The 72089-nt window shown below is 33.4% G+C and overlaps 5 protein-coding genes across 5 annotated transcripts; 2 read left to right on the top strand and 3 right to left on the bottom strand.

Annotated features, from left to right (window-relative positions):
• Nucleotides 1-11105: 11105 nt before the first annotated feature.
• LOC137833359 (uncharacterized) lies at nt 11106-12444 on the bottom strand. Its single transcript, XM_068641713.2, has 2 exons — nt 12305-12444; nt 11106-12188 (listed from the first exon to the last, which is right to left on the bottom strand). The coding sequence occupies exon 2, from the start codon at nt 12177-12179 to the stop codon at nt 11295-11297; it is 885 nt and encodes a 294-aa protein (XP_068497814.1). The 5' UTR covers nt 12180-12188; nt 12305-12444; the 3' UTR covers nt 11106-11294.
• Nucleotides 12445-16788: 4344 nt separating this feature from the next.
• Nucleotides 16789-17901, bottom strand: LOC150023265 (uncharacterized). The gene is made up of 2 exons (XM_090297781.1): nt 17674-17901; nt 16789-17538 (listed from the first exon to the last, which is right to left on the bottom strand). The coding sequence occupies exons 1-2, from the start codon at nt 17899-17901 to the stop codon at nt 16789-16791; spliced, it is 978 nt and encodes a 325-aa protein (XP_090153907.1).
• Nucleotides 17902-27300: 9399 nt separating this feature from the next.
• Nucleotides 27301-29337, top strand: LOC137807772 (uncharacterized). The gene is made up of 5 exons (XM_068608559.2): nt 27301-27711; nt 27801-28026; nt 28110-28546; nt 28628-28978; nt 29062-29337. The coding sequence occupies exons 1-5, from the start codon at nt 27301-27303 to the stop codon at nt 29335-29337; spliced, it is 1701 nt and encodes a 566-aa protein (XP_068464660.2).
• Nucleotides 29338-34216: 4879 nt separating this feature from the next.
• On the bottom strand, nt 34217-46323 carry HL (HAL2-like protein). Its single transcript, XM_068634215.2, has 3 exons — nt 45912-46323; nt 37234-37921; nt 34217-34718 (listed from the first exon to the last, which is right to left on the bottom strand). Exons 1-3 carry the CDS (start codon nt 46063-46065, stop codon nt 34415-34417), a joined length of 1146 nt encoding a protein of 381 aa, XP_068490316.1. The 5' UTR covers nt 46066-46323; the 3' UTR covers nt 34217-34414.
• Nucleotides 46324-49648: 3325 nt separating this feature from the next.
• Nucleotides 49649-50246, top strand: LOC137832667 (uncharacterized). Its single transcript, XM_068640968.2, has one exon. The coding sequence runs from the start codon at nt 49772-49774 to the stop codon at nt 49976-49978; it is 207 nt and encodes a 68-aa protein (XP_068497069.1). The 5' UTR covers nt 49649-49771; the 3' UTR covers nt 49979-50246.
• The last annotated feature ends 21843 nt before the right edge of the window (nt 50247-72089 follow it).

The following is a 72089-nucleotide window of genomic DNA, read 5'->3' on the forward strand; positions in this document are numbered from 1 at the left end:
TGAGGTGAGATAAGGGGCAGTAATCTTGGCACTTGGTACATTTCTTCACATATTTTGTACAGTTGTTCTAGATTGTAGACTAGAAATACCCGGCTCTGAGTATCTTGGCGGTCATCGTTCTCCTGCCCAAGTGGTTCGCACAAGCCCCTTCATGGTATACCTGGCACATTGTTGCCTCATCGTCTTTTCCTCTTCTGGCTTACATGTGTCGAGCTCTAGGTACTGAATGATCGGAGTCATCCAAGTGTCGGCCTCGATAACGGTCAGGCATTCGGCTTCTCCTACGCTGGGATTTGTAAAGTGAATTTGTACCACAGATCTATGGTGGCTTTTCTTATTAGTTGTAGCAAGCCGAGAAAATGCGTCAGCCCTCATTTTCTCCGCTTGGCGGATGTGCTCCACCATTACCTTCTTGAACCAGACGATGAGGTTAGAAACTGATATGATTCCACTAGCTAGATATAGATGATTCTTTGACATTTTATGGAATCAACTTGAGTTGGAGAATGAATAGGCACTTTTAATAGAATTGGATCAATGTTCTATGTTTCAAGAACTCACCAAAACTTGCACCAAACACCAAACTCACATGAAAGATCCATTTCTTGCCAATTGAACCGATTAAATTGAACAAGAAAGCAAATGCACCGATTAAAAAGCTTAAGGGATGAAATGCACCGAACAAATTAAGAAGAAATGAAGAAGAAACAATTGAATCCAGCAAAAGAGCATAAGAACCGAACACTACATAAATTTAAGCTCAAACACCGAATAGAAAGAACCTAGACATGTTTTTGAAATTGAATGAACTTGGAAATGAAATGAAAAGATGAAGGAGAGAAGAACTTATGAAGATGGAGAGCTTGGTTAATGGTCACGCCACTTGAAGTGTGAAGGCTCCAAGATAAGTGAGCAAATGTCGCCACTTGAGAGAACCAAGGGACTCAAGATAAGACAAGGTAGAAGAGAAGACAAAGTTCTCACAATTCTCTCTCAATTTGAGTAGAGTTTCTCTATAGCCAAATTCCAATCTGAATTTTACAAGAGCCCACACCTCTATTTATAGTGTGAGGGTGCTGAAAAATAGGTGGGAAAATTCAAATGAAACTCATTTGAAATTCCCACCAAAAACAAGTCACATGGGAGGTGTGACCTTTTTCTACTATGACACCTCCTAAAAACTACACCTACACCTACTCTCCTAAGTCACATGGACAATGTGACTTTATTTTACATATTCATACTCCTTTATTTAATATCCACACCTCCTACAAGAGTAAATCAAATGATGCTCTTTTATTTAATGCTTGGCCTTGCCCCTCATGGGATGGACTTGGACTTTTTGGGCTTTGGCCTTCTTAGGCTTGGGCTTGGGCTTGGGCTTTGGGCTTGGGCCTCATCTTTATTTTATGTCTTCTTTTAATTTTGAGAAGACTAGAAGGAAGAACTTCAAATGTGAAGGTGAATGACCTCTTCCTTCATTAATAACAGCCTCCTTTATTTGATTCTCATCATACTCCTCGAGTTGGAGAGAATTCGTCCACGAATTCTGAATCCCTGCATATAACAAAGTCAGTTTACTTTTACAAGTAAAAGTGGAAGAAAAATAAAAACATGACTTATCATTTGTAAACAATGGGATTTCAAAAAAGGAGGTTCTATAAATCGACCAAGTTGGAAAAATTTGTTTGGGAATGATGATATCTTTTGGAAAAAGGCCTCTTAAATGGTGACAACCATCAGGAGGTATGAACAAATCATCCCTAACATTTTTTAACCAAGATGGTGGTGAAGTAAGAACCTTTGGTAATGAAAAAGATAAGGAAGGAAAACACCTTGGATGTGGAAGGATTAAGACCCATGTCAATTTGGCCTTCTTTGTCTTTTTCATTTTTACTTGTGGTAGGTGGGTGAATTAAGTCTTGTTTTACCTTGTTTATCTTTAAGATTTGCTTTTGTGGACAATGAAGAGTTGTGTGCCCAAAACCTAAACATTTAAAACATTTGATATTTGATGTTTTGGTAGGTGACTTAGGAGTAGAAAGATTTGTAGTAGAAACTTTTTTTGGAAACATTGGTTTGTTTGGAAAAATTGGAAGGAGAAATTTGAGTAGAAATTTTGGTTGCATCCTTCCTGGAAGAGTTGTAGAAATCATCATCATGAGTATTTTTGAAAGTTTTTTTCAAAAGATATGATTCCACCTTGATGGCTTTGCGAAACACTCTCTTTAAAGAAGAATATTCTTTTAATTCTACAAAGTCTCTAATATCTCTTCTCAAACCACGTACAAATCGTTTAATCTTTGACTCTTCATTAGCATGCATATTCATTTTAGTCAAAGTTGTTTCAAAATCTTTAAAGTATTCATCTACCATTCTATGTCCTTGAGGAAGCCTTTGGAACTTCAACAAGTGTTCCTTCCTAGAAGGAGGAACAAACCTCGCGCGCATACACTCTTTCAAATCATTCCAAGAAACCACGGGAGGTCTCTTGCGCCATTACAATTTTATGCCACCATTCTTTGGCAAAATCTAAAAATTCTAAAGAGGCTAGTTTCACCTTTTGGTCTTCATAGACCCCATAGGCTTTAAAAATTTGTTCACATTTAGCCTCCCAATCTAAATACACATTAGGGTCACTATGACCACTAAAGCTAGGTACTCTAACACATTGAAAATAAGGCAATATCACATGTTGGCACCTATCTTCACGTTTATGTATTTTCCACTCTTCCTTTTTTGCAAAGCTCCCATAGGTGTTGGAACTCTTTAAAACATGCCCATGATGATGATGGCCTTGAGCATTGGAAGAATTTTTGGAAGAATGCCTAGGAGAATGATGTCCCTCATGCAAAGAATGGACAACTCCTTCTTGCTTCAATTCAATCTTGGCCAAACGGGCTTCTAATCTTTGCAATTCTTCATCCCTTTGAGCAAGAGTTTTCCTTGCTTCTTTCAATTCACCAAGAACAGAAACTTTACTAGGAAAGTGCTGTTTGTAAGCATCACTGCTGGAATATGAAGCCATTTATAAAATAAAAAAGCAAACAAAACAACAAACAATGTTAAGAAATCAAGGTTAGCAAAAAAAAGAAATTGTAGCAAAATGCCGAAGTGAAGTGTCACTTAAATCACTCCAAAGAAAGAATACTCCCTTTACCAAGCTGATCTTGAGGCCTTGAGTAACCTCAAATGAAATATGTCAAAGCAAGAGCACACAATCTCAAAGCAAATCACCATAAAACCAATGAATAATGAAAGACAAGCAAGAAAAGGTATAAGCAAGAAAAGGCTATAACAAAAGGAATACTAGATGTATGAAAAACTCAAAGAGTATTGAAGAAAAGACAAGCAAGAAAATAAGGTACTCAATGAAAAAGAAGGCACACAAAAGAGACCTAAAGAAAAGCACTAGATTAGATGAAGAAAACAAAAACAGAACTACTGGAAAAAAAAAATTGTGCAAACTGTGCTTGATGTTCACCGATTTAACTGGAATGATATAAAGCGAACTGGATTATGAAATTGTAACCAAAGAAAGTTCAAGATCTTAGCTCAACAATGGCACTGGAATTACTTAAAAACAGTAAGCCAATTAATTGAGATAAATTTTCTAAAGTCGTTGCCAGATTACTGTATTTTTTCGGCAGAATTGCACACTTTTTGTTTTTGATTTATCATTTTTTTTGTACTTTGAATTTTGAAGTACTTCTTTTTTCTACTGTTTTATAACACTTATAGAACACAAATCCAGAATTTCAGAAATTTCCAGTGAGTAAATCAATTGCAATAAATCGAAACAGTGAACACGTTTTCAGAAAAACAGAGGAATCCTAACAGGAATGAAAACAGAATTAAGAACTAGCAAAGACATATGGAAATGATGTATATGAACTTGTATAGGTCTAAAATACAAGTATGAACTCAATACTAAAAATAAAATGCACAAAGGATCAAGACACAAGTTCAGAAAAACTGTATTACACCAAAGCAAGAAACAAAAAAAATACAATAAAAGGACTACAAGAAGTGATGACATTCTTGGAAAAACATGACTATGACAAAACTTGTATGGATTCAAAAAGGAAAAAACACAAATACATGATAGGCACAATTAAGAAAACAGCAATAAAACCCAAAATAAGCCTAAAAAACAGAAAGATAAACAACAAGAATTATAGAGCTCTTGAATTAAAAGTGCAACACAACTCAAAATTAAACAAGAACAAACCTAAACTCTAGATACCACATGATATGATTCCACTAGCAAAGTAGAGATGATTCTTTGACATTTTATGGAATCAACTTGAGTTGGAGAAAGAAAAGGACTCACCAAAACTCACCAAATAGAATTGGATCAATGTTTTATGTTTCAAGAACTCACCAAAACTTGCACCAAACACCAAACTCACATGGAAGATCCATCTATTGCCAATTGAACCGATTAAAAGGTGCATAAATGTAAATGAACCCAAAAGAAAGCTTTAAAACTGAAAAGCACCGAACAAAAGCAAGGCAAAGGAAGAAGAGCCGAACCAAAAACCAGAAATGAGCTAAAGCACCGAATATAAAGAAGCTAAAACATGTTTAGGAATTTCGTATGACTTGGAAATGAAATGAAAAGATGAAGGAGAGAAGAACTTAAGAAGATGGAGAGCTTGGTTAATAGTCACGCCACTTGAAGTGTGAAGGCTCCAAGATAAGTGAGCAAATGCCGCCACTTGAGAGAACCAAGGCACTCAAGATAAGACATGGTAGAGGAGAAGACAAAGTTCTCACAATTCTCTCTCAATTTGAGTAGAGTTTCTCTATAGCCAAATTCCAATCTGAATTTTACAAGAGCCCACACCTCTATTTATAGTGTGAGGGTGCTGAAAAATAGGTGGGAAAATTCAAATGAAACTCATTTGAAATTCCCACCAAAAACAAGTCACATGGGAGGTGTGACCTTTTTCTACTATGACACCTCCTAAAAATTACACCTACACCTACTCTCCTAAGTCACATGGACAATGTGACTTTATTTTACATATTCATACTCCTTTATTTAATATCCACACCTCCTACAAGAGTAAATCAAATGATGCTCTTTTATTTAATGCTTGGCCTTGCCCCTCATGGGATGGACTTGGGCTTTTTGGGCTTTGGCCTTCTTAGGCTTGGGCTTGGGCTTGGGCTTTGGGCTTGGGCCTCATCTTTATTTTATGTCTTCTTTTAATTTTGAGAAGACTAGAAGGAAGAACTTCAAATGTGAAGGTGAATGACCTCTTCCTTCATTAATAAAAGCCTCCTTTATTTGATTCTCATCAGAAACCGTGTGGTACTACCTCTGCAACGAAGGCTCATTCACCTCGAACTCTCCCTTTATTTGATTGACCACCAACTGGGAGTTGCTTTTACATGTTACTTCACGAGCTCCCATATCATATGCCAAGTTTATACCGACCAAGATGGCCTTGTACTCGACTTGATTGTTGGTGGCATTGAACCCGAATTTGAGTGCCTGCTCTGAGAGCATGTCACCAGGTCCTTCGAGGACAGCTCCAGCTCCATATGTCATCTCTTTGGACGACCCATCAGTATATACTTTCCATCCAGTCGAGAGGTCTTGTTGGGGAGTTAGCTCAGCCGATAAGTCAGTTATGCATTGGGATTTGATTTTGTCCCTTGGCTCATAGTGGATGTCAAATTTTGAAAGCTCCACTAACCTCCCTATCATGCGCCTTACAAGGTTTGGCTTTGATTAAATTTTTAAAATTGGATAGTCAGTTCTTACCGTGATGGTATGGTTATGGAAGTATGGTCTTATCCGTTTGGTCGTTAGTACAAGGGCGAACACGACCTTCTCTATCATTTGGAACCTCGTCTCGGCCGCGTAGAGCGTCTGGTTGGCGAAGTAGATTGACTCTCATCCTTCTCAACCTCTTGTACCAGAACTGCGTTGACCACCTCCTCCGAGACCAATAGATAAACTATCATCAGTTGGTCAGGTCTCAACTTTTGGATGATCACTGGTGAGGATAAGAACGTCTTCAACTTCTGGAAAATTTCTTCGCGTTTCTCATCCCAGCTGAACTTCACCGCTTTTCAAAGCAGGTGCACCATCGACCATGTGCGGTCAGCCAAGCGAGGGACGAATCTCGATAGCGCGATAAGACGCCCGATGAGTTGTTGAACCTCCTTCACGTTCTGAGGTCTTCTCATCTCGGTTATCTTCCGAAATTTTATCCAGATTCGCCTAAATTCCTCGGTTAGTTAACATAAAATCCAAAAACTTGTCGTCCTTATCATCAAACACGCACTTCTCAAGATTGAGCCTCATGTTCGTCCTTCTCAAAGCTTCAAAGACTTTGTCTAAGTCTTTGATGTGTTGGTCACATGAGTTTGACTTTACAACTATGTCGTCCACGTTCTGGCCGATCATCCCCTTAAATACCTTATCCATGAGTCTGATAGGTCACTCCAACGTTTTTAGTTTGAACGACATTACTTCATAGTAATAATTTGTGTCGTCCGTCATGAATGCGGTCTTTTTCTTGTCCCTCTAGTGCATGCTTATCTGGTTATAGCCAGAATATGAGTCCAAGAAACTCAAAATTTTGTGGTTAGTTGCACCATCTACCAGTCGGTCGATGCTAGGGAGTGGATACGAATCCTTTGGGCCTGCTTTGTTAAGATTCGTGTAGTCTACACATCCTCCATTTGCCATTAGCCTTGGTAACCATGACTACGTTAGCCAACCAAGTGGTGTATCGGGCTTCACGTATAAACCCAATTGATAAGAGCTTCTCGGCCTCTTCCTTCGCTACCAACCTCTTCTCCTCGCCAAGTTTGCGCTTCTTCTAGGCTACCAGACGCGTTTACTTGTAGACCGAGTGCTTGTGGGTAATGATATCCAGGCTCACCCCAGGCATAATGGTCGTTGTCCAAGCGAGGAAATCAACGTTCTTCTTCAACGCCTGATGCACCAGCTTTGCGTCGACCGCCACTATGGTCGTACCTACACAGGTGTTGTGTTCCACTTCGAGGAGAGGGACATAACGCAACTCTTTAGCTTCGAGTCTTGGCTCGGTCGTTTGGAGATCCAAGTCGACTAAAGCGACTGTGTGCTCTTTATGTACTACCTGAGCTTCTCTTCGAGGGGACTTCCGTCCTCGAGAGGATTTCCACCGAGGGGATCGGTCGCGATAGGCGTCCTACAGTGTATGCTCTACCCTTAGGCTTTCTACGTAACATTCTCGTGCCACTTTTTTATTTACATGCACCGTGAGAATGTCTCCCGACACTTACATCATGATTCCAATAGTTTTTCAAAAAGAGAAAAACATTAATTTCCCAAATTACTCTTCATCATCCACAATCTTTCCATCGACGACGCTTTTAAAAGGGTAAAGGGTTGATGTGTCCATGTCGGGTTGAAGCACTTTAAACTGGTCAATGACTCCGTTGAAGCCCTCCACGAAGTTGTAAGAAATCACGTCTTCAGCAATCTCCAAGGTAGTGTCTAAGGTGGATATGTTGTTGTGCAACATACTCTCAGTAGACTCCCATGCCTGGTTGTCGGCCTGGTGTTCTTCTCGGTGGCGAGCATAGTCTTCCACAGTCCTTTGTAGTTTGCTAAGAGCAGTGGTCTTGGGTAATCTTCGAAATCTTACTCTCAAGTTCGGCAAGACAAAACTTGGCATCTTCAAGATCTTGGTGTACCTTTTGCATTGCCTCAACATCTCGTTTTAGTTAACTTTGCACCATGTGATCACAAGCAAAAAGAACCTTGGGCCAGGTTGTTTGTTGGGCAAAGGCAGGGGTGTCAGTATTCTTAAAGGATCGGATGGTTGATGAGCCTTGATTGTGATAAGAGTTATCCTTGTCCAGATCAATATGGTCAGCATCGAGTCGAGTGTTGGTGAGACGTTTTCTTTTCAAGGAGACAATGGCAGGTTGTTCCAAATCTCCACCCTAGAAGTGTTTATCTTAGTGTGAACGCCTCTCGGCGAGCCATCTCGACTTTGGACAACAACATGGCGTTCTCTAAAGATGAAGCATGAAGTGAGACATTAAGAAATGAAGAAGTAAGCAACACGTATAGTAAAGAAATGTACCAATGTAGACTTTAAGGTCACTGGGTCGGGTGGTGAGCTTTAAAAGTACTGAAGTTTCAAATAGAATTTCAAGGTCGTCGAGTGTTTGGCAGTCACCTAGTTCACTATGGTCTAGGTCGTCGGGAGATCAAGAAGACTGATTTTAAGGATGGGACAACCAATACAGGGGAAACCTTCTAAAAGGTCAGGATTACGATCAGATTTTTGGATTTTTATGAATTTCCCTGTGAAGGTTTTGTACGAAGACTGAAATAAGGATAGTATACCCTCGAGCCTTAACCCTTCTCACGGAAGCTCAGGAGGTTCGTTTGGAAATTCTATATTCAAAAAAGTAGAAAAACATGTTTGAACTCAGTACACAACCAAAGTACACAAAATGTAGAAAGCTCGAACAAAGACCCAACTATTGGGATGAAGTCAGGAAGGGACCACGTTCATGGTATTTAAAATTTCCTTTTCGAAGGGGTTTAACGGTAGTTGTAGGCCAATCCTAGTAAATAAAGTCTCATAAAAAAAAGAAAGGGGGTTCATGCATACAATCTCTACATACAGGTTCCTCAAGCTTATAAGGGATAACAACAATATCTTCCTCAGAGCCAATTTGGCTGAGTGCTTGGGCATGACGAAAATTTCGAATGCGCTTGTTAGAAGTAAACACAAAATCTCACAAAGAACATCACTCTTAGCCCAGGGATACAAACAACGGTAATCCATCAACCTTATTTCTACAAGTAGGTAAATGCCAGCCAATACAAATCGAAAATACAAGTAAAGCGTACTTAGGAGCGAGAATGGTTGGTTGAAAGGGAAGTTAGGAACGAAAAGACGACTTTGGAAGAAGAAGCACAGAGGAAAGGTGACAAAAGGGGTGAGTGAAAGGGGAACATGAAACGTTGGGACGTTATAAGTTTAAATTCTGAAAGTTGGTGTAGAACGCCTATCCGTGATGGACACGTGGAAAAAGGTTTTGTGGAAGACATCTAAAGCAACATGTTGCAGGAGTAATAAATGTGGCGCATATATCCAGAGGGGAAGGGTCGGTACGTTAAACACAAAGGACCAAGTCAACTGGACTGCATCGGGAGAGGTTGGTGGATAGTGTGGGTAAATAAAGGTTAGAATAGGCTGGGAGATAATGGGGAGGTGCAAACGTTGGTTGAAGACCACAAGGGGGGAGTCCAAGACTAGCCTTATTGGCTTACGGGGGCTTGTGGTGTCATGGGTCAAGTCCAATGATAAGAGACAGGTAGATCGGTTGGAGATCGCCAGAGTAAGTTTGATTTTTAGTCTCATTGGCTTATGCCTAAGGCTAGGAGGTTGTAGCATCATGGGCATGAGCCCGGTTGTGTGGGTGAGTATATCGTCTTTCAATACTGATATTTAAGGACATTAATTCTCGTATCAACGAAAATCAAGAGTTATTGAGTAATTAGTCTTTATTGTTGAATTAGACCAATAACAAGACGAGATACAGGAAAAATAGTGTAGAGACTCTAGTATATGTAAGAGAAGACACAAGAAAGAAAGACAGATTACCTACTCGGCTAAGAATACACTTATTCTTAGCTACACTGAATATTCTATGTTTGAAATCGTCTATATTCTTGTCTAGAACAATTAACAAAGTAAAAAATGTTAAAATGAATATTATATATTTATAATATTTGAAAAACTTATTTTACACAATTAAAATTCGAGAAACCGATAGAATTACACAACGGAAGAAAAAGAGAGTTAAACCTAATGTTTGAAAATGATTTTAGCTATTTATTATTGTTAGTTAATTTCATAACCAGTAACGATTTTGATAGTGACCTATGATGTAAACTCCTAACTAATTCATCCCGAACCTTAATCTGTGATCATAAATAACACTTCGGGGCAGCTTGCCACGTTTTTCATATCAAATCACACCACCCACAAAGTTGAACTGCATGTACTAGAGTCTTCAAACACATGTCACTACTTTTCTTCTTTTTTTTTTCTTTTTTCATCAATTCTTAGCACTACCTTTCAACTTTATTCATAACTTCAACCTCACAAGGAGAGAACACTTGAAACGCAAAAAGCAATTATTATATTGTGGCAACGTGATCACTTTCCTTTTGCATTCAATTTTTTTTTTTAATTTCTTACAAATATTATAATCTACCTTACTGTTTTTATTGCTTTTCTACTGTCTTTTTCTATTTCTTTTTATATTATATTATATTATTTATCACGTTTTTCTTTTTACCCTTTTTCCCTCTCCACTATGCGGGATTACATTTTCCTTATATAAGTAGCATATATAACAAACACAAAAACTGCTTATGTTATAATACTTCCCAACTCATTAACTATTTTTATATTGGTTAAGAATAATAGTTAAGTTTATTTAATATTTTGATTTTCATGTAACGAAGATATTTTTCTAAATACCCTCAAATTATTATTTATTAAAAATTATGTTTAAAGATGAAAATGTTTTTGGAATAATGATATTCAATAAGGTTTAGGTGATTGAAATCTACTTATATGTAAGTCCACCAATTATGACTTTTTTTTAAAACATTTGAATTGGTTTGGCAATGCTATAAAAAATTTCAAGGACGGGAATCATTATTTTTAAAAATCTTGTCAATTACGATTCCTATGAATGACTAAAATACTTTTTTTATCGGTAAAAGATATTTCTAGGACTATTTACATAAAAAAATCTAAAAATTAAAGAGCAGTTTAATATTTTGGTTAAAAAATATTTTTAAATAAATGAATTAATAACAATAATAATACTTTTTTAATATTTTTTTATTTAATTAGTTGATTTTCACCTCTGAGAATATTTATATAAAAAAATTTGATAAAACCATTCCAAGAAAAAAATGATTTTCTGGGAATATTATTTTTGAAAAGTATAATTCATTTACTTGTAATACCAAAAGACGTTTTTCTTCTTCCTTCTCAAGTCACAATTTGAAATTGAAACTCAAAATTAAATTTAAATACATATATATAAACTTATTATTGGTGAACTAAATTTAGTTTGAGTGTATATATATAAACCTTACTCATTTACATGGTTGTACTTTTTCTTCCCCATGGTAAAACTATAGTGAAAACAAAAAGGAAAAAACAGAGACAAAAATACAAAACGGTGTTGTTCTGTTTCATCACTCTCTATAGATAGTAATGTGTGTTGTAAGAGAAGGCATGTCAGCAGAATCTCCAATCCAACCTCACCTCGAGTGGGCCATGCACGTGTTGAGTGGGCTTTCTGAAGGACACGACGTGGCTGCTAACCATGAACGCAGTCACACGCTCGCTCACTCTTATGTCTTCCATTTTCATCTCTTGTAACCGCCGCACGTACTCCGGCACATGCACAAGGTCCCACACCACCCCAACCCCACCCTCCTTTAACACCCTCACCACCTCTGCCATCGCCCTCCCCCTTTCCGCCGCAGCCACCTCCGCCCTCTGTCCCCTCCCAACCGTGTGCAAAAACGTCCCGGACACCACAACGTGGAAACTTCCGTCCAGGAACGGCAGTCTGGTCGGGTCGCCTGTTCGGCATGTCACGTACTCCTCCACTCCCTCTACCTTGGCGGCGCGAAGGGTCGCCGCCAACCCTGCCTTGTTCGGACCGCTTAATCCAATCACCCGACCCGAGCCTCCTTCCTTTTTAAGGCGGGCGGCTATGGCATTCAGCAAAATGCCGCGGCCGCAGCAGCCAAGGTCAAGCGCTAAGCGCACCGTGGACCACTCGTCGACGGTGTCCACCATGCGCTGCGCCATCTCGGAATGGAGAGGCACCGCGGAGTAGAAAAAGTTGGCCGCCGCGTAGAAGAGGCAAAGGGCGGAGAGCGCCGTGACGGAGCCGGTGAACCCTGCTGCGAAGCGGGCGGCGCCGCGGTGTACGGCGGAGATGGAGAGATGGGTCTCGAAAAGGGTGGATATTTGGTTGAAGTAGTGAAGGTAGAGTAGTGAGAGAAGCGAGAAAAGAATGGCTTGACAGAGAAGGAAGACAAAGGTTTGCCACTGATCCATTCCGTAGATTAGGTAGATCCGTGTCCATTCTCTGCTTGATGTTTTTCCCATTCTTTGATTCTGCAATTCACAGAAAATGTTTCGCAATTAGTAAAGGCCTACAAAACTAAATTAAAGCTAAAATATCCTTAATTCACCCAATAAAGGAGACAGCAATCTAGGAGTGCGTGGCGTACAGTTACGGTTTGGTAGTTCAGAGTCGAAGGTTTGGATCTTCGAAGGTTTATTTGACGTTAATGGTGGTGGTGCATCAAAGAGTTTGATTCTGATGTCAGTTTTGCTTCAAACAAAGTCACAATGATTCCTTGTTTTCCGTTTCCAGTGTCAGAAAGCCAAGCATGGAAGCGTGCACGATCTTTGAGAGAGAAAATATTAAAGAGATCACTATTAGTCAGTGAGAGGTCTTACTTTGAGAGAGTCCTCATACTTTAACATTTTCACTCATACATACTTGTTATTTTATTATAACATTTTATTTACATTTATTTTTATTATGATATATTTAATTATTGTTCTTGTGGGTCAGATACTATCATATCTTATTCTGCAGGTTGGTTGAACAATTATTTTTTTTAATCCAATTCTCCTTCTTTACGTTGACCTGAGATTAACATGCACATCATTAAGAATTATCTAATTTTTCGTATAGCTTAACTTTATTAATCAATATTTTACCTTAATACATTTAAGCATGTTAGACAATATCAAATACTAAGACATCTCAAAATTATCTTGGCTCCGACCAATACAATTATAATTAATAATTGTTAAAATGAATGTAAATAAAAAAATAGAATTAAAGAATAATTTTCCTTAGAGGATTGATTATTTATACTCCCGTAGTTGTTAGGATAATAAATATACCTCTACATAAGAAGAAAGAGAGAGAATGTGTGCGTATTTAAAAAATCAAAAATTGAAATTGAGTAACTAAAAAAGTGTTGTGTTTCTTTTTGGTTGAGTATATGTTGGAAGAAAAGTACGAAAGTAAAGAAGAAAATATAGATAAGCTAAATATATGATAGAAATAATCAGAGATGATATCGTTGTCTTTAAAAACGTTAAAGAATTGTTAATATTGATGAATAAATTACCATTATTGTCGCATTTATTACTGATCTTATTTTTATTACCACTAAAAAAAATAGTCGAATTCTTCAAATGTCGTTTACCGTTCTTCTAGATAAACTAAAAAATATAAGTAATTTTCTTCACTTTAATAAACTATTTATAAAATTTTCTATTTTACTTTTTACTTCTATATTACAATATATATAAACTATAAGAAATTTGGTAAAGGTTTTATTTTGAAAAAACATAAATAGACGGTGGTGTTTATAATTATTTAAAAGTATGCTATTAAAAAATAAAGATAATAAATCTACCGTTGATTTAAAAATCATCTTTAACAAAACAAATCAAATCATAAAATACAATGAATTATATTATCTTTATCATTAGGTGTGTATATTCTTTTATGAAAATATTACTTTACAACTTGAGAGTTTAAGACACATGTTTACAACTATCTCGTTTTTACAAGGTAGTCAGTTTTTCGTGTATTTTCTTTATAAATTTTATTATTTTTGTAAAAATAAATAAAATTGGTTAGATATATATTTTATGAAAATTAATCAAACTCAAAATAATTTATTCTCTTTTAACAAAGGCTCTTCATTCACAAGTTTGACGTACAGAAGCTTTCTAGAGAGATTTTGTTTTTCCTGCTATCAAAAAAAAAAGGAAAAGTATATTGTATGATGTGAAGTTATTAATCTCCGCAAATCATGGGGACATGAGGTTAGAAAATTCAAAGTCAGATAAATTGGCCCCTGGGAGTTGGGAAATGGCGATTCAAATGTTCACTCAAACTCTAATTATTTTGCGTAACTGCGGTGGGAAATTGGGAGAGAATCTATGTGAATCTAAGGAAGATAATATCCGAGGATTTGAAAGGAAAATTTTGGATTATAAGATATCAGAAGTTTATTGTGATTTGTGAACGATATTATAATTGTGTGTGAAATTTTTTAATATTTTAAAAAAAATTGTAACATGTAAGTTTACAAATTTATTTTTATATTTAAAAATAATTAAATAATAAAATATAATGTACTTTTGTCTAGATTTAAATTAATTAAAATTTTATAAATTACTTTTGATATCAGTTAAATAATTATTTTCAGAAAAAATTATATTATTGATATATAAAAAAATTATTAAATATTTATAATTATAAAATATAATCAACAAATAATTATTAAGTAAAAAACTAGTCATAATTGATGTTGGATATGAATAAAAAGAATGCATGATCAATTATGAAGTAAAATTTCAGTCATAATGAATTATGAAGTTTTGGAACATTAATTATAAACTAAAAAATCAACTATAATCAATTATGTTTATTTTAGAATCGATTATTTATGTTTTATTCACCACTATGCTTCGTTCTATGGTTCTTTACCTCTTCGTAACACTCTTGAATGAAAATCAACCATGATTAAAGTATCGCAACACCACTATCGAACACCACCGATGCACTACCAAAACACGGTATTTCCATGCACGTCCACGATGAGCCAGGTTACTATGATAAAACCAAGTTGCCAATGTGATTTTTTCCTTGTTTCTTCACACAAATGCGAGGAAGCCTTAACCAGTGTCCTCGTCTTTCCTTGCTCCCATTTCTCACTAAATCCAAACAAGTGTGACATTCTCCTTTCTATTCGCATAAATACTGTCAGCAACAAAAACAAACACGGTGTTAATGACGTTTGTTAAACTTAAAAAATTACTGAGGTATTTTATTAACTTTCTCCATGAACAACATAAGGAACTTCCAGAAAGAAGAAGATGAATCAGAGGCACAACATTGTGTGGGTGAGAGACACATGGTAAGGGAAGAATATTTTTGTATATTATTGAAAAAGGAACATTGCAGCCCTACATCATATATTGACATGGTGTGTGAAAAAGAAAATATTACTGGGCTAAACTAAAGTTTAACTAAAACTTAGGCCCAACAAACCCAAAACATCAAACCCCCCCATCAAGCTGGTGGATGTATATTCAGAACACCAAGCTTGGTAACAAGTTTATAAAAAGTTGTATAGTTGAGGAACTTTATAAGAATGTCTGTTGGTTGTTCTTGAGAGCTTATGGGAAGAAGATGAAAGAGCCCATGTTGTAATTTCTCTCTTACTACATGACAATCAATATCCAGATGCTTGATTCTCTCATGAAATCCGTTGTTGTGAGTTATATGCCTGGCCGATTGGCTGTCACAAAAGAGGCTTGCAGCATTGTTGGCTTTGATGCATAGATCTCTGAGAAGGTATACAAGCCATTGTATTTCAAAACATGTGGTGGCTAGAGTACGATATTCCACTTCGGAGGATGATCTAGAAATGGTGCTTTGCTTCTTGGTTTTCCATGATATCAAAGAGTTTCCAAGGAAGATGCAAAAATCAGTGGTTGAGCGGCGTGTGGTGATACAAGAAGCCCAGTCTGAGTCACTAAAAGCTTTAAGTTGAATGTCAATACTTTTAGGAAAGAATATACCTTGTGCTGGAAAGGACTTGATGTATCTTAAAATTCTCTGAACGGCTTGGTGATGAAGCTTTGATGGAGCCTGGACAAACTGACTGAGGAATTGAACAAAGAAGCTAATATATGGTCTGGTGTTTACAAGATATAATAACCTTCCAATGATTCTTCGGTATAGAGTTATGTTGTGTACTGACAAACTTTGATAAAAAAAAGCTTGTCATTCTTCTATGCCAAGCATACCTGCATCAATCAAAATGTCGATAGCATATTTTCTTTGGCATATATGTATACCCCCTTTGTATATAAGCATCATCATATGTAATTCTTGTGAAGTCATCGTCTTCTTGTATGACAACTTGATCAATTTTATTATGAAACTTGCAAAAAGAGGATTCATAGAAAATAACATTCCTATATATAAAAACTTCTCTAGTTTGAATATCCATAACAACATAACCCTTTGTACCTTGTTTAAAACCAAGAAAAATAAACTTACGTGCCCTAGGGTCAAGCTTGTGTCTATTATGTTCAAGAGTGGATGTAAAGCAAAGACAACCAAAAACTTTAATATCAGAAAGACAAGGTGCAACATTATATAAGAGTTCATAAGGAGATTTGTTATGAATAACAGGGGAAGGAAGGCGATTAATCAGAAAAACAAAATGCAAAACAGCATAACACCAAAAAACTTTGGGTAATTTGGACTAAAATATAAGGCATCGAGTGATATTAAGAATATGTTGATGTTTCCTCTCAACAATGGAGTTTTGTTGAGAGGTTTCATTACAAGAGGTTTGATGAATTATGCCATGCCTTTCATAAAAATCTTTCCAATAGAACTCTTTACCATTTTCAGTTCTAATAATTTTTACATTCCTGCTGAACTGATTTTTAACATAAACAACAACATTTTGTAAAAGCTCTCTAGTTTCACTTTTAATTTTCATCAGATGAACCCAAGTATGTCTGCTAAAATCATCCACAATGGTTAAAGAATATTTATGACCATGCAAAGAAAGAATACCTAGAGGTCTCATATGTCTATGTGAATGAGATTAAAAACATTTTGACCATTTGTTTTGCTAAGAGGAAAAGACAATTTATGTTGTTATGCAGGATGACAGAGAGCACAAATATTCTTATCATTGTAATGTATATCAGAATATTGTTTAGCTAAACAATCTAATATTCTATTTGAGGGATGACCCATCCTACAATGCCAAACATCCAAATTATTTACAGTATCAAAATAATCAACATGTAAAGTGTACACAAAATTGTTTTCTTCATCAACATACAAATGATAGAGCCCATTTTGAATCTCAGCTTGACCAATCATCCTCAAGGAATTTTTCTCCTGAATTTGACAAATATTGTGAGTAAAAACAAGTTGAAAATTTAAAGAAGATAAAAGGCGTTGAACATATATGATATTTAGAGTAAAATCCAGAATATACAGAACATTATGCAGAGTAATGTTTTTGGAAAGAAAAACAGTTCCAGCATGAGTAGCATACACATACTGATTGTTAGGTAGCTTGACCCTTACTGATTTTATTTTGTGATAGCTTATGAATAGGGAAATAGAGCAAGCTATGTGATCAGTGGCACCCGTGTCAAGAATCCAAAAAGACTTATCCTCTTTACCTGGATTTTGTTTTGAAGTTTCACCCATGGCGTTGATTACAGTATGTTCTTTGCCTTTTGAATTATGGATCATGTTAACAAGTTGTTGCAGTTGCTCAGGGTTGAGGACTTCAAAAATTTTCTTATTGTGAGTCTTAGCCTGTGAAAACTCTTCATTCTCACCATTACAATCCTCGTTTCTTTCAACAAAATTTGCAGTGTAGTTAGTTCTCTACTTCATCCATGGTGGAAAACCGTGTTTCGAATAACATTCATCAGCGATGTGGTTCATCTTGTTACATAAAGAGCATTGCTTCCCATAGTTCTTTCCTCTTCCTCTTCCTTGGTTGCGCCATCCATGATTAACCTTGTTGTTCATTCTTTGACTCTGATGATTGACGCTATTGAGCAAGATCTTTGTATCTATGCCTATATTCTCATTCAGATGCCTTTCCTGCTGCAGAACAAGGGAGAAGAGGCGATTGATATTTGGTAGAGGTTCCATGAGTAAGACTTGCGTTTTGACAGTGTTATAATTTTCTCCCAATCCTTTTAAGAAACACATAACTCGTTCGGAGTCTCTGTAACTTGCCATCGTCTTCATCACATTGCAACTACATTTTACTTTGCAATTACAAGCAGGTAATGGTTGCAAATAATCCAATTCCTCCCACAAAATCTTTGAGTCTGTGAAGTAATCTGTGATGTTCCTCTCTCCTTGTTTGACATAATTGATTTCTTGTAAGAGATTAGAGGTGCGAAAGTGATTGCTTTTTTAGAATCGTTTTTTAAGGTGTTCCCACAACTCCTTTGCATTGTCAAATATACACGGTGCTTTGCGTTATCTGAGTAGTCAGCGTGCGTGTGATCCATGAAACCACCATGATGTTGCATCTTTCCCAGGCTTCGTATTTTTCATCATCACGAGTTGGTTCCAAGATATCACCATTAACGAACTTGAACTTGTTTTTTGAAAGTAAGGCTCATTTCATAGACCGACTCCAGAAGTGATAATTGGATCCGTCAAGTTGTGGCGTAACAAGAACCACACATGGGTTTTCTCCTGGATGAAGGTAATAGGCACTGATAGGGTTTTGTTGATCCTTTTGTTGGGTCGCAGCCATGGAAAAGAACAAGGAAGATCAAGAAGCAAAGAAAGAGAAATTAAAGGAATGAAAGGGAAGAAGAAAACCGATGGCAGCGGAGTAGAGCGGGTTAGACCCGCTCTGATACCATATTGACTTTCTCCATGAACAACATAAGGAACTTCCAGAAAGAAGAAGATGAATCAAAGGCACAACATTGTGTGGGTGAGAGACACGTGGTAAGGGAAGAATATTTTTGTATATTATTGAAAAAGGAATGTTGCAGCCCTACATCATATATTGACATGGTGTGTGAAAAAGAAAATATTATTGGGCTGAACTAAAGCTTAACTAAAACTTAGGCCCAACAAATCCAAAATATCAAAATATTTAAAGTGATATTTTATTTTCAACCTAATTTAACATGGAACCGTTATGATCAATATATATAGAGAGGGAGAACATTCCAATTTGGGGATGATGTATAATAAATGAGCACAACTAATTAGCTAGGAAGATAGATCTTGTTCCTTCATTCCAAAGAGCTAGCTAATACGTATTGTTATTATATATTATCACAATACATAATTCCTTCATCAACAATTTTCAGCCTTCAACTTTTTAGTTTTGCGTTTTGCTTTTAGAGTAGCCTCTTGGAACGTGGGATAATAGGGTCCCATTAATGAATTACATTACATCTTTCAGTTCATAAGAGAATATATTTGTACAAAGAATTTGCCTAATTATTGTTTGCAATGCTGGCGATGAAAATTCACTTGGAATTCAATTTTCGGAGGCCGAATTTTGAGAGTATTTTGCTTTTTCTTCTGGATGGTGGAGGGAAGTGAAAGAAATTGAAGCAGTTGCTGGTCCAAATTTGCTTATCGAGGACCCAAATTTGTGATTTTGGAGATTGAAATCCCAAGGAAGAAGAACGAAGAAAATAAGATAAAATTTCAAACATTATGTAGGTAGAAAATGATTTAAAAGTTTAAAATACAATTGGGGCAAATGAATTTTAAATTATTGTTTGAGAAAAAAAATTGGAAATTGTGTAAAGTGGAATATAATTTGGCTTTTGTAGAGAATTGAAATGTTTTAAAATTTAAAAGTTGAAGGAATTTTTTTTGGATGTTTGTTGTTATATATTGTGAATTAAAATTTTGAATGGATTTAGAAAAAATGCAGTCACAAAAATAAAATGAATAAAAATATATGTACTGTAATATGTATATTTGAAAAATGAAAAAGTAAAAGAAAAATTGTTTTGTAGTAAAAATGTATTAAAAGTTTAATAATTTTTTAATTTGTATGAGAAAGGAAGAAAATAAAAAAAAACAATGTAGGACAATAATTTGTTTTTGTTATATTTTTTTTGAAATTAAAGTTGTGGTTATTGCTTGATTGAAAATGAATAAAAAATATAAAAAGTTTTGGTAATTTTGGTTTTATACATAAAAAAAATAAGTATATTGGTTTTAAAATTTTTTAAATATTTGTTGTGGTTAAAAACATGTAGAAATAGAAGTTGACTACATTTGGACCTGGGTTGACTCAGTTGGACTTGGTACTAGGTCAACTCAGCTCTACGTCGGTATGGGCCCACTATGTCCGAGATGGGCTTGAGCCGACTCGACCTAACCTGGGCTCATTAGCGACTTGATTTGACTTGGGTCCGACTCAACTCAACATGGGCTCAGGTCTACTCGGCTCAACATGGGCCCGAGTCTACTCGGCTTGACATGGGCCATGACTGACTCAACTCGACATCGGCCCAGACCGACTCAGCTCGGCAATGGCCGAGACCAACTCGGCTCGACATGGGCTCCGGTTGACGCAGTTCGACATGGGCCTGGGCTGACTCAGCTTGACATGGGTTCGAGCTATCTTGGCTTGACATGGGCCCAGGCCGACCTGACTCGATATGGGCCTGGGTCGACTCTTCTCGGCATTGGCTCGAGACAACTCGGCTCGGCATGGGCCCGGGCCGACTCGGCTCGACATGGGCCCGCGTCGACTCTGCTCGACATGGACTCAGATCAATTCGACTCAACATGGGCCTGGGCTGACTCGGCTCGACATGGGCTCGATGCCGACTCAACCTTGTCTGGTGCCGACTCAACTTGGGCTCTGCCCCATTCAGCTAAACTTGGGTTAGGGTTTACTCAGCTCAACTTTGGTCTGGGCTGACTCTGCTCGACTTTTGCCTGACCCGACTTGGCTAGACATGGAGTCATACTAACTTTGCTCGACCTGGACCCAAATTGACTCGACTCAATCTAGGCCAAGACCAAGTCAAAATTCAACCCAAAATTCATTTTGAATAATCTAAAAATGTATAGAATATATATCTAATCCATATCCAATTAAATGGATTGGACTTAAAATCCAAAAATATGAATTTGATTTAAGATAAATTCATTTAAATGGATTAAAAATAATATGAATTTGAATAATTATAAATTGAATTTGGAAATTTGGATTTTTTACCTATCCTTATCCTTATACTTATGTGTATATAGGAGCTTCCACCTAAAGTTGGCTGAGAAGACAGGGCAATTCATCCACAAGAAGTGATGGAGATTGAGGTTCTCCATGTGTGAACTTGAATTGAGTGAAGCTTGGTTTGGATGCATCAGAAGTTGAAGATTTATGGAAGAAGGATTGGAAGGGGCAAGGTTTTGCATGTAGGACTTGGAGAAGTAGAGACACAATTTTTTTTTTTTAATTTTAGTTTTGCAGATAGAATCCATGCAGTAGAGAAGATGTATAACGAAATGGATGACTAAATGATCAAAATTTGAAACTCTTAAAGTTAGGCAATTACTTCCTGGACCCGATCATTTGCTTCCTGCCCTCGACGAAGTTTTCAAAATCCAACTATGTCCTGGTCTTCTTTAGTTTGAAAGCTTTGAAGATTTATTTTGAAAAGATGTGAAGGGTTTGGAGAAAGTTGCTTTTCCTCTTTGGTGGTGCTTTGAGTTGCGTAGGAGGTGGATTTACGGTGGTGGTGGACGGGGGTTGTTTGCACTTTGACATTGTTGTGAGGTAAGAATAGATTTAAGCTTTTTTATCGCATTTTGTTCGAGCTCAGGTAGTGACGTATACCGATATCCGGAAGTCTTCTTTTAACCTTACAGATGCAAACGTTCGTAGTCAGTAACATTTTCTGCACCATATCACTGCATTACGGATATAATTATCCATAATTTTGTTTTGTGTTATGGATTTAAATATTCGTAGCTGCTTTTTGAATTATGGATATCCATATCCGGAATAGTTTACTATGTTTTGGATGTGGGAATGTGGAAGTGTATGTTTTGACTTATGGATTTCTGTATCCGCAAGCTAAGTAATTTTTTTTCCAGCATTGTGAATGGATACACAGGACTCATACATGGGAATTTCAAGAGAGATTGAAGTGTGGGATGGATTAGACGATGTTGATATAGAGCAGTCAATAACTTACAATGCGTTAGATAATGAAGATATGACACATAAGTGTAGTGAGGCATTTACTACAAATGAGGTAAGGTAAATGTTGGGGTTTTGAATGTTATTGTTTATGAATGATTTTAAAATTTGGCATATGTTATTGTAGGTATTTCGTGATCGAGATGAGCTGTTAGAGTGGGCGAGAAGTGTTGGCTATAGTTATGGGTTTGTTATTGTTATATTAAGGTCGGATACATGGACGGGCCAACGAGGAATGATGACATTTGTATTATTAGGTTGTGAGATAGGAGGTAAATACAGGCGGTATAAAAAAGACGTAGATATAAGTGGAACGAAAAGTAGGAAGTGTGAGTGTCCTTTCAGATTGCGAGGCAAACCAATCAAATGTGGTCAAGGGTGGATGGTTGAATTAATTTATGGATCTCACAATCATGATTTGGCAGAGACAATGGTAGGTCATCCGTATGCTGGAAGGTTAAATGTAGAGGAAAAGGTTATGGTGGAGGATATGACTAAAACTTCAATGAAGGCAAGAAATATTTTACTAACAATGAAAGAGAGAAATGAGAAAAATGTGATACCGATAAAGCAAGTTTATAATGCAATGTGTGTTCACCGAAGATCACAATGAGGTCACAGAACAGAAATGCAACAATTCATGTTGTTACTGGAGGGAGACATGTACGTGCATTGGTGTAGGTGTGGAGAGGTGTCGAATGTTTTGCAAGATATATTTTGGACACACCCAGATTTAGTAAAGCTAGTGAACTCATTTTATATTGTCATATTGATGGATAGTACGTACAAAACGAACAAGTATAGGATGCCTTTACTTGAGGTTGTTGGGATTACATCAACTGGTTTGACTTTTTCCGTTGCATTTTGTTTACTAGCAGCAGAAAAGGAAAAACAATTTTTTGTGGGCCCTTGAAAAACTTAAAGGATTGTTTTTCAGAATTGATTCATACCCTAGGGTGGTAGTATGTAATAGAGATATTGCCTTAATGAATGCATTGAGAATCGTGTTTCCTGAAGCTTATAATTTGCTCTGTCGATTTCACATTGATAAAAATGTGAAAGCAAAATGTAAAATGTTGGTGCATCCAAGGGAGTTAATGCTCATACAATCTCCCAGCTGCTCATACATGTGAGCTAATGCAGCTCCCGCCCAAGAATATCCTCCGATCAACCTCAAATCAACAAAAAATCTAAGATAAAACACATTAACTGATGTAGCACTCTTGTTAGCGAATATAGTGCAACCGACAAGGTGAAGTAAGCTCTGACAGCCACAGTCCACTACTTCCTTGAGCATGCTTCTTCGTACACATCTCTTAACCAACTCAGGCGCACATGAGCTCCCCGACAGTATCTTGTTTCTTGATATGCATTTCCACGGTCAACACGGAGAGCTTGTACCAATAAATCAATCGTCAAATCTACATCTAATGTTTCCTGCGTGTAAAATTGACCGACAATGGGTAAATGCAACAAATTTGACACATCATCAAGAGTGATGATCATCTCCCCAACCGGTAAATGAAAGTTGTTAGTCTCTGCATGTCACCTCTCTACAAAACCACACAACAGTCCTTGGTCTAAAACCTCATAACTAGCTTGAAGCAGACCCCCTAAGCCAGACATTTCTACAGCAACCTCTATGCGCTCATGAGGTGCTCCTAACTTATTTATCTTCCTCCCATGTGAAACGACCTTCAGCTCACCATGATCCTACAATAATCAACATATATCATCAATAAATACATACATACCAAATACGAGATATTAATTTTCATTACTTACCAAACCATCCCATAACTGTCTAGCTACATTATGTTCATAATTAATTAGTAACGACTTATTCACTGGCCCTCCCGGATAGCCTTCATCATCAATTTCAAGTTCTTCTCCTTCAATATAATCTTCAAAGTGTTCATTTGAAACCGAAGTACTAGGACCACCTCGTCTTCTTCTCACCGATGCAGTTGGTCGCACACGGTCAAAATTAGAACTTTCTCCACCTCTAGTCCTCACCATCTTACTTTTCATAAAAACAACATTCAATCCAAAATTACAATGGAAAACAGATAGTATAAAAGAACAATCCAAAAATAACATATTGTTGTGCTAACTACCTAACACAAATACGGATATTAATATCCAGAATAAATTCACACAACTTACGGACGAAGTCATCCACACAACAATTACAAATATCGGATAGAAATATCCACAAGTCAAATATGACTTCCGCACAAAAATATCCGGAAGGCACAAACTATGATTACGCATAAATTTATCCACAAGTCAAACTATAATTCCGAACAAAAATATCCAGAAGTCACTTACCTTGTCTTCTCCGACGTTCGCTTCGGGGTTCCTCTCCGTTCAAGGGCTCCTTTGTCGTGGCAGCTGCTGCTCTGCCACCGAAATCGAACGAAACGAAGGTGGTTGACGACTGCGTTGTGGTTCCCTGCGAAAACAAAGAGGAAAACGGTGCAAATGACTCACTGCGGGTGTGGGTTGGGTGCAAATGACTCCAAGCGTCTGAGGGTTGGGTGCAGGTCTCTAATTATATTGGGTGCACATACCTCACTTGACCTAATATAAAATTCATTAAGGCTATGTTTGGTTCTGGGGGTGGTACTGTTGTCGACGACGGAAGTCTCAGTACCACCCCGTTTGGTTCCAGTGTTCAATGCGGGTGAGGGAGGAAGGGCGGAGAAAGTGAAGTGAATTTGAGCTCTTCTCCAAGATGAAGAGAAAGTTGGGATCATGAGAGGGAGTGCCACGTCACAGCTCTGAAGTTACGCTTGTGCCCTTGCTTTTTTCCTCTCCATTCCAGGACAAACCATTGCCCCCTGCATGCATGCCACATCAAAGCGTAAGATTCCTGACTTGGCTCAGGAATCGTTTGACCATTGAAGGTTGTGTAGACTGTGAATTCAGTGGGTGAGGAGTAGGTGTGCATTAAGTTGGGTGTTGAGTATATAAAACCATGCATGGCTGTTTCACTTATCAAAGAAACCAAAGAAACCGAAACCGAAGCTTGTCCTCATATGTGTTGAGTTGTACTGGGGTTGGAGAGATTAGTAAGGCATCAGAGTGTGTGGTAGGGGTTCACTAACATTGTGATTGGTTCATCTCAGGTGCTTGGTTGATCTCAGGTGAGCATACGACTTTGCTTCAATGGTGCTTAATCGATTATGGCTGAAAAATCACTGACCACATAATCGATTATGGAGTTGATAATCGGTTATGCAAAGCCAATAATCGATTATCTGTTAAAAATTGAAGACATAATCGATTATCTTAAGCGTTCAAAAATGGTGATAATCGATTATAGCTTTTGATAATCGATTAAGCTTGTTTTTTGCCTTCTTCAATAATCGATTATGGTTGATTTTTTTGGATAATCGATTATCCTTTGTTTGTAACTGATGGAATAATCGATTATGTTCTAATTTTTTGTGAGCTTTGTGAAATTTTCTGGGTTGCTTAATTTGCTTAATTTTCAGGCACTCTCCCGGTGTGTTCTTCATCCTCATTGTGCTCCCTATTGTGTTGTTCTTCACTACTGTTCTTCAGATTTTTTATTTTTTTATGTTAACTTTATGATTTTAATTTCTGTTTTCTATTTCTGTTTGGAGATTATTGTTTTGCTATATAATTTGTTTAGGGTTTAGTTTAGTTAATTATGTTAATGAGTTAATAAATTAATGTTGTTTTTAATTTCTTTATTTGATTTTTTTTTTAATTTTTGTAGATAGTCATTATTTTTTTAACATTTAAGAAAAATATTTATTTGTATAAAATTAATGATTTACAGAATGAAAATAGAAATTTTAAAGTTTAGGTTTTTTTTATATTTAACATAAATTATTAATATTATAATTAAAACAATTAAAAAAATGTTGTAGTAATTAAAGAAAACTGAAAAAGTTTACATAAATATTGTTTATATTTTTAATAATAAATGTACATTGTTATTTTTTTTTAACATTTAATCGTTTATAAGAGAATAGATTTATTTATTTAAAATGAATATTTGTATTCTGTAGGGTTATTTTTTATTTTACATGAATTATTGATGTTACAATTAAATGTTATAATAATTTAAAAAGGCAGAAAAAGTTTAGAGAATAAATTTGAATTATTAATAATAAATGTAGATAGTTATTAGTTTTTAAAAATTAAATTTTTTATAAGAAATATTTTTTTATTTGTAAATAATATTTTTACAGAATGAAAATAAAATTTGATAATGTTTAGTTAATATTTTTTTAGATTTGACATAAATTATTAATGTTATCATTAAAAACATTAAAAACTGAATGTTTTACTAATTTTTGTTATAAGATTTAATTGTTTATAAGAAAAAAATTTATTTTTTTAAAATGAATATTTTTACAAGTGAAAATAGAAATTTGTAATTTGTAGGATTTTTTTTTATCTTACATAAATTTTTAATGTTATAATTAAAAACTTTAGAAAAAATCTTGTATTAATTAAAAAAATCAGTAAAACTTTTGAGAAGAAATCTGATATTTTAATAATAAATGTAGAAAGTAATTATTTATTTAAAATTGAATTATTTATAAAAAATATTTAAAAAAGTTATTTTTGACAGAAAGGAATTCAAAATTTATAATGTTTAGGGTTTTCATTTTTTTTAGATTTAACATAATTTATTAATGTTATAATTAAAAACATTATAAAAATATTGTAGTAATTAAGAAAAGCAATAAAAGTTTAGAGTAGAAATATGATTTTGACCTTTATTTTTTGAAATTAGAATTTTTTTTTAAAAATGAATTTTTTATTTATAAATAAAATTTTGACAATGGAAAAAATAATTTCTAATGTTTAGGGTTTTTTATTTTTATTTGACAAAAAAATGTTAATGTTATAATTAAAAATATTATACAAAATGATATAGTAATTAAAATGAATAGTAAATTTTTTTACATAAATTAAATAGAATTTTTAAATTTGTAGGTTTTGTATAGTTATATTTGTTATGATAGTTCATTAATTTTACGTTATTGTTTATTTTGTTTGTTTATATTTACATGTTGTTTGATTAAATTATATGATTGAAAAATATAATTTATGTATATATTTATATAATTTTGGTTATATTACAAAAATTAAATGATATAGTAATTTATAATAAAATTTTCATTAAAATTAATTAAAAATACGTTTTAGGGTCACTGTATTGGTGTACTTTTACACCGAAGCGGTAACCGCGTTCGGTATGAATTCGGAAAGACATTATGACGAGACAGAGATGGTACACTTTGAGGAAACAGTTGCAATTTATGAAGATCTTGTTGCGGCGAACATGAATTTAATTTCACAAATCGAAGAACAAATAAAAAATAATAATGAAGGTGCATCAGTCATGATCCTTTGTATGATTGCTTTTGGATTGAATTTTGTTACGCACGATGCCTACTAGAAGCAACTGTATGAGTGAGTCCCAACCACAAAAAGAGCGTCACAGACAAGAATTGATGGAGTACTTGGTTCACAGTGAACAATCTCGTGATATTATTAGCATGGGACCGGAAGTTTTCATTAAATTATGTGAACAAATACGGGCAACTGGACTTGTTAAAGATGCACATCGATCAACCGTGGAAGAACAAGTAGCGAAATTTCTGCACATTATTGGGCATAATGTGAAGAATCGAAGTGTGTCATTCTTTTTCCATCGGTATGGAGAAACAGTTTCCCATCACTTTCATAATGTTTTGACTGCAATTTTAAGGTTGGAGGGGCAATTCTTAATTCAACCAAATAGAACGGTTGTAGAACCACACATCCTTAAAAACAGTCGATTTTTCCCCTACTTTAAGGTTTGTTGATGATAAGATTACTTCAAATTATGTGTAATGTGTTATTTATTTTGTGTTCAATTAAAGTTATGAAATTTTGTTTACATTAGGATTGTTTAGGGGCCATAGATGGGAGTCATGTACGTGTTAAGGTTGCACGTGCTGATGCACCTCGTTTTCGAGGGAGAAAAGATTGGCCAACCCAAAACATATTCGCAGGTTGTGACTTTGACATGAAGTTCACATATGTCCTAGCCGGTTGGGAAGGAACTGCCTCCGATTCAAGGATATTGAAATATGCTTTGGTAGGAGATGATCCTTTGGTTATTCCAGAAGGTTAGTTATAGGGGATTGGGTGTGCAAAAAAATTAAAAGGTTGTAGTACTATATACTAACCCAACTTTCCACAATCTTTGTAGGAAAATACTATCTTGGTGATGCAGGTTTTATGTTAAAACGAAATATAATAGCACCTTATCGTGGGGTGAGATACCATTTGAAAGAATATTCGCGAAGAGGGCCACAAAATGCAAAAGAGTTGTTTAATCATCGACATTCATCACTTAGAAATGTAATTGAGAGAACTTTTGGGGTGCTCAAAAAACGTTTTCCAATTATAGCCAGTGGGACTGAGCCACATTATGATGTGGATACTATGACAAAAATTGTTTTAGCTTGTTGTATTCTGCATAACTTTCTACGCGGGGTCGACAATGATGAGTTTATGCTTGAAGAAGTAGATAATGAATTGTTACAAGAAGATGTCCAACCAAGCACCACCCATGCTCGTGAACATGACTATAGGCTAGGGTGTCATATTAGGGACACTATAGCAAACGAAATGTGGAAAGATTATGTAAACAATTAATTTCAAGAAATAATATATTTTGTCCTATTTTTCAATGTTTGTCATCCTAACTTTATTTAAGTTAATTAGATGGATCGCGGGAAAAATGTTGCTTCAAATTCATCTGGTTCTTATCGAGAGTTCATGAAGTGGACGGCGGAGATGAACCTAATTTTGCTTAATGCAATGATTGATGAGGTACGAAAAGGGTGTAGAATTGATGGTAGCTGGACCACTCAGGGATACACTAACATAGTTATGGCTTTAAATGAGGTTGGCTTATCGGGTATTAAGAAAAATCATGTCAAGAACCGCCAGAAAAGCCTCAAGGACAGGTGGAGGGAAGTCCATGATTTGTTTGGTGGATTGAGTGGTTTCGCATGGAACCAGACCACCAAACATTTTGAAGCCGAGGACGAAGTTTGGAGTGAGTTGATTAAGGTATGATGATAAGTATTTTTTATTTAACAAATACATTTGACTTCACATTTGGCATAAAATACTAATATGTGACATCTATGTAGGCCAAACCATCTGCGGCGAAATGGCGTGTGAATCCCATTCGCCATTATGACCTCATGGAGGAGTTGTGGTCTAATGATAGAGCCACGGGAAGTCGGGTCAGGACCGCCCATGACATCAATTCACCTCCTGACATGAGCAATTTCAGTGTCAACCTTGGGGACAATAATATGGATTATATCCCCGAGCAACCGAACTATGAGGAGGCAGATGACTACGTCCCACGATCACCTGCTCCTCAATTCCAATCTAGTGACACTCTTTCAGACACACCATAAAACACTCCTTTTATGCTGTCTGCTGGCTCTGCGGGCACATCCTCATCTCGAGGATCAAAGAGAAAAGGCCCTACTATGGACGACATTGATGAACATTTTGCAATGTTGTATACTAATCTTCAACAATGTGTGTCATCAATGAAGGATGGAAATGAAAATGTCTCTCAGTTGGTGAATATTGCTCGTGCACAAGCAACGACAGCTCAAGATATAGCTGCCGAAATTAGACGAAGAAACGGCCTATATGCTAAGCATGTACACCATCATCGACGCCATGCCTCATACCAGTACTCAGAGTCTGATATTTGGGCAATGCTCATCAAGCTTAACATTCAGGATGAACAACTCATGGATCAATGCTACGAGTTTTTATGTGACCATCGCAGAAGAGTTAAGCAACTATTTGGGATGCCATATGAGCATCGCATGACAAAGTTGTTTGGATTTATGACTAGGCGTTGATTTCATATCTCTGCATCGGCATTACCTTTAATTATTGGACATGTAATATTTGACTGTGTTTGTTTGTTATTAGACATGTAATATTTTGCTTTGTGAACTTCTACTTTCATTGGCCATGTAATATTTTGCTTTGTGAACTTGTACTACTGTGTTTGAAAAGACCTACCATTATGTTTATGATATTATGTTAACTTTTGTTTAGTTATTTATTGTAGTAATTGCATTATACATGGCATCATCATTCCAGAAACGTAACAGAACCCATAAGGTTAAATCTCCAGCAGAAGATGTTGACGTTCCTCCTCAGCCAACAACGAGAATTGAACAAGTTCTTGATTATTCAAGATACTTTAGTACCAAACGTCAAATGGTGGTGTTTGAAAAGAAGTTTCATGCAAGACCAGTATTACCACGAAAAGTTATGCATACTCCATTTTTTGCTACTCTAGGATTTGAATTCCAAAATCTTCTGAATTGGCAAGGTTTACAACCTTTCCTTGAAATTAATCTTCCGTATTATGAGGACTTGGTAAGAGTATTTTATACAAATTTAAAAATCACACCTGTTGGTCACCTTGCCATTGAGATTTGCGAAAAGATGATACACATTAAAGAAATGGATTGGATGATCATTGCTCATCTACAGTATGACGGTCTTAAGTTAACCCCTGGGACGATCCCTGAGGAACTGAATTTTGATCGAGCACTAGCATTATTGTCCATGATTCGTGAAGATGTTGAAGGTGAAAATCTCAAAAATGTCAATAATTTGAAAATGAATGACCGACTCATTACACATGGGTGCATATCTTGTGCCCTCGTGGAAGCAACTTTGCACAACTACTGAATGAAGATATTTTCATGTTGTGGTTCATAAAAAATAATGTACGCATTAATTGACCTCATTACATCATGCAACACATCATCAAATGTCGGGATAACAAGATGTCTCTCCCATATGCAAATTTGATAACGAGGATCTTGCAGGTGTATGGCTTCGACTTGTCGAATGAACAAGCAATAATGTTAGGCTGGAATCATTACTTTGGGAAAAAAAGTATGACAAAATTAAATATATTCCATGTCAATGGCATATGGCAACTTGGTAGGCCTCACCATGCACACGAAGAAGATGATGAAGAGGATGAATTGCCAGCACAACATGTTGAAGGTGGTCAACCTAAGGCGGCAATCCCCAATCAAACCGAATTGTTAACTCAAATTTTGTCCGGCATACAAAACATGAATACCCGCATTGACAGGGTTGATCAAAGGATGGACCGAATTGAGGATACTCTGAATGACATTCGACATCATCAAGGTCATTGATTGTATTATCATTATGTTATTGTCATTGTTATTTTTATTTCTAAATTTCATGTTGAACATTAATGAATTGTTATTGTTATTTTTTATGTTGACCATTGACAAATTGTTATTTAATATTAAGGTTTTATGTTACTTTTCATGCTACTTATTTACATAATCATATTATTTTTAATGCAACTTTTTTACCATTTTATTTCTATTATGCATAAATCATATTTGTGTCTTTAAACCCTAATACGGAACTTCAACAACATTGGTTAAGTGTCATTCAATGTCTGCGTATCAGAACACGTCGTCATCTAGTTGTATTGGTTGTAGTGTGCAAAAACGTGGTACTTTTACCCATGCTACTGGGAGCACAAGTGTCATCGTTGCTTCTATTTGTGATTGTGGACAGTTTGTTGTTTTGAGAATAGAGACAACAGAAAAAAATGCTGGAAATTTTTTTTGGGGTTGTCTCAACTACAAGGTAAAATTTATTCAATTAGGTTTGATACAAACTTAAGAATGTTATTTTAAACTTATTCATTGTTCAATTTTATTGTTTTCTTGAAAACAGATTAGAAGTGACATGGTTCTAGACTGTAATTTTTTCAAATGGTGCATTGAAGACGTTGCCGATGAAAAAGATGCAATTATTATCATACAACAGAATAAAATATGTCTTCTAGAAAACCGTTTGAAGGTTTCCACAAGAAGGATTAAAATGTTATTACTGAAGATGTCTTTTTTTTTCTAATTAACATTATTATGTTCTTCATTTTTACATAATTTGAAAATTACAAACAAATTAACATGTCTTTATATCTCTTTCCAAATTAAATATAATGACTTTATATTATATATTTTGACAACTACTTAATATTCATTTTATATTCTAAATATCTATTTTCTTTTTAAAATATATTCATTTTGCTATTCAGAATAATGAAAATCATTATTAAAATTAATTTTATATATATTTGTATATATATAACATAACATAATTTAAAAATTCTTATATAATATTAAAATTATGTAAATAAATTAAGTTAAGTAAAAAATAAAATAAAATAAATAAAATGTTAAATAATCAAATTATACTTAAATTTAAAATTAAAATTCATGATTTCTTTCAATTTAACATTTTTTTTATTTATAAATGAAACTTAATTAACTAAAATATGAAAAATATTCATCATTATTTATTCTTTTTTTATATACAAGGATAAATTTGTAATCTTACAAATTTTACTATTCAAAATAATTTATAATATTCTTACAACCATCACATCACTCACAAATTTCAATAAATTTTATTCGCACGTCTACTCTAACATACCCCAATCCAAACAACCTCAACTTTCTTCACACTTCTACTCCACCTCACCCTCAACTTTCCACTCCCCTCACTCTCTAATCTAAACAAAGCCTAAGGACAGTTTTATCTCTTCAAGTCTACAATCGGGTGCCAATTTGAATTGATCAGCTGAAGGGAGAATTAGCCTTAAAAGTTATTAGAATTTCATAGCTTTAGGGTAGCCTTAAAAGTTATTAGAATTTCATAGCTTTAGGGTAGCCTTAAAAGTTATTAGAATTTCATAGCTTTAGGGTTTTCAATAAAGCTCTATCATTGTATTTTCATTGCAAGAACATTCTCTATGGGTTACATTGGATGAAAGCGAACACGGGTTTTTAAGCACACTTTTAGTACTTAATACTATTTCAATCCAAATTCGTGTTTAAAATCACGTGTTATTCATTTTGAAATCGTGTTTCAAATCAAGATTTACCCAATTCCATTTTTTAAAAAAATTATCCATTTACCCAATATTCAACTAAAATTACACTATTTTTTGCAATCAGAACTTAAATTATATTAAAGTTATTAAAGATTATTTTTAAATCATCAAAACATCTTTCCATTTAAACAAAGTTGTTGAAAGTTTTTGGGGTAGCTATACAATATATGATCCACTAATTAACTGAAGCTTTTCATCCCAATTTAAGGGACGGCAGAAAAATACAAAAATATGCAAATTGGTTCCTGCTATTGGCACTCCCAAATATTATTTAAACTCAGCAGCTACAGTGAAAAGATAAAAACATCTTTTTAGTATTTAATTACAAAATAAGTAAATGGAAGTATAAATCAATGTAATTTAGTCTTTAGAATAATGAAAAATCTTATAAAGTGACAATATTTACCTTTTTATTAAATTTTGTGAAACCATTTATCATTAAACTTAAGAATCAATTTGATATTAAGTAAAGCATAGGGGTCAATTTGTACTTATTAATATATTCAGTAAATCAAACTTTTCATTCTTTAAAAAGACTAAATTGCCACATGGACACGAGGTACCTAATTCATCATCTGCCCATTATAAATGCTTCCAGCATAAACATGTATTCCACTGATTAAAATTAATTCAAAAAAAATGTTTATGTAGAGTTAAAATTTAAAAACCCGATGAAAATAAAAGCAGTTTTTTATTATGTTTAATTTATTTTGAAAAAAAAAAAATCACAGTAGAAAGTTTTTTTGTGTAGATCTTTTATGGAGTCTTCATAGCTAGGTGTTAGTCTGGTTCTATTGTTTCCCTTAATTTTTCTTTAGAATTTTTTCATAATAGGTATAATACTCTTATATTTCGATTAATCTAAGTTTAAGGTTCTTTCTTTTATATATATATATATATATATATATATATATATATATATATATTAGCTTAATCTTTCATATTTGTTTATAATTTTATTTATTTATTTATTTTAGTTTAATAATATTTTTTTCATTTAATGATTTTAGTTCAGATTAATGGAATGTCGGTCTAATTGAAATGGTGATGGCTAACATGAAATTTTATAAAAAAAAATTCTGAAGATATTTTGCAAACAAAATAAAAGCAAAAAAATGGGAAATTCAAATAGAAAATTGGAGGGTGCTAAACTAAGAGGCCCGAAATGAATAATGCTACATCTTTATATTATTTAATAAATAAAATAAATTTAATATTTAGACAAGTAAAAATGATATTTAGCATACTGTAATTAGAGCACAATAAAAGTTATTTTCATTCGTCCCCATAAAATTGAAAACCCGAAATCAAAGTGAAAATAATGTAATATTAAAAAAAAAAAACGTTTTGTGAAATCAAATACTCCTTTGAGTATTTAATCAATGCTTATAGTTACACTTTTATCCTTAATCAATGATTATAATTAGTATAGTCTGAATGGTGTAAGAGTGGAAAAGTAGATGTACTAACATGCATGACAATGTTTGGGAAAAAAAAGGAGATGATCATAAATTTGAGGAGTCCCAGCTGGCATAAACAGCAGCAATAAATTTATGATGCAATGGGAGACCAGAGCATGCAATTATACCTCTGTCAAGACCTTCTAAGTACACTCCCTTTGAAAAGTCCAGAGGGTCTCCTCCAGCATCAGTCACCACACCACCAGCCTCCTCAACAATCACAACACCAGCAGCATGATCCCATATCTTCTCCTTGTACCCACTCCTTGCAAATTTCATGAATATCTCTGCGTCGCCCCGTGCTATTGCTGCATACTTCACCATGCTATGCACGCGCAATGGCTGTTTTCTACACCACATTTTCAGAGGGAACATTCAATCCCACCAATGCTTTTCAAACACAATAATTCAAATATAGGACTAAATCAGGCTACAAGTTAAGTGCTTCATTCTTAATTCCTTTCTGGGAAAACAGTAGAGTTAAAGTTCAAAACAAGAGTTTCAAAACTTTAAAACTGAAAGTTTGATTGCTGACTCATCAAGTTGTTCTGGTCTGGATGAGAGGGAAGGAGGCTAAAGTGTGCACTTTATCTTTAAAAAGTTACCTCACTTTTTTTCTTTTTTTTAATTTATCTACCCCCCTTTTTCTTTTATAGAAAATAAACTTCAAAATTAATAAGAGTTTTTAGCAAAATGTGTTTGGCCTAATTTATACTTCTAAGGGAAAGTAAAACTACAAAAAGTTAAGCCAAGCACTACCTATGTTAACTTAGGATCATCATCAATTTAATGATTTTATTTATAAGGGTCAGCAGCAATCATATTAATCATATTTTATTATTCCATATTTAACATATTATAATTAAAGTGTCCATGTTCACGAATCGAATCCAACACTACAAGAGGTAACTGTTTATCCTAATCCTGTGATCTCTAGTGAATCAATCTCTGATTTCTCAACTGCACATGAACCTGAATCCAGTTTGACACCAACCTATGAGGACCTAGACATTCCAATTACCCTTAGGAAGGAGACTAGAAATGTACCACCGAGCCAAATACCCTTTAACAAATTATCTATTAAACACTTGTCACCTACTCATAAAGCCTTCCTTACAAGCCTAAACACTACCAGAACAGCTACCTCTCTATTTGAGGCATTGACTATAGAAAATGGTAACAGGTCATGGACCTCGAAATAGAGGCACTAGAAAAGAATAGTACTTGGAATTTGTTACTCTACCAAAAGGAAAAGAACCATTAGGATGCAAATGAATATATACTAGTAGCTAAGGGATTCATTCAAACTTATGGAGTGGATTATGTGGAAACATTTGCTCCAATTGCAAAAATGAATACAATAAAGGCGATAACTCTAGCGGCTAATTATGGTTGGAACTTACAACAATTTGATGTAAAAAATGTTTTCCTTCATGGGGAACTTGAAGAGGAGATTTACAAAGAATTTCTCCCTAGATATGGTGGGAAAACAGCTACCAATATAGTTTGCAAACCGAAAAAGGGCTTTATATGGACTAAACCAATCATCACGAGCGTGGTTTGGAAGGTTTACTAAAGTTATGTTAAGTTTGAACTTCAAAAAAAGCCATGGAGACCACACACAGTTTGTTCAAGACACAAGTCAGGGAGTGTAACAGTGTCACTGGTGTATGTGGATGATATTATAGTGACAAGTGATGATGAAAAGGAACAACAACTACTCAGCCAGCATCTAGCTAAGGAGTTTTAAATCAAAGCCTTCCAAAGATTGAAGTTAGTTTTTGGGAATTGAGGTACACCAATTGAAGATAACACGTAAGCCTACAATACAAGTATACCAATTAATCCAAATCTGAAGTTGGGAAATGCAGAAGAAGATATTGTTGTTGACAAAGAAATGTACCAAAGAGTATTTGGAAGACTCGTATATTTGTCTCACACTAGACTTGATGTTGCATTTGGAGTAAGTCACGGGGTGCATTAAGAATTGTGCAATATCGGAAAGGGACTCCAACCAAGGGAATTATGTTCAAACGAAATGAGAATGTAAATCTCGAATTATATACATACAGATGCTGATAATGTTGGGTACATACATACAGATGCTGACAATGCTGGGTCAATTGTGGATAGGAGATCAACTGCTAGATATTGTACCTGGTGGGAATCTAGTAACTATGAAGAGTAAAAACAAAATGTGGTAGCAAGATCCAGTGCTGAAGCAGTGTTCAGGGCAATGGCACAAGGGATCTGTGAACTACTATGACTAAAAATCATTTAATCATTTTGGAAGACTTAAGAATGAAGTGGGATGAAGCAATGAGACTTTACTATGATAATAAATTTGTTATAGCATAGCCCATAATTCCGTGTAATGTGATAGAATAGAACCAAACACATTGACATTGATCGGCATTTTATCAAAGAAAAACTAGCAGAGGTCAAATCTGCATTCCATATGTCTCCTATCAAGACAAGCTTGCAAACCTTCTATCAAAGGGGCTTAATAACAACAACTTTGAAAGGAGTGTTTCCAAGTTGGTAATGGAAAATACATATTTACCAGCTTGAGGGACAGCATCACCAATCATTTTATTATTCCATATTTAGCATATTAGAATTGAAGTGTTTAATATGCTTGAATCCTAGGGATCTAATTATATCCTTAAATAATAGGGATCTAATTATATCCTTAAATAATAGGGATCTAATTATATCCTTGAATAATAGGGATCTGATTACATTAAGTGTTTCTTATGTTTCTAATGCACTGATGTAGAAAGTACTTTCAGTTCAGTGAATTAGTGAATGAAATATGTCCAAATTATGGAAATTTTGAATGAAACACGAGGAAATATACATACCTAAGTCCCACACTGTGAGCAAGTCCAGCTGTGAATGAATGGTTTGAGTTTGCCCTTTCCACTGGTTCACAGAGAGTAGCCAATGCCGGGTCATCAATTGAAGAAACACGAATAAGTTTAGCATGATTTGGCCATTCTAGCATTTTCTCTCCATCAATCAATGACTGCAACCAAGCCTCACCACTGCCTCTTTTAGCATACAGCACACATCCTTTTCCTCCTGTATCAGGAGTTGTTACAGATGATTGTGGTGCTGTTTGGTGATGCTGGTAATGATAATTAAGCCATTCTGTCTTTACTGGGTAGTTAGGACAACCCAGAACTCCAAGAACAACTTTTCCATCCTCAATCAGAGCTAGAGCAACAGCATACTGATCCCCACGTACAAATCCTAATGTGCCATCAACAGGATCAAGTACCCAATATCTTCCCCTGGGGCCTCCAGTTGAGTTGCAACGGGCAATGGCCTCAAGAATTTCAGTTGATCCTAGAGTTGTCTCTGGGCTTTGAAGACCATACTTGGATGCAAAAGCTAAAGACTCATTCACAGTATTCACAACATCCTCCAGCAAGCTTGCTGATTCATCCTTGGAGATTGTTTGTATGTCTTCTTCAGCCACAATTGAAACGTTTTGAACTCCAAATATTTCTGATAATAACCAACTAATAGTTGCTTGAACACTAAAGTCTACTCACACAAAGATATGAAATGGAATAACCAGTCAATTAACAGTAAGCAACATTTGAACCAGAAACAAAATTTGAGCATCATGAATGAATTTGCAAGGATAAAATGGAGCATACGTAAAATATCCCAATTCCAAATATGGCTGATTTGTTTCAGTGCTATAAGAAAATAAACGAGATAGCTTGGTTTGACTGCAAAATTGTGATCTATGAAGCATGGACACAAACACGAACAAGACAATAACTATAATCTCCAAAATGTAGGATATGGTGATGCGAATATATATGTATGTATATATTGAATATTATCACGAATTATTTAAATTGGCAATCAAGATGATTTATATATTCAAAATCCTCTATAAAAAAGTTAGTCAAATATAATAGTTTGAACACATTGTTGCCTAATAAAAAAGGATCTAATTTATCCATGTAAAATAATAATATTAAATACATAAAATGAAGTCCCCTCCACCATCATTTTGCATAGAGGATTAGCTTCAAAAATTGAAGGCAACCATGAATAGTGAAAACTGGTTCTATTCTATGACTCTCATAAAAGATAAGAGTTACTTATATGCCATATTCCATAAACCCACAACATAAATCCCATATACTGGATGAAACTAAAAGCAGTAAAATAGGGAATTTCATATTGACTTTTAAATGGAAACGATAAAGGATACATCAAAATTCACAGTATTCATAAAAATACTTTCTACCCAAACTTTATGTGTTGACAAGAATTGAGAAGAGCATGCAATGGTGTGGAAGTGCAAAAGAGACTGGCAGCATAGAGAAGGGTTATTTATTTATATAGAGAAGGGGAAACTCAAGAGGTACATTAAAGAGAAAATGTAAATGGGAAGTAGATGGTTTGTTTGTTTAAAGGGGAAACATAAACTTACATACTAAGTTTCTGACTTTTCAACTTCTAAAAAATATCACCGTCTCCACCCTCACTTGAATCTTAACTTGAAAATATATATATATATATATATATATATATATATATATATATATATATATGAATTTGAACAAGTAAGGAGATTCAAGTTAAGATCTCTCAAACTCTGTTTCTCAAATATACTCCTTTAAGTTGTTGGTATCAGAACAGGTTGATCCCGTTTTGCCTATACTGTCTTGTGAGAAAATTTCTTCTACCGTCGTCCACTATCTTTGGCCACTGTTTGCCAAACTCCACCTCTTTATTCGGCAACCATTGGATCTAAAGCGTCTCTCCAAGCTATGTTGAACATGACTAGTTGCGAAGGCTGGTTCTCTCTCAAACTTCATCAAGCACCACTTCTCTTTGTGGCTCAGTTAAGCGTGTGCAGCCCACATGTCACCTGCTTGTCACCAGAACACCATTGTGCCACCATCTTTTGTCTCTATTCCAACTCCCATACTTTTTTTTTTTTATCAGCAATGAATGAATTAAATTAAGAGGGATACTTTAGGGGTATCCCAACCCATTTACAAACCACAAACTGGTTATACCTTCCAACTCCCATACTTACATTTCTAACATTATTCACGTATAGGTTCTCTTGAACCCTAGGGGACTCCTTTCTTTTTTGGTTTTTTTATTTCTGTTTAAGTTATGGGACATTTATGTACTGGACCTTCCTTTCCAATTTTTGGTACTCCATCGATTACTTCGGAAAAACTTAATGGTAAAAGTTATTTATCTTGATGTGCTTTTGTTGAACTTTGGTTTATTTTCCAAGGTTTACATGATCACTTGGAAAAGAGAGCAGTTAAATATCATCAAGTGTTGAATAATGGAAGATGTTGGACTTCCCACTTTCTGTTTTGTTGACCTATAGAACATTTAAAACATGTAAATCCCTTTGCAAGAAGGCTCAAAGCATCTTTGCAAATGACATTCAGACTTTACGATTCTGCCCATAAACTAACATCTCAAACAAACAAATCATGACATGACATCTTTTATAGCTAAACATCAATTTGATGTTGAGGAGTTAAAGATGTTCTTAAAAGCTAACTCGCGGGAAGAAATCAAGCAGAAGTTGGACAAGTTATATATGGTCATGATTATTCATGCGATAAATCCAAATTTTGATAATATCCAAGATCAAATCTTAACTATTCAAGAAGTCCCTTAAATGGAAAGCCTAACAACACAACTGCTCTATGTTCCAACTCTAAAGGTAGAAATATTCATGAATCTACTAAATTTTTTGTCATGGTATCTACTCGTGGAAGGGGAGATCATGGCAATAGGGGAGGACATGGTAGTTGAAGACGCCCTCAATGCTTTTATTCTAAAAGAATGAGTCATACTTAAGAAGATTGTTACTCTTTGCATGTTTTTCTTAACAAGACAAGAGATATCTCCAAATCCAAAAGAGTTGAACCAAGGTTTTCTAGTGAGGAATATCAAGAATATTTGAGGTTAAAATCCAACCGTCAAACACAATCTTCCACGCATACCAATTTGTCAACAACCTATATCTCATAATCCATGGAAAGTCAAAGTTTGTAGATAATTGACTCAAGTGCTCCTGATCATATTTCAGGTAATACCTACTTGTTCTCTTCTATTTCTTCCCTTAAATTTCCTCACTTCATAACTTTAACCAATGGATCCAAAATTGCTTCTCACAAAGTTGGTCATGTTTTCCTTTCTCTTTCTTTAAATTTAAAATTTGTTCTATTTGTTTCTTCATGTGCCTCTAAACTTATATCATTAAGTTAATTAACTAAGTGATTAAACTATTGTGTACTCTTTTATACCAATTAATTTGTTATACAAGAGCATGGTACAAATCAAGTAATTGGTGAAGGACATGAGTGCAAAGGATTGTACTATTTCGGGACCAAGTCATTTGTGTCTTGTCTTGCTTCCCCTTCATTTAAACTTCTACTTGATCGCTTGGGTCATCCACATTTGCCAAAATTAAAACCAATGGGTCTTGAAGTAAACTTTAAGTTCAAGAGTATGAATCATGACAACTAGGAAAACATCTATTTCCAAGCGAAATGAATCAAGACATTTGGGAACCAAATTGTTACATATTTTGGGTTTCAATATTTTGTTACATTCATTGATGAATACTCCAAATGTACTTGAGTTTATTTAATGAAAGATCATTTTGAACTAGTCTATCTATATATCTTTCTTGAATGAAATAAAAAATCAATTTGGACAAGTTATCAATATCTTCAAAAGTGATAATGCTAAAGAATATTTTTCTTTTGATTTTTCTACTACTTCAAGCTCACAATTTTACATCAATTCACTTGTTTTCATACACCTCAGCAAAATGGTATAGAAAATAAAATAGACACTTGGTTGAAATTCTATGCACCTCATTACTTGGTGCTAATATACCAATTCATCACTAGGATGATGTTACTTTAACGCCTTGTTTTCTTATCAATACAATGTCTTGTTTGTCCCTTGATAATAAAATTCCTTATTCCATTTTGTTCAAAATTTACCTCTATTTTATGCTACTCCTCGTGTCTTTAGTTATGTGTTTTGTACATGAAATGACTCCAGGTCTGAACAATTTCTCACCAAAGCCCATCAAATGTGACATCCTAGGATATTCACGCCTCCAAAAAGGGTATTTTTATTCTCCAAAATCAAAAAGGTACTATATGTCTGCAAGTGTCACCATTTTTGAAGATTTCTTCCCTTCTTCTCTTTAAGAGGTTGACTCTGTCCAACAAGTCTTATCATTCGAGTGTTATACTCAGAACACCTTAAATCAACCTAACTCTCCACATTCCTCTACTACATCAAACCCAACAAAGTCGTCATTGCCACCTATCTTCAGTTACCAATATAGGCCACAAGTGATTGGTCTACTATTGCATGGTGAGTCATCTTCATCAAGTCTTTCACAATCGTCACTCAATACCACAACTCCCGGTAATGAAGATTCCAATTGACCCCTTTTTCTCCAAAAAAGTACTTGTTTATTTACAATTTTCTAAGTTATCATTGATTATCTCCTTCTTACTTCTGATTTATTTCCTCGATGTCTTTTGTTTAGGGTTTAATTGCTCAAAGGGAGTCTAGGTTAGTTTATAAATTGAAATGGTCTCTCTATGTTCTCAAAAAAGTTGTTGGCATTGATGTAGCTCCATTAAAGAAGCATTACAATTTCTCAAAGGAAATATGCATTTGATATCTTGAAAGAGACATGAATGATTGATTGTATACCGCAGATAGTCCTATAGATCAAAATCATAGATTAATGGCAGAACAAAGTGACCCCTTCTTAGATCCAGAGAGATACACAAGACTTGTGGTTAAACTTATTATCTCATTATTATTAGGCTTGTCCTATCTTCTGCAGTTGATGTGATTATTCAATTTATGCAAGCTCCGTGCATTGATCAGTGGAATGTTGTCCTTCACATTCTCATATACTTCAAAATGCTCCAGAACAAGGTCTACTTTATTAAGATAAAGGACGTGCCTAAATATCAAGATATTGTTAAGATGATTGGGAAGGGTCTCCTATAGACAAACATTCCACTACTAGATATTGTATTTTCATTAGAGGAAATATTATTTCTTGGAAAGGCAAGAAACAGAATATAGTTGCTCAATCAAGTGTTAAAGCCAATGAGATCACTCACTTGCGAACTTGTATGGATAAAACATTTTCTCCAAGAACTAAGGTTTTGTGAAATTCAACAAATAATTATGCATTGTGATAATCAAACAACTCTTCACATTCACGTGTTTCACGAGAGGACAAAACACATAGAAATTGACCGACATTTTGTTAGATTAAAGCTTTGTCCAAGGAAATTTACACCGAGTTTGTTGACCAATGATCAACTTGCAAACATTTTTGACAAAATCCTTAAGAGGACCTCTGATTCAATTTATATGTTCTAAGCTTGGAACTTACAATTTGTATACCCCAGTTTCTGGAGAAGTGTTAGAATAGTTTATATTATCTTCTGACCAAAATATTTGTAATCTAGAATCCTAGGGGTAAACTCTATTTTTTTTTTCTTTATCTTACAGCTTCTACTGTAAGTCATGGATCCTTCTATATATATATACACACACACACATATGTATATATATGAATCAGTAAATATATCCAAGTTAAGATCTCTCAACCTCTTTTTCTCATATATACTCCTTCAAGAGTCACAACAAAACTAACAACTTGAAAATGACAGGTTGACATTAAAACATTTGCCCATAATATGCTCAATCAAAGTAAAATACCAAAAACTCTAAAGTAAGTCAACCTAACTTGATATTTTACCTAAAAATACATTTAAACTCTACAGCTACAATGTAATGATTCACACCAACTAGAAACCAAACATGAAAAAGGAATGTATACTGCCAACAAATAAATGTGGCACTAGCACCACTAAATGAATTAATGAAGGGAAAGATACATTATGCTTGCAATATTTCCAAAAAGTAAATTGTGAGTCATACTAACTAATGGATTTTCTTTGGACAAGATCATACCTTGTTCTAAAATAAAACAAACCTCTTTATATTATATAATTGGCTAGGCCTACTGTGCAATCAGTTTATTTGAACAAACCAGTAAGGCTATCTGTAAGAGTTTTTGAACTGCTGGTTTGAATTTCTTTAAAACTGAAAATGTTTCTCTAAATTTCAATTTATCCCAACCATCTAGATGTTTCCTACCACTGACTGCACAATTAAAAAAGCTGATTCCATCACAGAGTCAATGATTTGTTTCCACACAGAAAGCATCCAAGACGTGTTCTTTTTGGGGTGATACAAGGTTTACTGTTACTCAAATAATTCTGTCTCCATATGTGATGAAAAAATATTGAATATTCCAATCCTGCTGGATGACTATGGACAAACTAATGTGTTCGGCCTTTAACCCCTGTTGATAGACGGGTAAAAAGAAGGAAGATGGGCTGAGAACAAATGAACCAAGTAGGGAAATGCAAAACTAGAAGGTGTGACATGGATAACAGAATGTCGACATGGCAAAGGACATTGAAGTGAACTATTCTACCATGATGGGAAAAACAGTGGAGGTGTCCATAGGGTAGGAGAGAGTAGCAAAAACAGAGAACAGAAATTGGGTGAGAAATTGGTTAGGCTTTTGCCTTGGGGTGGGGATAGAGGTTCCGTCTTGCATCTCTGGTTGTCATCTTTTCTGCATTGCTATTTTCTGTTTTTCCTAGTTTCTTTTGTAAGCAGAAGTTATACTACCTCTGCAAAGGAGTTATTCGCCTAGAATATCATCTATTTCCTTTCATGTACTACCAGTTTCTATCACAATAAATTTTGTTCTTCTGCATTAAAAATGTTAGAGTGCCCATTGCAATGGGTAAGTGAGTAACTACATCAAAAACTTTTAAAGTAGGCCAGAATGCTTGAGTCAATTTACTAATAATTTAAGCATTTCTCATAATTTATGGTTATGAATCGGAGATCAAGGAATTTAAACCTGCCAGAACCATCATATAGATTTAGTGTAAACTTAAAAAAGACAAGTAAAAATATTTACATAATTTCAACCACCAACCTAGATTTATACTAGTGTGCATCTGCACACACATTGTACATTTATATCTCAATACAAATTATGCCACAGCTTAAAATTCTGGTACGAAATAGCTTATTAATGTAAAACCATCTACGGCTATTAACCTGTTAAACTCTGGCAAAAGAGATAAACATTGAGCTGACTGAGACAATTTTATTTATATTGTGGAAAATGAATCTATACGATAAATAGAGGAGATTTGATATCTTCTAATAACAAAGATATGATACTATAATAAATAAAAATGTCCTTAATAATACATATAGAATATAGATATTCTTGATTATATAGGATTAGTTCCTTCTTTTAATAATTATAACATAATCTAACAAAAGTTGTTGAAACTAGTTCATGACGTAGGATCATAGCCTCTATGATGCAGTTAGGAGTTTGATACTTGGTCTTCTCATTCTTCAAAATAATACTTAAATTAAGAGTATAAGGTAGGTGGGGTATATGCATTGTCCAGACTCAAGTCTGAAGGACTCTTCAAGAGGGAGTGCGTTAGATATAAAACCAAACATGACCTTTAATCTTACAGCTTAAGCTTTAGACACAGCTGAAGCTTCTCAACAGCTTTACTGGAAAAGTTCAGCAACACTTTGAGATAAAGAAACAAATAGTCAAGCACCAATGAACAATGTACTTTTCTCTAAAAGTTGTTTTACGTTTTATGGTTCCTTATCATGACCATAATCATCTAGTTAGTTTTATAGAATACATCAAGTTAGATGAACAAGCCAGTGCACAGTGGATGTCAGAAATCACAAGTCTATAAGACACATACAATGCAATTATGATGCCACCATTCACGGAGGATTACAGTAGATGAAAAAATCCTTAACGATGCAAAGATCAAATGAATGTATCAAATTATGGCCATATATAAATGTGATATCAGATAATCTACTGAAGAATTAACCTAACACTTCACCACCAAGCAATAGCTCAAAAAACCCAAGAAGAACAGAATTCATAAACAAAGAATAAAGAATGAAAATCTTCTTGTAAGCTAAATTATCCTCTAAAGATTTAAATTCACTATAAAAACACAATTCTTCACTGGATTAATGTCGATACTGGTCCATCACAACGCACTTGAATACTTTACAAAGACAAGAGAAAATTTTCCCAATCCCACATAAATTCTCAAGCTACATTATATTGAAAATTAAAATTTCACAAATTTGATCCAAACTGGCAATCCATTACTTCACCAGTGATAAAAACAAAGATTTTGACAACCCCATTTGATTCCCCACACCAAAACACCAATCTTGCCAGCAACTATCACACAATGATTCAAATGCACACCTCCCCACACCGCAGAAACAAAAAAAGATCATACCCAACACCAATTTTTAAATTCGCAACGATCCTATTATTATGAAAACAAAAAAAAACGGAACTTGTCTGCATTAAAATTAAAATTAAACACAATACCTGCAACAGTAACAGGAGAGTCATCATCCTTGGACACAACGTGATCATTGGTGGTCTCAAGGAGCCTCTCCTGCACCCTCTCACAGAGAGCACAGGCCACATGGACCACCCTCACGGCCACCTCCAATTCCTTGGCGTACTTGTCTTCCTCCATAGCCAAAAAAAGTGACAAACTGGGGTTGAGAATCAGATGATTCTGACGTGCCCACCTCGTAAAAAGGGGAAAAGGGAAAGCCAGAGTCGAGTACAGTCTCCTACATGATGGGTTTTGGCGGACACAATGGCATCGTTTCCCAAAGTGAAAAGTGAAAGTGAAACGTGGGGTGGCCCTTTCACTGAGAAAAAGATGAAACGAAACACGTCCAAAGTGGAGTTTCTGGGATTTGGTTTCTCGGAATTGCACCCTCTCTTCATGATAAAATATAGCAAAAATTTTAAGCACCTTAAGAACTTAATATCTTTTCTTTATTTTGTCTCGTGTGTGTATGATCCACCTTTAATCTACTTAGACGACACACTCTCTGCTAATTAATACAAAACATTTTCTTAATTATTTTAAATGATTTTTCAAATATATATATATATATATATATATATATATATATATACTTTTTAGCTAAATTTTGAAAGTTTTAAAATAAATTAAAAACAATTTTATATTTTTATAGGGAAAACATATTTAGTCTATGCATTTTTTTTATTAAACTTACTTTAATTTTTTTTTTCTTTTTAAACTAATGAATTAGTCGTTCCTCTTTTGAAAAATATAAGAATTTAATTTTTTAATTTAATTTATTATTTAGTGGTAATTTTTAACGATTATAAATTTTTAAAAAATATATCAAATTCACACATTTTTTAGAATTAATTCATTAATTAAAAGTAAGAAAATTCAATAATCAAAGACATTTTTTATTTTTTATATTATAGATTCCAAGTCTTCATGAAAAGAAACATCTTACTCAAGTTAGGAAAAACCACCGAAATTATAAAGTTTTATTATTGAATATTATCAGCTAAATAATTTTATACTTTTGTTTATTGTAGATCACATGTTTTCATCATAAGCAATCTTACCCATTTGAAATATTACTTAAATGACAATTTTTTCTTCAGCTAATATTAATATATATATATATATATATATATATATATTTTGCATGTTATAGTTAAGTAAAAAAAAACTATAAATTATGAAGTTTTTTCTAGACGAACAAAATTATAAATCTAGAACTTGAATATAAAATTATGGATAATCTAAATTATTCACATGTTTCGTAACAATTTAATTTTATCAGTAAATAAAAATTTATTTAAAAAAATAATATATTAATTAAATATTATTTTATAAAATAAAAAAAATTATTAATATGTAAAATGATTTTTATAAAATAAATTTTAAATCAACATCTAATATTTAGAATCAAGATTTTAACTATTAATTATCTTATATTATGAATTAATCAATGATTTATAATTAAAAATTAATTTAAATTTTTAAGTGATAAGTAGTTAATATTAATTTAAAAAATATTTTATAAATTTATATTAATAATATAAATTATTTATATATCAATATTTTTTAGTTTATAAATAGTATTTAATTTATTTAATATAATAATTAATTATTTGTTATTTTTAAATTAGTTATTTTTAAATTATTTTTTCTCTTTTTTAGTATATATTATAATTTAATTTTATATTATAAATAAAATATAATTTATATACGGTATAATGATACCATTCCACCTCTTTTAATGTATAACTCAGTGATTTATTTTATATAAAAAAATATTATTAGAATTTAAAATATTGTACGTGTTCAAATTGCTTAAACCAATAGTATCATTTGAATTATACTATAAAGTAAGAGAATTATGTGGAAAGGAAAACAAGAATATTACAACATTACTAAAATCCAAAACATAATAACATAATTTGTTTTAAACTTCTAAAAAAGTTGATAAAGTTTTGTATGATAGATTTTTCAATGCGACAAGAATTCTTTTAGGCTTTTACTATTCACTAAGAAAAAGATTTAGAAATGCTTTTTTTACTCTATCTAGATAAGGTAAAATGTTTGATTCTTTTATTCATATATATATATATATATATTATGACGGTTATTTTCATATAAATTGATGTTTATAACTGTCATAATATACGTTTGTGACGGTTTTCTAAACCGTCATAGAAATGGTCGGCACAAAGTTTATTGTAGCGGTTTTATGTTACTCGCCGCAACTTCCATCACTTTAAACATAGTGTAAGTAGTGACGGTTTTTATATATAAGTACTGTTAGTTATAATTGTCGCAATTTAATTCATGGAAGAAGATTATGTTGTCATAATATATGTAAGTAGTGACATTTTTAACTAACCTAATTTTAATTTTGAATAAATAAAATTTAACCACCACTTTTTTATAATTTTTTTTATAATCTATTTTATACAATTAACCTAAACATATATAATATATTTTCATAATAAAATAAAATAATGTATAAAGTTATAATCATTCATTCATTTTATTTCATTGAAAATTAAAGCACGCATAATATTGTTCAAAAGTTTATACATAATTGAAAATTACAACACATAAAAAGTTCATACATCCCTAATCAAGTTTAAAATTAAAACACACATCCCTAATCAGTTTTGCTTCCAGCACTTGATCCTATTAATTGATTAGGTGATGGAGCACCACTTCCATTATCTGATGCCTGAAATAAATAATTTTAAGTTAATGAATCTGTATGTTTATAATTATAAAATAAAAGACACCAATAAATATTTATGATTATGCATGGTTGGGCGTGCAAAGCGTGTTTCACAACATCCCATTGTTATGTCCAGTTTAGGATGAGCAATGCGCCTGCTTCGATGAATGAGGTTTGGAGAGTGATTTGGATCGCAGTAGTCAACGAAATTTGAAAGCATAGAAACAGCGTAATCTTTAAAGGGGAAATAATATTTCCTTTGGTTCAATTAAAGACTTGGTCATTGGTTACATTCAAGTCACAATTTACGGTTATTTCCTTTTCTGATTGGTGCATAAATTTGTTGGTTTGTATGAAGATGATCTCATGATGTATTCATTTAAGTTGTATGATTGTTTGCCTCAAGTGTCTTCCTCTGGGTTACCTAGGAGAATTCTATATAGGCAGACATGAGTGTAAGTCTACTGAAAAAAGTTATGATTGAATTCATGTATAAGAGTTGAATTATCCCTAAAGTGGTTATTATTTTTTTTTATTGTTGTACTATTGAGGATTTTTCTATAGTAAAAACATACTTAGTGTTGACTATTTATCCATTTCTGAAAATAAAAAACTTTTTCTATTTTAAAAATATAAAAAAAAAAATTGCACCATTTAAAAAAAAATAAAGATAATGAAACACCCAACAGCTTCCCATTCCCAACCTACATAATAGAGGGAGTATTTTCCGCGTAAAGTCTCTTCCTTTGCTCAAACTTCCCATACTTCGTTACACGCCCATAATCTGATCCTCACCGTCCACGTGGTACTCATCCACGGAATACACCTCGTTTGAAACGAGTAGGTCTCCCGCGCCAAATACATGATCACAATCATTGGCACACCCATTTTGATCCTAACACCTGTCCAACCTATTCAATTCCACATGACACGCGTCGCACATCTGACGGCCCATACAGTTGACCTCTTAACGAACCGCACTTCACCATTTCGCTGTTTCCTTTATAAACTCATCAATTCACCCAATTCCAGATCAAAAACCGAGAGACCACTAATTCCTTAGAGCAACCAAACAACCGAAGAGAGGGAACAGCAAAGATTCAGTTGCAACACGACAACAACGTTGGAGAAGAACGAAGCATGGTTTGCTTTTGTTTTCTGGTGGATCAGACAAAGAAAGTGAAGCGGAGCAAGCCGGTGGCGGGGTCGTGCTCACGGTGCGGCGGCGGTGCCAGTGTGGCAGACATGATTACTCAAACCAGATTTTGCTCCGTTCCTTTCTACTGCAAATCTTGGAAGGCTATCATGTGCACTTTCTGTGGAGCCATGCTCAAGTCTTATACATGATGATGAATTTTTTTCCAAGAAAGTTTTAGATGGCTGCCACACATACCATAATTTAGGTTACAAAAAAATCTCACAATACTTTGTAAGAGACTAAGAAAACATCTGGTTTTATAGGATAGTCTTCTTGAGGTAAGTGATGATGGTTTAATCACTTCATGTTAGAGAGCATGACCATGGTTTTTTTTTTCTCTTCATATAAACAACAAAAATGAAAATAGTTGTATTTTTCCATATGAAGATAATTCATTGGCTATAGCTTTCTTGCTAATTATGTCCCTTGCATTCTTAATTATTTTTAGTCCTAAGATAAAGCCATGTATCTATGGTCCCATGATGTTTTAATTGGGAATACCTTTGAAAATGTCGTGGGACACCAGCTGTAAGAAGTTTAATGCGAATTTATTAATGTTCGAAAGCAGTTGTAGAGTTCTAACAAAGGTACTTTGTATGGAATCTTCAATCCATGCTACATTTCATATTCATTTTCCCTGCACATAAATATTAGCACGTGTGTGGACAAAAGTATATACAAATGTATATTTATTAATTAACATTAGTTTATTCGTAACTTATATATATCTAAAAGCTGCTTTATATATTTTCCTATATAATTTAAAAAAATATTTTTGATATGTAATTTTAGTTTATATAAAATAATTATTTCATTTTCTTATTTCTTAAAAATATTTTTGGGAAATTTTTTCCTAACAAATATACTAATTTTTAAAAATATTTCATCCCAAATGTATTATTTTAGTTTTTTCTCTTCACAACGTTTTTTTATCAAATAAAATATTTTTATTACGTAAAATGCATTAGGTAAAATTATTTATTCTATCATTTTTATAAAACAGTTTTAATTTAATCGGCGTGAGAAACATTCATATGAAGTGACATTTTTATATAAAAACAAATGTTAATTTATTTTCTAAAATTGTATAATTAGTGTAATTGGTTTCTAAAATCAATAAACGACAAAATGGTTTTCAAAATTATACATTATCAACCAATTTCATTTTTGAAATTACAATAAGCAGTCAAATTAATTTCTAGAACAAAACATTGAAATTTTTTTGTCATAAAATTATAAATTATTGATAATTTTAGATTTGTTTAGAAAAAATAATCTTCCTATCAACTTTTTCAAGTCCTTCATTTCTAACTTGCTATTCAATTCATATTTAACATTTTTACTTTAGTTTTAGTATTGTTTGCTATCAGAATATCATCTACATACAACGACAATATAATAAATAGACCTTGTACTAAGAAATTGAAGTAGATGCAAGTATTATACTTGTTACATTCAAAACCAATTATAGCAATGAACTCATCAAATTATTTGGTCCATTGTCTTGACGATTGTTTTAGACCATACAAATATATGTTTAATTTGCAAGCATAATTTTTTTTTTCCTTCTATCTCAAATACTTTTGTCTACTTCATGTAGATGATTTCGTCTATGTCTCTATAAAGGAAAGTCATCTTGACATCCTTCTTTTCCAGCTTAAGGTTAAGCTCGACAACCATAACTAACAACATCCTTATGGATTTTTGTTTTACAACAGGAGAGAAAATATCATTGTGTTCAATTCTTCTCTCTGTGTAACATCTCTAACAACTAACCTTGCCTTGAATCTTGGTTGATCAGTTCCTGGAATGCTATCTTTTTGTTTGAAAATCCATTTACAACTGACCAACTTAGAACCTTGAAGTCTACACACCAGAGTCCATGTATTATTCAAGTAAGTGACTTCATCTCCTTATTTAGGGCATTTAACCATTTAGTCTTCTCCTTGCTTGCTAAGAGAGACGACACACTAGAAGGTTCATCTTCTAGCACCTCACTAGCAGCCATTGAGGAATAAACAACAAGTTCTACAAAACCATATCGCTCTAGAACTCTGATCATTTTCCTAATTTTATCTCTAGTTATTTTGTAATCATCATTAGCACAATGTTCTTCATCAGACATAACAAAACGTGTATAATCTTCAAACACATTAACTAAGTGTTTATCATCTTTAGATGTATCAAACAATCTCATGGCTTTAGATTTGCCTCATCTTCTGGACTCCACGTCAATGTTAGCCTTCCCAACATCTTTATTATCAATAAGATTACATTAAAAAACTTCATCTTTATAAGCCATTTCAGTTTTTCTGAAGACAACATCTCTGCTAATAAAATTTCAAGAGTCTTCATTTTTAGAATCATTGAAGGACATCTATTTATTAGATAAACAACAATAGCCTCAACCTAAAAATTCTTTAGAACTCTAGAACTCAACATCATACACCTTACTCATTATAGAATAGTCTGATTGAGTCTCTTTACTAGGCCATTCTGTTATGGTGTTCCTAGAACCGTCGTGTGCCTTGTTATACCATGCTCTCTAAAAAAATTTGTTAAACAATTATGAACAGAACTCAAGCCATTATCAGTTTTGAAATATTTAGCCGTCTTACCAGTCTAATTTTTTACTAGATGCTTCCAGTTCTTGAAGTTCTCAAATGCTTCATCAATGGGTTTACTTATTGTAGACCCATAACTTCTTTGAGTAATCAATAACTGTTAATAAGAAGTAGTTGGAACCAGAGTGTGACGCAGTAGGAGATGGGTCCCATACATAAACATGAATATAATCAAAGGTCTCCATCGTTCTCTTTTAACCAATGATGAAATGAATTCTCCAACCTTTCCTTTCGCTACAATGTTCACAGAATGCCAAATGGTCAATTCTATCTCTTCCAAAGAAGTCTTCTTTGTTCAACTCCACTGGCCCCCCTTTTCACTTATATGACCTAATCTTTTATGACATAACTGTTTTGGTGTAGTCGATCGTTTCAGTGGTAGACGCTGACCCAAAGATTACAACACCTTTCAAAGCATACAAACCATTCTTTCTCACACATTTCATGACCATTATGCACTCCCTCAACACCTTCATCATCCCCTTTTCACCTTTGAATATATATCTTTTCTTTTCAAGTTCTCCAAGGGATATTAAATTTCTCTTCAAACCATGTACATACCTAACTTCTTCAAGCATTCTCTCAGTTTTATCATGAAGATGAAACTTAATTGTTCCAATAATAATTATCTTGCAGGACTTGTTATCACCAAGAAGAACATACCCTTCTTCAAGTTATGCAAATTGTTGAAACCAAAGACGATTAGGTGTCATATGAAATGAACAACCAAAGTTCATAATCTATTCACAATCATCAACACTACTCGACGCCATAAGGACCTATGATGATTCATAATAGTCTTCTACTAGAATTGTTTCACCAGATGTAAACGGTCAATCAATTTGTTTACTGCATCCAAAGTGATGGATCGTTAGTTTGTAAAAACAAGTAGAATAGTTTCATGTCTTGTATTTTTGGACAACTTTCAAGAGTAGACTTTAAATAAAACGTGTACAATCTAGAAACCCTCAAGCAAGAGTTTCTAGAGCTCATATGAGCACAAAACACTACCATATAAGCATCAAGAACTCACCCTAGGTTAGCTAGACAAGCCAAGGTTAAGGTAGCTTAAATGGAAGCCTATAAATAAATGCTTATAACACTCTTGTATTCAGATTTGATAATATTGAATAAGTAAACTAAATATTTTAGACTTCATTCTCTCCCAAATCTCCTTTTGTTAGAGAGCCTTAAAAGGACCAGTGAACCCTAAAAAGTTGGCTCAACCTCTTTCTACTTTAAGCATCTATTGTCACTATTCTCATCACTAAACCATTCCAATTCTCAGTGCATCCATTCTCATTCTGCTGCCACTCCATTCTTCTTCCATAATCCATCAACTTGGATTACATTAGTAACATAATAACATGGATATCAAAAGTATCCTAATCCAATTGCCTAAGAAATTAGTGAAAAACTTGTTGCATCAAGCGCTTACTATTGAAAGTTAAAGCTTATAGTTAGGGAACAACTCTTTCTATTTAAAAATGTAGCAACCCAAGTGCCACTAAGGGTGGCAATGCGGGCTGGCTTGCCCCGCATAGGCCCGCCCCACACTAGGAGTGCTGACTCATTTTACTGGTCCACCCCGCATAAGAAGTAACTTGCGGGCCAACTCGTATAAGATTTTTTTTTTTCAAAAGTTAAAATTTCATTAATTATAAAAACTTATTCCTACTACTGAAAAATTAAAATTTTATCCTTGTTTCAATTAATTTAATTAAGATAAAAATATAAATTCAAATATGAGGGTTGTTAGAAGGCTTGATTTAAAATAATTAAAGTTTTGTTTTGCATCTATTTTTTCCTATATATGTATGTAAATGTATAAAAGTATCTTACCAAAGTTTTGCTACAAAATATTTTAATGAAGATGACTAATTTCTTAACTATCCTATTGAAATCTCTTCTTTATATTAATTTTTTATTAAATTTTTTTAAATATAAGACTTTGCTTAAAACTAAATCCACTGTCAGTCTTAATATTAACTCTTTTAGATGATTAAATAAAATATTCTTTTTCTTAGTACATTAAATTCATTTTTTTTAAATAAAACAAAAAAAAGGTCACCCTGCAAATGAGTGAATGAGATATGATTTTTTTTTAAAATAATTATTTTTTTATTTACGCGGGCCAGCGGGCTAGATTAGTGAGCCCATCCCGCACTTTTTTGGTAGCGGGCCGACCTGCATGACTCGCCTTGCATTGTCACCCCTAAGTGTCACAATTCGATTGTGACTTGACCCACTTGACCTACACCACATAACAATCAATGTACTTACAATAATCTTCCCCTCAACAAATCTCCTACTAGGAATCACAAACTCTCGAACTCGTGATCCTCGCTCCCATACCAATTTTGGATTGAGTGTTTACGACTAGACCAAAAACTATAACTTATAGTCAAGGCACAAGTCTTTCTATTTAAGAGCGCAACAACCCCAACACCACAATTTGATTATGATTTGACCCACCTAACCTACGTCATCAAACGATTGATGTCACCTACAACACAAACTCAACAACAACAAAAAAAATACATAAAAATCTTCCAACTCAATAACTACATAGTTACAAAGCTTCCCATTTCTCTTAAACTTAAACTCAATAACGTCTCATTTTTTGAGAAAGAAGAGCAATAACATCTATAAATCAACAGTTTAGTCTAAAGATTAATTATAATACACTAAAAGATAGTGTATTTCAGATTACATGATAATTAAAAAAAATAGAAATTTTGATCAAAGTGGGACACTTAAATAATTTATTTTCTCCAATAATATATTGTACCAAATATGTACTCTTGTAGCATATTATGTCAAATAATTAACCAGATAACACAATTCACTCTAGCAATTAAATTTTTTGTTTATGAACTCGATTTTTTTTATTTTTGTTTTTTTATTTAAAAGTCAAGGAAAGAGAATTGATAATTTTGAGTTTAAAAAAAATAACTATTTAAACAAATTGGATTGAAAACTAATTTCTTAGATTAATTATTTCAAAAGTAATTATGTAGAATATAATAATTTATAATAAAAAATTATTTCAAGAAATAATTATTTAGAAAACATATGTTTTAAGCAATAATTATCTATAAAACTATGTAAATAGAAAAATTTGTTAACAAAATTATTATTTAGAAATTTTAAAATAATTTATCTTTGACTTATGGGCCTATTAAAATAGCACCATTAATAGCACTATGGGCCTATTAATAGCACCATCTCAATTATATGTTCTGAATTATCATTATTTTAGTATTTTATTTTCCATATTTTATACTTATAATTAACATTAATATTCTTAATTAAATCATGTCAAGTCATTCCTACAAAAAAATGTCATACAATGTAAACAAGTAGTACAAAGTCTTACATAAACTTTTTTATCATACATAATGATCAACTACTACCCTATCATATTCAACAACATTTACATGTAAAAAACAAAACCACTAATAATTTACTTGTAAACATTCACCTCATATATTCTTCTATCTCAAAAGTTTTATTTTATATAATATATAAATCGATGTTAAAACTTACATTTTAATTATTTAGTATATAACATATTGATGCTTCAACTTATAATCTTCGTAATTAAAATATTTATCTGATTCAACATATAATTCACCATAATAACATTTTTCATAAACAATGTAATGTAAAAAGTAAATTTTGTAAAAAAATGTAATGCAAAAAATAAATTTTAAAAATGAAAAAATAAATTTTAAATTAAAATAAATAAATTATTATAAATTTTAATATATAAAAATTTATATTTTAAAATGATAATAAATTAATTTAAATTTTAATATCAAATAAAGTAATTTATTTCAATATTTAATTAAAATAAAACATTAATATTTATTTATTATTTTAATTATTTATTTACGAAATATAATTATTAATAAAAGTAAATTATATTATAAAAGATTAATTTATTAAAAGTATATTTTTTAAACTTTCTTTGCAGTTTTAAACATAAAGTTTAAGCCTTGATTTTTTCTCGATTAACGTATTTATTTTTCTTGAATTTCATGCTTTCATCTCATTTCTTACTAAACAGTATTTTCACGATACTATCAGCAGAAACAAACATACCATTTGTTCTTGTTAGTTGACTTACTCGTCGGTTGACTCTGATGACAAGCTCTACCTCCGTCGATTTTTTCATGAGTTCGTCTTATCTCTTGCTGCTCTAGAACGTAGATCCATTGAAACAGAGGGAGCCCTACTTGTTGATGGCGCTCCGACGATCAAGTCAGTATAAGGCTTATAAGAATTTAAGAAGTAGTAAGGGTTAGTCTTGGAAACAGTGTACCTTAACCTGTCTCAAACCCCTTTTATAGCTTACCTTTTGTAACAACTTTCCATTACGAGAATCTAATCTCAATTGAAGGCATACTCAATAGGAAAATATTCTGTTCAGGGGCACACTCTCTCGGTGCTGCAACATAACAAAATTTTTCCTCCAGGGAGTGTATAAAATAATAACAGAATAACCATCAGGGCACCAACTCATGTACCAACATCAGGGGTCCATTCTGCTTATGTGGGCACCCTACTCATGGTGCTACGCTATCTTTCGTTATACATTCAACCTAACCACTACGTTCCCTAAAACACATGAGCTTAGGTTTAAAAAGAAAACATTTACTTGACCTAGACTCCATATGCACTAAGCGCACCCCTAGGTCCACAACTACCCTTCGTTAACTGCCTTGCCTTTACATACGAAAGGTTACCTTAATTTTACCATAACTGGCTTACTCGCACAACCGGGGCTCAATCACATGGCCCATTATACTGGCCCAACAACCGAGCTGACCTACATGTGCCATGCACCGAGATCTGACCACTGAGCACTGAGCTCTGAGCCATCTGGTCCAGTACACAAGCCCCCCAGGCTCGAGCTGAGCTTGATCCAGTGAAGAGACCATTTGTGTGCTCTGGTGGCTTACGTGTCAATCTCTCAATGGGCAAGTGTGACACAGCGCACACAACATTTCGGAGGTGACATTTCACCATACTTAATTGGGAGCGTACACGTGGCTTCTTCATCATCGGTGGAAAGGCGTTTCTGTTTGCGATTCCCCCATTTGTTTAAGTTAACGTTCGAAAACCTTTGCCACTTACTGTTTCATTTCTTTCATACTCATGAAGCTTTCGTGCCCCTCTCCCACTCTCTCACCCAAACCATTACCCTGTTGTTCGCATGATGACCTGTTTAGAATATTTGTTGCGATCATACTGCTTGAGCTGGGTCTATTTTGGGATTTATCTTTTTTCTGCTTACACTCATCATTATCTTTGCCAATAGCTTCGCTTGAATCTGAAATGTAACTTTGAATGTGGTTTTCCTTGCCTGAATGTATGTTTGAATGTGTGTCTGCATTTGCTTGTTGTTTGTATTTCTAGATACTCTGTATGATGGATTACCAAGCTATGTACCCCTAGGCACCCGAGAACCTATTAGAAGAAGTCTCGATATACACCTCTCATAAACAAATAGTGGCCTATATGAAAAGTGAACGCCAAAAGAAATGCCTTTTCGGTAGAGAGAACGATAGAGCCCTTAGGGTAATCCCGTCTAGAGAGGATGAGCATGTCTGTTGCGATGAGTCCTCAGACCCTGATGGTCCTTTTTGTTATTTTTATACCACAATCTTCAAAAGGATTCTCCTTCGTTTACCCTTGTTCAATTTTGAAAAAGAACTTCTCACAAAGATTAACGTGGTCCCTGCCCAGCTACATCCAAATAGTTGGGCATTCGTTCGGGGTTTCTCTATTCTTTGCACACAATTTAGCCTTTGCCATCTGTGGAAGTCTTCCTATACTTCTTTGAGGCCAAACGCCTAGGCCGCCAACTTTGGTTTTCCTTCAATGGAGTGGCTGGGAGAGATTGTTATCGCTCTTCCAACAGTCTTATAAAGGTTTCAAGGGTAAATTCCTGAAGATAAGCTGCAACAAGAGGAACCCAACTCTTCTGGATGGGTTTCCCTTATATTGGACTAAGAAACCAACCTTCCAAGGTGCTTGGTGCTTGGAAAGCATGTAACAATGTGACCATGAGGTTTTCCATTTCTTCTCTAGCTTAAAGGTGGTTTTTGACACGGCCACCCTCATAAGCCAAGAGTTCTCCCCAGGGGGACTAAAAACGTATATTGGTACCTTTCATTCTCTTACACTTAATGATGTTGACTTGATTATTGTTGCTGAATTTCCCATGTCTTTTTTGCAGACAACATGTTGGCCCGAATCAATAAGAAAGATTTGGCAGAAAGGGCCAAAAAGATGAGAGCAGTTGCCCAAGCGCCCCCAGCTCAGGATATCAAGCTTAAAGTTGTTGTCACCGTAACTCCAACTCCCGCTGAGGACGACTAGAAGACCTACTCTAGAACGATCTTCAAAAGGAGGAGGAAGACTGCAGCTGTTCCTTTCGAGATATCTTCCTCAGACGAATTTTCTCCCTCCCAGCAGGCTCCTCCGCCAAGCCCATCCCTACCTCGTGATATGGTTGTGGCGCAAGAAGGCGAGGGCATGAGTGTCCAGGAAGAGGGAATGTGGGACATATGTATTGCAATAGGATTGTATTGCAATAGGATAATTAGATAATTAGATAGCACATATGTATTGCAATAGGATTGTAAGTATGTGTGTATTTTGTTATTTTCAAAAACCAATATTTTTTTGAAAGTCGAGCCTCATTATAAGCTTGTAAAAAAGACCTTAAGATTCATGCTTCTAATATGATTGTGATAAAAAGATGAAATGAAAAACAACTGTGATTTGTTAGGATTCAATGGAAATACAGAGAAACACTTACCTGTGAGAATATGAGAAGAAATTCCTTGATGAATTATCATTTCATTGTTTGTGTTATCCTGGAAGTTGATTGTATCTATATCTTGCTATATTTGAAGTTGGAAGCACCATAAGTTTCTAATTTAATTTGTTGTTTAGTAAATAAAATTGTTTTGATATTTTAATTTAAATATGATTTATTTATATTCATTTACTTTGCTTGATGACAAGAAGGATTAAAGGTTGGGGGGAGTTGATAAGATTCATAATTCAGTAATATTACATATAAGTAGATAGACACTTATGAATTTTAATTGATTAAATAGTTATAATTAAACCCCTAATTTAGGAATTTGAACCTTTTTACATATTTTTTATTATAAGATGAATGTGAACGGTTTATTCCAAATTTTTTGTTAATTTCAAGATTTTGGAGAAAATGTAGATAAAAGGGCTAAAGGAGAATGAACAAGATGAAAAGGAAAAGTTGAAACATTGGAAACTTGCCTAAAATTCACCCAAATTCGCGCAAGCAAGATCACTCTAGAGGAACTCACCAAGCGAGTTCACTCTAGCGAATTTGGGTTTGTTCTCGTCAAACTCGCTTAGGCAAGATGTTAGCCCAAGCCCAATTAGGTTAAATAGAAGGCGTGAGACATAACCCTAGACATCATTGAGATAATATAGAGAGACAAAAAAACCCTAGAGGAGGCAACAGTCAAGGATAAACATCCTGGATCTTCTTTTCTTGCTTTCTATACTTGTAAGAGCCAACATGAGTGACTAATTCTTCCCTTAGAGATTGAGAGTAATTTGTTCAAACTCTTATGTATTGAAGTGATATTTATCTATAATATTCAGTTCTTGATTGATGATTGGTATTATCATTTTATTCTTAAAGCTTGAATTATTCCTAATTTTTATCCTTAGATTTGATTGGAAAGTACTTTTAAGCATTTGACCTAAATGATAATGCTTAAGATATTTGAATGCTAGGAATAAATTTAAAATGTTAATTGCTTTATAACACCTGTTCATATTGATAAGGAATTTTTATAAATATGCGAGAAATCGATATTTAAGAGACTCTCTTAATAATTTTGTATGAGAGGAATCAATATGAATGATTTTTATATGTGCATCAATATCAATCAAGATTGAATATTATATGCTTTTGAAAAATATAGACGAGTGAGAAGGATGAACCTCAATCCCAATTTTCCCAATTGATTAATACAAATATTTTACTTTGCTTTATTTAATTTCTTACTAATCCATCATAAACACAACCTTTTACCAACTTTTACCTATAATCTTATATTAAGTGAATAACATACTTGAGAATTCAACTGTTTATTGTGGGTTCAATATTTGTCCTTAGGGACAATTTATTACTTTTGACACAATACACTTGCCGTAAAATAGTTATCAAGTTCACATCCTCATTTAATGTTTGTGCTATCTCGATGGTTGAGTTCGTCTTGGTTGAAATTTGTGATGTCTATGATCAAGTTTTCAAGAAGCCCTCACCAAATCATGGGGACTTTCTTTATCTACGAGTTCTTCTTTAAAGAACTTGACATTTTGTTTCCTTTATCTCCCTTTGAAAGACAAATGCTCATTACCATAGATGTGGCTTTGAGTCATCTTCACCTAAATAGTTAGGCTTTCTTGAAAGTCTTCAAAATACTTTGTCACTACCTTCAAATTAGACTTACCATAAATAAAATCATGTACTTCTACTAATCGAAGCATGCTTTTGAGATTGGTTAGATTTCCCTGAACAAAGCTTAACATGATCCTCTTTTTACCATCTACACATCATCCTTCAAAAATTTCAAAAATAAGTTTTTCAAACTGAAATGCTTGCCATAAGATCCTTGAAAACGTATTTTCTTTTACCCTAACTTTGCTCCCAAATTTCCTCTATACTGGAAAAGATCAGATAAGTTTAATGTTGAGAAGAAAATAGACATAGAAATAATAAAAACCTACCTTAGCAATAAATGTCTCCTTAGTGTGCCCCTACCGAAGACTCTATTGCCTTGTTCACGGGTAAGGTTCTAATTTTTTTTTTTGTTTGCTTGTAAATATTTTATATTGATTATGTTGATTGTTTATGCAAACTATTATCAATATCAAATCAAATCAAATTATTGTACATATTCTTATACTTAGTGAATGTTACTTAGGATTTTAAACAATTGTTCTTTATGGCTTCGATATCCGTCCTTAGGGACAAATTATTACTTCTGACTTGGTACACTTTTCGTTAAAAGAGTCATCACACCCCCGCCAAAGATAGCTAATCCTCCTCCATCAATGAAGGTAACAGTGCCACACTCGAGCCAAACGACAATTCCTACTACTTCAAGTGCACAAAGTGTTCCTTGCCCTCCTCCATTACCCGAGTATGGGCGGTTTGCCTTGCTCGGGATAATAATCCAAGGAAAATAAGGTTCATTGACCAGAGTAGATCATGTATCTATCTCGACACTAAACTCCAACTCCTTTTGTCACATAAATATGAAGGCGAGTCAAGTTAGGCTAGAAGTGAGAAGAGTATTCCAGTCCCATATGATGTCGAGTTACTAAAATTCATCGATCCAACTTAATGCCTTGACTTTGCAGAGATAATGATGGCTAGAAACATGGTGTTCATCCATTATTGAAAAGGTGCAATGATTGAGAATTCTAATCACTAAGATACAAGAGCTTGAGCAAAAAAAACCAAGATCTATTGAGTTAGAGCTCACTCTCTTCGCTAAACCATTAGAACTCGCTCTAGGTCATGGTAGGATCAAGGCTTTGGAGCCGAGGTGGAGCTGTTGAAGAAAAACCTCAAAGATACGAATGAGGTAAATAACAAGTTAAAAATGAGGAGACCAAAAACAAGTTAAAGGAGGTAGAAGTCTACGTTGTCTTCTCTAAGAATAAATTGAGAAAATTGAGAAGAGTAAAGTGAATTTAAAGATTGAGAATGTTGAGTTGCCTCAACCAACCTAGAAGGCTACGCGGAGGGTTTTAAAAAGGCAATGCGTTAAATGGTGCATTTTTCCATCTCTATAGATGTAACTTTATTTAATTTAGAGAGATATATCATTGGTGGAAAAAAAGTCAATGAATAATTGTAGTTTAATAAATTAATGAAATAAGTAACTTTTGAATAACTTGGTTTCTTTATTAGTGTCAAAGCTAGATATTTTAACTCAGCAAATATGTTCGATTTGATAACAAATTTATGAAATTTTTGAGGTTGCTTCCTCTATTCTTGTTATGGTTGAAGATGTGCCGCTTGCTTTGGATGGTGTCCTCGACTTCAACTTTCATACTTACATTAGAAGCCACCTCCTCGACCACGACTAGGTTGGCCATTATGGACAAAGTGGACCAAACCCCAGACTGTATGAGTTTTCAATTAGATCCCAAAATTTATAGCATTCTTTCATAGTGTATCCCTGATTTTGATGGTAGATGCATCGCTTAGTAAGGTCAACAAATGGAGGAGAAGGCATGGGTCGAGGTACTCAGACTAGTTGTAGATTAAAAGCTTCTTGGATTACTACATTTCGACTAACATTAAGGGAGTATAAGTCTCATATTTACTGACACTTCTCTTCTTAAAAGCTTGGACATTGGAGGTTGGAGCGGTAGGTTGAGCTTTGGCCCTCTTTCTGGTTTTGAGTTTTTCTTTATACTGATGTACCTGGCTATTCAGGCTCAGAGTGCATCCATATATCGACATATAAAGAGTCTAGGATAGAACTTGGACAAAGTTCTACATTCATCGAGTGCATGGCAACGACATGGTGCAAATCGGGAATGCTAATAGAGGCTTTGGAAAATTGGGTCATATACTACCATAAAGGCTTAACATCTCCCTGTGAAGGGAGGCTAAATCTTTGACCATTGGTTGCAATCAATAAATCGTGTTAAGAACCTTGCATAAAAGGTGTTAAATGAATCAATGGAGTTCCAAGGTAGTGAGTAATACCATTCGAGGACAAATTCGTTGAGGGTAGTTGGGAACGACCAACAATGCACTTTGAGGTCATTAAAAAAGAGGTTAGCCTAAGTTAGATAGGTTTTGACGTTTGCCCCCTAAGTTTGAGGATCCGTTGTACTTTTCTATACTCAACCACTTCCATTTAGTTAGGAGTCGAGAATTGTATAACTTCAAGGGTGAAGGGATGAGAGCTAACAAATGTCTGTATTGTTTCGTCCAAATTGGGAGTTGACAGTGCGTTGAAGGGAACATTTTCGTAACATACTCGTGATTCTGTTTGTATGGTTGATCCTTTGACCCAACTTATTAGTTGCGCCAAGTCGATTGTCTTCCAGGACCTCAGGATTGATTGTTATTCAGAATATGTTGTGTTTGTGACTCCAAATTACATTCTTTTGTTGAATGCGTCGTCTTGCTTGGCCCATATCCTTGATTGATTTAGGAGGGTTATGAGATGAGACTAAGTTACGTGTTCTGTGTGTTATTGTAGATGTTGTTTAGACCGATGTGTGGTCGGATCTTGTTGCAGTATAACAATTTTCTCAGGAAGAGCCTACATTTAATCTCGATGGGCCTGCATCTCATGGTGTTAATTTTGTAAAAATTCCATATCTTTGTTGAACTTGTGTTGTATGCCAGTGATGACATAATGGACGTTGGTTTTGGTCTTCGAGATAATTACCTCCATATGAGCTTTAAGAGTTTCAAGGGAAAATGAGTTCCTCTCACAATATGATGATGTTGACGTGATATTCTAACTTTTGGTGAGTACCATAAGAGCTTTGGTCTAGAAATAGTTTTACCGTGGCCTCACAGTGACACCAAATATTTTTACCTCTCAGTGACACCAAATGTTTTTGCCGAAGTTAAGTTGGAACCATTTGAGGTAGATGAATGAGCTTTTGGAAAAGTTGACCTCTTTATTGAAGGTTTATGAAACTTTATTAATAAAGTATAGAATGAAGATAAATATATAAAAATATTTAAATGAATAAACAAAATTAAGTAATCACTCCGTGGAGAATAACTTAATATCAAATAAGATAGTTACCAAAAATTGAATTGATTTGTCTATTATAATAAAAAATAATTTTTTAAATGAATTCAAATTATTCGAATTTAGGTAATTTTATCCAAATTTATAAAGCAAATAATATTATGTTTTTGTTTTTCAAGTATTGGATGGTAAAAGTTTCATTCTTATTTTACGAGTTTCCTACATGCAGAATTCTTGCAGGAAAACTAACGTGGGTGCTGATGAAATTTGATGACAAGCAACGTGAACACAATGATCGTCATATGTTTCTATCTTCTAGATGAAGGAAAATTCGTAACTAAAAATTGAAAGGTATCTACCCACATGGTTTTTTCTCTTGCTATCATTTTCTACAAAATTAATTAGATATTTGACCATCACACCAATGGAATTTGCACAAGTCCTAGTCACTAATAAACCTCTCCTAGTTTGTGTTATCTATAAAAATTATTATTACGATAAATTACACAAAACTATATATACCACTCAATTATTATTCATGAACAGAAGAATATACGAATAAAGACTCAACATCACAATCATGAATTTTAAGGAATTTATTAGAAGAAATTTTTCTATAAATATTTTTTAAGGAAGAAAAATAAAGTTATAAATTAACTTTCTAATTAAAATTAATTGAAACTGAAAATAGTTTATATATAAATTAGAAATCATATTTTTGAAAAAATAATCCAAAATCACTTTAGCATATGGAGAAATTGATTTATTTTTTCTTATTTTTTTTTATTAGAAGTGTTATTAAGGAAAAAATTCTTTATTAAAAGGAAGAGGAGAATTAAATGCTCCATCTCCATACCTTCTTCCTACACTTTTATACTTTTTTTTTTTTAATTTTAATAATATTTTTCTAAGTATAGTGGACGGTATGATGTCTTATTTATTTTTAAGTGTGGTGGTTGCTTGTGAGACGGGTAATGAACATTTTGAGGTAAGTTTTGTGGTGTTTTTACTAGTGGTGATTGTGTTTTCGTTCACTTAGTTTTGTCATTTTTTTTGGAAACCACAAAACCTAAAAAAAAACAGAAAGGTGCAAAAATGGAATAAAAGTCTTAAATTTTTTTTATCTTTGCATTGGAGAATGTTGAATACAACGAATCTTCTCGTCAACCCTCTTATACACGTTCAAATGATGAAACTATTATCTCAAACACTATGACTGAAAAATAATGAAGTGTTACGACTGGAAGAAAAATATGGAAGTGAGAGGGTGTAGCTCATGTTATTTAAAAATGTGAGATTATGTTTTATTTAGAATTATTTAAATTTTTTAAAAAGGATAAAATTGAATTTTCACATTTAATATGATGGTGTAGGGGAAGGTATGAAGATGGAGAGAAAATTTGCCAATTGAATTTTAACTTTAATAATTTTATTTCTATTTTAATAATTTAATTATATGATACTATTTAATAAATATTAATATTTTTCTGTTTTTAAAATGTCAGAGTGTTTTTCTCTTTTAAAATCTAATTTTAAGTTGAGATTTAAACACATTTTTTACCACGTAATCTTCATTGAATATTTATTAAACTTATCAAACACAGGTGATATAACGAGTAGAATGTTTGGGTTTACGCATATTTTTGCTTATAAAATGCACAATTCTTTGAACCTTATTTGACTAGCTCATTTGATTCGTACAAAATTGAGTGGTATAGGTAGATACACTAAAAATTCGAACCATTCCTTATATTTATATTTATCGCTAAATAGAATCATACTTTAGAATAACTTATGATATCATGCTATTGTACAGTATATTTTATACAGTCAAAACACATAAATAATTATCGTAGTATTTAAATATTTAAAATTAAAGTTTTCAACTACATTCCTTCTTATAAAATATTTTTAATCATCATATTGTACTTTTGGTCACATAAAATCAATGCACAAATTAAAATAATTATTTAAATATTTACCACTGAAATTTGAAATTCCTTTAAATAAAAAAGGTTTGTTTATTTTTCATAAATTTACTCCTAATTACATATATGTTATTATGATTTTAATATAAATAATTTAAGAAACATATTTTTCATCTCTGAAAATAATATTGAATTTTTTTCTTACTTATATGATTAATTATACATATAGCATACAACACAATCTTATGGATAACTTGATATAAAATATAATAAGAAAAAAACATCTTAGTCCATGTACGTTTTGTAATTGTTTTTAGTTAGTTGTGAAAATAGAAAATGTGGAATGAATTAGAATAAATAAATTTCAATCTAGTTTTTTTTATTGATGTTATAATTACAAGAAATTGGTAAATTAAGGAAGATTCACCGATTTGAATTGGAAATTCAAATATAAGAATTAATTTTTTTAATAAAGAATATAGAGAAAATTATCATTCATGATTCAAATTTCAAAATGAGTAATTCTAAGTACAAAAGTTTACAAAAAAGTCTTATATATTATGTACTACGTACTCATGGATCCAATTATTAAGAAGACTCATCCAACAAATCTCTCAAACTAATGTCTATAGAAAGTTTCTAATTAGAAGAAAAATACAAAAATTTACAAAAGAATTACAAAGTTCAATAAAAATCCAACATAAAAAAAATACAGAATTTATATCATAAACTTTTAAACATCTTTGGTGGTCCTTTATTATATGTCATCCATGATGTCATCATACCATTCTTCTAAAGAAATTTTGACCTCAAATTCAACACTTTATTACCTCCAACAAACAAACATAAGTACTAAAATACTAAAAAGGTCTCAAAACTAAAATAATACAAAAACAAAAATCTATCAAATTGAGATTTGAATCCCATAAGAGGCAAATATCTTATTATAATTGTGTTTGGAGATCTTCCTTTAGAATCAAAGAAAAACATGTAAAATACATCAAACAATTTCAACATTTATTCACAATATTTCACATGGGAGAAGTAAATACAATTTAATCTAATTTAATTTTCACAAAAATATAGGAATTGAGGGATGATTGAACTGGTGTACTATCCGATTGAAATGAAAATTGTTGATATTTTGACAAAGGGTGTAAAAACTTATAGGTTTGAGAGTACCTTGCACATATTGAAATAAAAGATGGGTGTTATAGACTAATTCAAAGTATGAGTTAACTTTGTTAGTATTACGAAGTGGACTTTAAGCCTAACTCAACCCCATAAAACCGGCTCATGAGGTTGAGGTTTGCACTCACTTATATACAATGAAATATCCTCATCTCTAGTCGATGTGGGATCTCCAGCACACCCCCTCACGCCGAGAGTGACAGCTCGTGTGTGGGATAACATATTATGGGTGGTCCTATGACAGTCCGATAGTGGGTGGCACGATAGGCCCAACAAACACTCGCTAGGATAGAATCGAAATGACTCTGATACCATATTACAAAGTGGACTTTAAGCCTAACTCAACAACTCGTGCGTGGGATAACATATTATGGATGGTCCGATAACGACCCGATAGTGGGTGGTTTGATAAGCCCAACAAACACTCGTTAGGATAGGCTCGAAAATGGCTCTGATACCATATTACAAAGTGGAATTTAAGCCTAACTCAACCCCATAAAGCCGGCTCATGAGGTTGAGGTTTGCACTCACTTATATACAATGAAATATCCTCATCTCTAGTTGATGTGGGATCTCCAATAGTTAGTTTGTGATGTGAACCTTAGGAACATATCAAGTATTGTAGAATACAAAAAGCAAAGGAGAATAAGAGTGGAGAAGAATAAAGAGAAACAAAAGGGGAGGCTATAAGTGCTTAAAGAAGAGATTAGGGGATAAAAGAATTGTAAAATTGTAGAAGATTCTAAAATGTTTTAGAAGCTTCTAGAAAGTGAAAAAGTGGATGTCCAATTAAGAGAAGGGAAGTAGAAAGGATCATGCATGAGATCAACTAACTCATGATTATTCATAATTAAGGTAGTTCATCACATGCATGCACTGTTATGATTTTTTTTAGCAAGTGAATCGAGTCAACTATAATATAGTTGATAAAGGGTTATCGTATCCTATAAGATTGGGGAGATGCTACTTCTTCCATAAAGCACAATGCATACATTTGACACATGAACTACACAATATTTGAAGGATGGTTAAAGGTAACAATAAAATTAATTATTTCCAAATACGATAAAGAGGTTGGATTGAATAAATGTTGAAACTAATATGCATTTAATGATATATATATATATATATATATATATAATATTACAATTCCTTTGTTCCTTAAGACCAAACCAAGTTAATCCCTTAATCTTGGTTATCTAGAAAGCAAATCACCATAATCAATCCTTTGAGTTATAATCATTTGATTTGTGCATTAATCTTGGAACAATAATAGCCAACTACAACAACTATGTTCTCAGTAGTTGAATTCCTTGGCTGATTTGATTTGGTTCATAAAATGAAAGTATTTTCCAATATCAATCATGTTCTAATGTAAATAATAATGATTCCTCACTTATTAAGCGTTAATCATAAAATTAAATAAGATAGGATTGAAACATACTTGTATATATTAATCAAAATAATACATCTGAGTTACATTGTCATTCAATTTCAACAAACATTGATTTAGCTACTCATAATGATTAATAAAATATAATAAGATCCTAAGTAGCTAGCAGTTAAGACAATTTTGAATATTTGAATCAGTTTCACTTTCCTTTTCTCAATGTCTCGCTCTCGATGCCCTAAAACTAACTTTAAGCTTCTATTTATACTTGTTGAGGCATATGTTCCTATTCCATTGATTTCTCTCGGCGCCAGGCTAATCCGCTCAGTGAATTAAGATTCTTCATCTAAAATAATCTTTTGCACTTAAGCTTTTTGTGCTTGAGCTCAACATATGACCTTTCTTGGCCTCATAGTTTATATTATGTTCAACTTTCATTGGCTCTCTCAACAGATTCTGAACTTTAATTGTAGTCCTCTATGGAGTAGCTATACACAACACTGAGTCATGTCACTCAGCTTATTGAGGTGTTCCCTTTGAACCTTCTCTTCCTTGAATTTTCTTAGCACTCACTGGATCTTTTTTATTTTAGCATACCATTGTTTTTACTTTTGTGTTCTGAAAAAAATCAACCATAATTCTCATAAAGTCATAAAATTTCAATTACACTATATTTCTAAGTGGGTGGTTTACTATTTTATGAGTTTTCAATGCAATTCACTCCATTTAGGTGTCTAAATTAGCATTTTGACAAGTAAAATTAACACTTATCATGCACCTAACTCCAACATCATGTAAAAGTTGAATTTCCTCCACATATCCTCATCATAGGTAAATGTCCAAGAACTTGAATGCTTTGCACTTATTTTCTTTTCATCTGTAAAAGGTATCCAAACTCCACTCTGTAATAGGAGTTCCTCCTCTTTGAATGTTACACTCGGTTAATGAATACAACTATTTTTTTAGAATCCTAAGTGCCTTAAGAGTGTGATGTTATTTTATGAGATCTTATAAAATTCAATTTTACAATTTTAGAATCCTAGTTCCTAATTCAATTTTTTTGTTTTGAATTTTACCTTGTTTTGTTTCTTTCTTGCTATGGTTGAGACCCATTTTAGTCCATCCATGTTGAATACTTCTTCTAAAATATCTTTAGTTGATATATCCTTCAACCTTCGCAAAAGAAATAAATCAATTTTGTTTTGGTGGTTAGTTAGTTATAACAAATTATGTGATGTTGAAATTCTTATAAAATAGCTAAGAACATTTGTTTTCAAGAAGACAATTCTTCAATAAACAGACCTATATCATTATAATTTCTCTCTTTGTACTCTTTATAATTAATTCATATTTTGTGCATGTTTGTTTTAGTGGAAACTACACCACTTGACCTCTTTACCAATATTCCAGTCCCTCAAACTTTACCCTATTCATCATCCATAAAGATGTTTATGCTTCCTACTTCAACTTTACAATAAACTACAAGACACATAAACTTGAGATTCTACTTAAAAGTAATGTGCACCATTATCTATCAATTTCTAATATTTAAGATAATTTACCAACAATAGCATGTCATAAACTTTGATGTCATATGTTGGAGTGGGTATGATATAAACAATTATTCATTTTATAAAAACTCTAAAGATGAAAAAAAATTCCATGCAAAAATAGTGGAGTAATTATGGTAGCTAAATTAATGTGTTTCTCAAGTTCAAAGGATTAATTGAAGACATTTGGGTGATAAACTACATCTGTTTTAGAGTACTTATTTTTAAACGTAAGTGGGTTGACATTAATAGTGGTATCAAGATCGATGATCTAGGTTTTACCTTGGTTGACCTAGAAAATGTAGGTTATATTGAAGAGTCATTCATCATGACATCTCAGAAAAAATAAGTGTTTGATGTTACTAATCCCACTAACAAACGATGGTTAGTGGTTCTCCAAGGAAGAACCATGCATAGTACCGATGAGAAAGATTATTTAATACTTGATATTAGTGAGACTCCATCTTTCTCTACAAATATGCCAACCTTGAATGTTGATAATGAAGTAGATGATATGTATGCCACACATGATTATCATCATGGAGCATTATAGAGAACGTTCCAAATTGACAATGTACAAAATTTATTTATGTTTATCCTTTATATCTTATGAACTATATGTTTATTTTTATTTACTAATTTTAATTTACAATCTAATAATTATAACAAAGATATGTTTGATCCATCTAATATCTCCCCTCATTCACAAGGTGGGAACAAGAGTCATTCATCTACCCAAAAAAGGGTAGGCAAGGAACTAGGTTGAGAGAGTTGACTCTCAGATGAAGAACCAAATTTGGCAAAGTATCATTGTAAAAAATCTTAATTTATTTGATTTATTATAAACATATATAATTGATATTTATTTCACAGGTTACATATAACGTCCCAAACAATGATTAATTAAGGACAAAATGGATTTCATATGCTAGGACATGATGGAGGGGTTTTATGATTGACCTTACTAGTTGTTATATTTATGGTGCATTGAGTGATATCATATGTTGGTTAAGAATTTAATTACCTTGTAATGTAATTATTTGATTATTGTATCTAGTAGGCTAAGAGGAAAGTTGCACATGACATTCAGAAAAAGAATGCTCACCCCCACAAACTGTCTCAAGGGGACTATGATAAATTGGAACAAAAAATCATAAAAGAGGCATCATGCTCTCATTCCATTAGGCACTCAAATATGAGCATTATAACTCGTCCTTCCCAGCATGATAAATGGAAGAGAGTTGGCCAAAGACCATTAGGGAATTACACATTTGAAGAAGGTCAGAGCATAGCTAACCGCATCGTAAGTAATTCAGATGATAGGTTGTGTTTGAAAAATTTAGCAATGTTTTTTAGCAATTTGGTATGACTCGCAGTGAAGCAGATCATTCAATTTTTTTACCTTCACTTGAGTGTTGGGTGTATCTATCTCATAGTATATGTTGATGACATTGTTCTTACAGGCAGTGATCACCATGACATCTCATAGGTAAAACAAAATCTTTGTCAACAATTTTAGATTAAAGATCTTGGCAAACTCATATATTTCTTGGGGATTGAGGTACCAAAATCCAATACTGGTATTGTTATCTCTCAAAGAAAATATGCATTGGATATTTTGGATGAAACTAGGTTGATGAATTCAAAATTTGTTGATACACCCATGGATCTCAATGTCAAACCTCAACCCAATCAGGGAGAGCCTCTATCAGATCCTAAGAAGTAAATAAGATTAGTTGAAAAATTGAACTATCTTACTATTAC

Source organism: Phaseolus vulgaris, chromosome 11 (genome assembly GCF_051622355.1).
Source record: "Phaseolus vulgaris cultivar YP4 chromosome 11, ASM5162235v1, whole genome shotgun sequence".
In the NCBI taxonomy this organism is placed as follows: domain Eukaryota; kingdom Viridiplantae; phylum Streptophyta; class Magnoliopsida; order Fabales; family Fabaceae; genus Phaseolus; species Phaseolus vulgaris.

What these genes read in the sequence shown, in the direction of transcription:
- LOC137833359 (XM_068641713.2), bottom strand. Translation starts at nt 12,179, where the DNA reads ATGGGAAAAACATCAAGCAGAGAATGGACACGGATCTACCTAATCTAC.
- LOC150023265 (XM_090297781.1), bottom strand. Translation starts at nt 17,901, where the DNA reads ATGGCAAGTTACAGAGACTCCGAACGAGTTATGTGTTTCTTAAAAGGA. An exon ending in GTCAAAGAATGAACAACAAG is followed by an intron (nt 17,539 to 17,673) that starts GTTAATCATGGA and finishes TGGATGAAGTAG; the next exon opens with AGAACTAACTACACTGCAAA.
- LOC137807772 (XM_068608559.2), top strand. Translation starts at nt 27,301, where the DNA reads ATGCCTACTAGAAGCAACTGTATGAGTGAGTCCCAACCACAAAAAGAG. An exon ending in TCCTTTGGTTATTCCAGAAG is followed by an intron (nt 28,027 to 28,109) that starts GTTAGTTATAGG and finishes CAATCTTTGTAG; the next exon opens with GAAAATACTATCTTGGTGAT. An exon ending in ACGAAATGTGGAAAGATTAT is followed by an intron (nt 28,547 to 28,627) that starts GTAAACAATTAA and finishes TAAGTTAATTAG; the next exon opens with ATGGATCGCGGGAAAAATGT.
- HL (XM_068634215.2), bottom strand. Translation starts at nt 46,065, where the DNA reads ATGGAGGAAGACAAGTACGCCAAGGAATTGGAGGTGGCCGTGAGGGTG. An exon ending in CTCTCCTGTTACTGTTGCAG is followed by an intron (nt 37,922 to 45,911) that starts GTATTGTGTTTA and finishes TTGTGTGAGTAG; the next exon opens with ACTTTAGTGTTCAAGCAACT. An exon ending in GCTCACAGTGTGGGACTTAG is followed by an intron (nt 34,719 to 37,233) that starts GTATGTATATTT and finishes AATGTGGTGTAG; the next exon opens with AAAACAGCCATTGCGCGTGC.
- LOC137832667 (XM_068640968.2), top strand. Translation starts at nt 49,772, where the DNA reads ATGGTTTGCTTTTGTTTTCTGGTGGATCAGACAAAGAAAGTGAAGCGG.